This window comes from Pleurodeles waltl, chromosome 1_1 (genome assembly GCF_031143425.1).
Source record: "Pleurodeles waltl isolate 20211129_DDA chromosome 1_1, aPleWal1.hap1.20221129, whole genome shotgun sequence".
In the NCBI taxonomy this organism is placed as follows: Eukaryota; Metazoa; Chordata; class Amphibia; order Caudata; family Salamandridae; genus Pleurodeles; species Pleurodeles waltl.
In genome coordinates, this window is record NC_090436.1 from 721,473,976 (window position 1) to 721,546,064 (window position 72,089).

Consider the following 72,089-nt stretch of genomic DNA (forward strand, 5'->3'; position numbering starts at 1 on the left):
TGTGCTTCACCCTTTAGTATGGTATGCCATAGTCATTGTACTTCTGTCTGCATGGACGTCAGGTTAAATAATGCACTGGCTTGTAGTCTCTAAGCCCTGTTATCACCTGTAGATTGCTTCCCATGTGAAAGGTGCTGTTGGACATTTGAACTTGAATCTCACCTACAGGACTTGTGAGAGACTGATGCAGCACACACCTGTGAGCACCTCCATGCAGACCAGCCATTTGAACATGCACTGCCCTTGCAGATGCTTGGAACAGCATAGAAGCTGCCATTTTATTGATAACACTGTTATGCATTGCTGTGTAACTCAGCTGTGTAACACAGCCCTTGGGTTAATGTGTCACCTTCAGGACACAGGACAAACAAAGTTTTCCATTTCAACTGTCTTGGTCCTCCTCTGACCCGTCTCAGTCAGACCACTGAGTATTTACCTTGTGAAATGTCTGGACCCTGCAACCTGTTAGCCTGACTGGCTCCTGTCTGTGCCTTACCCTAAAGGTTCCTTGTGGCTACATTTGTATCATAGTTGCTTTCCCAACCCTCACATTCCTCCAAGGGGTATTTTGTCAGGTGAGTCTACAATGCATACTCAAATACATTGTATAGCATAATCTGTTTATTTGTCGTACCATTGTTGGGAACTTGTCTCCAACTACCCAAATCATGGCCTATCCCTTGTCTGGGTCTCATGTATGCATGAGTGACAAATTGTGACAGTGCACCATGGCCGTATGCAGGGTTTGGGTATGGTGCCTCCAGCAGAACCAGCAATGTCAGATAATGTGCATGAAATGTCCAAACACTTTAGGACCCTGACAGTCCACACGCTGATTCACATTGCTCACAGCATATTGATGGGCCCTGCGTGGTGCATATCTGCGAGAATAATCAGCACAGAGGCTCTGATGTTCCCAGATGCAGATGCAGTGGGAATTTTAGAGGCCAACCTGTGTATAAATGTCATGATGACACCTGCCAGTACAAGAATCCTGAGATATTATCTTACTCAGCACACCAAGGCTGCCCTGTTGACAGTCTCATAACACGTCTGCAATGACAGGGTAGGACCATCCCCATGCGGGTTCTCAAATCCTCATTGGCTTTGATCTCCGAAGGATACTTGGTAGATACAGGAATAGCCACCACAGACTCATGACTGGACCTGGACGTAACTGTGACAACATAGACCCCTAAAAATATACAGGCTAAACATTGGCCCACACACATGAACCAGACACCTCTGTGCATTTGATCACTGGAAATATGTGGCCACGTGGTGCTCTGATTGCTGGTCCTCCACTGCCACAGGAGAGTTGTGGCTCAGTTATATGACCTCAAATGTGGTGTGACATTACAAATGTGGTTTATCTTTGGCTCTCCGTGTCACAAACACGGTACCCACTTAGTATGTACATGTGCCTGACTCATGGTCGGTTCACCAACAAGTGCCTAGGCAGCAGTATCCAACATTCCAGGACATGTGATGGCCAAGTTTTGGACCATTGACATGAACTACCGTCTGCTATCTATCCAGTGCATGCTTTGTCATTTGTGGTGTTTATGTTACCCAAAAACTAGAAAGTGCACACAGCAGTTGTTGCTACATGTATGACTAACACATGTCCTCTCTCATTTCCACACTGACTTGCATCTGAGGGTTGGACACATTGACTCCACATGCATACAAGCATATTTGCTATAATGCATCTTGTGATGGTCACACAGTGGGTCTACAACAATATTAGTAGCCAAAGCACACACATTGACCCATAGGCATTGAGTAATTGTACTTATGTGCGTCACCTTGCTATCCTCTCCTGACGCAAAACATGCCCAATTTGTGTAATACATATATGTAGGCCACACGTTTGGCCATCTATTGCGTCAGCCAAGAGTGAAAATCCTGTACATGAATTAGCGGATCTTGGTCCACAGTAGTATGATGTGTCACATGTGCCCATACACCTTCATGCCTAAAGTGGGTGCAATCAGCCTATCTCAGTATTGTCACAACTGGAATGTGCCATTAAAATGGTAAAATGACCCAAACCCAGTTAATGCCAGAAAGTTTGCCACATAAAAATGACGCTTATGCACGAAATATGACGCATAATGCCATGAAGCAACCATTGGCCCTGAGTGGTATTTTCCACACTGTACCCCCGAAAATTGGTTACGTTTGAAACAATTTTGAAACATATGGATGCAGGGCTAAATCTACTCCTATGCGTCAATAAAAAAGGACGTGCAGACTGTAAGAGGAATAATATTTTGACACATGACAATGAAAACGCACCACATTTTAGGCAGGAAGTGATGTAATAGGATATCCTGTTGACAGAATAGGTACAGTGGGTGTACTTTCACTTTCACTTTGCAGTCTGTGATATTTCCTGACTGTGGCTGTGTCTCGATTTGTCTCTGTGCATTTAGTGATTTTGTCTCCAGTGTGGTCTTTTAATTGTCTTTTTGTGTCTGTGGTATCCTGTATGAGTGTTTTTGTGGTCATTTGTGTTGTCATCAATTGTCTTTGTTGTGTTGGGAGTCTGTTGTGGGTAGTGGTAGTTTGGGTATAGTTGGGCTGTTTGTAGTGTTTTTGAATTTTTCCTGTCCTAGTTTCCCCCTATTCTCCTTTGTTCCCCTTTACCCCCTATTTCTTTTTTGTACCATGATGTTGGGTAGGCCTCATCTTGACAGGATGGGAGAGGAGGAGCTGGGTGGGTTCATTTGTCTGGTGTGCCATTTCCTACCCCTGATGATTGAGGCAGGTGGTTGTGTAATCCAAGGGTATCACACTGAGGCACGGAGGCTCCGGTGGGCAAAGGTGTTGCATCATCTGCAGAGGATATACAACACACCACAAAACGACCACTAGCTGAAGCACCACTGGGCTGATCTTGTATCCAGGGAGCAAGATCTGCTGGATCACCTGGGGATTGTGATTGGTGGCCCTGTTGGTGAGTACAAATCATGTTAATGTGCACGTTTAAATGCTCTGTAGTGACATTAGCTGATTTTTACAGTATCTGCCGGCAATGTTGTTCAGCATGTGGAATGCTAGTGAAACATACAGGGCCATATTTCTACTTTGTTAGGACTGCAATTGCAAGCTTTTTGGAAGCAAGAGCTCCGCAAACTTACTGAATACATTTGTATTTAGTACGTTTGCGTCGCCTTTGTGTCAAACAGCAACACAAATCAGGTGCAAAATATGTATAGATACAGGCCACAGTTGCCTGTGAGGTATAGAAATTCTGACACATTACCGTCATTTGTTGACGCAACAGCTAGACTAACTTTATAAACACAACAGGAGCCTGAAAATTAGTACAGGATTCACGTCAATTGATGATAGCAATGTGGCGCTAACATATGTTTCATGTGTGTTTGGTGAGTGTGTCAGGAAACCGATCATGGAAATCCTGAAAATATTTGGAATTATTGTGCCCCTCCATTCTTTTCGGATACATGTCTGATCTGGATTTGGACACATATGTAACAAGTTCTAGCTGCGCTCAGATAACATCTTAGACTGATATTTGGAGTTTGTAGTGCCACATTTAAATTAGGGATGGCAGACAAAAGGTATGCACATGGGTTCAAATCTCTATGGTTGGTGCAACTCATCATAGCTGTGCCACATCAAATGAAGAAACTGATACAAATTGAGGGCTAACAACTGTCCCTGGCCCGCTGTACATTGTACCTGTGTGTCATAAATTGGTCATAGTCACAATGGCTGGTTGACTGATAATGCAGTCCTCACGAAAAGTGGCTTTGGATGTCTCTCATGGACACACATGATGAGACGAATACACTCCATAATTTTGTCTGCTCACTAATGAAGGAGCATGTTTGCCACCACATGATAGTTAGGGCCACTGCATGTGTGCAGATATGTGTGTATCACTCACTGGAGTCCCTGGGTCTGTACATGTTTGCCGTGGTATGTAGGATGCAGTATCATCATGTTTGAGAGGCTTTACTTTCTGATTTAATCTTATTTGTCTTTTGGATTGTTGCACAGTGCACAGACATTCAGCACATTTCTCCCTTCCATGCCTTACAGGTGGACCGGCACCCTACACTGTTGGCGAGATGGATCGATTTGAGGACCCAGACATCTCCAGTAAGCGTTGATATTTCTGTTATATGTTGTGTTTGCTGGTGATGTGTGATGGACTCCTGTGTGTTGGACACATAGCAAGGTGTGATCCGCTGGCCAATCATTTGTTTTGTCCCTTGAGTGGAATATCATTTGATCACCATCTTTGAGTTGGCCAATCCTTATTGTATTGTCATATTTTGGTATTCTAGGTCAGTCCTGTAGGCAGGGCGATGTGAATAGGGATGAGTCATGTGGATAAAACTTGATTCAGAAAAAGTAGCAGTGGACCATATTAGTGAATGAGTCAGCCAGTCAGACCCGAATTCTCCCAGAATAGGGATGCCAAAGTCTTACCCACAGACTTCTGCTTCCCTATTCACTAATGAACATGTTGAACTGTATGTTAAACTTCCTAGCAGCATGTAGCTCCACATGTAGTGCTACGAGTATGTGGCACTTGAGTGCAATGGCCTAGGTGTACATGCAACTCATGGCCAGAGGTGTTCTCGCATCTCTCTGTTTGTTGTACGTCATGGCTTACTGGTAGTAAATGATGTGGACAAAGGTCTGCATTTCCAAACATAAGTGTTGATGGGATTGTCCAAGGGTTAGCTGTCTCCTGTTTGGAGATCCTCCTTACCTGTGGTGTGTGTGCTGGGCCCAACCTATTTCCAGCTTTCCTAATCTTCCTGGGTGTCCTTGTTGTTAGAAATATTATTATTTGATTGTCCACCCCCCCCCCTCAGACACAGGCGTAGGGTTGTGAATAGTGTACCTAGGACTGATGATACACTTTGGTACACAGACATGTAAATCAGTAAATCACTTGTCTGAACCTAGTATACCCACTCATGATTAGTACATGCTTTCTATACTGGCAAGTCCATTTACAACTCGCAGATCTTGTGGCCCTAGATTGCCATCCAGTACAATGACATTTGATGCTCTGGCAGTGGTGGAGGATATGCAGCATGATTTTTAGCTGACAACTGGCAGAACTATGATGCCAAAATCATACCAGTTTTTACCCATCTTTTAGAGTTTGGATGTGCTATGTGTGATAGGACCTTTGTAGGCTGGCTTTCCATGTACTTCCTCAGGGACAATCATTGATCTGTATGATGATATGTGCTGTTACAAGTACATTAGATGTATTGTCTGATTTACTTCTTGTGCCATTTCACACAATGCAGTACCTAATGTTTGATTTTCTATTTGTCTTAACAGCTGCAAATATGACTCCCATCCAGGTCAGGGAGTTTCAACGGCGGGCAATGCGATACCGCCACATACTTGATGTCGAGTCTGGGTACAGCAATATGGCCCGAAGATATCGCCATGAACGAGCCTCCGGAGCTTGAAGGACATTTGCACAAGGGGGTCCTTCTGTGTCTACCACAGCCACCACCAGCAGCACCACCACTATCACCCCGGTGGCACCAACAGCAACTGGGACCTTTGCCGGACCATCAACTGCAACTGCTCCAGGACCAGTCACAGCACCACCTGCAGGGCAGCCTACAGCCAATGCCACAACACGGGCCCATACTTCCTCGGCTGGCACCCAGACCACCCCTGCTGCAGCCATTGACCCTGCTGCTTTTGCTCGGATGCAAAGGAACTTGGACGGTGTCCTACATAAGATGACCAGACTGCAGCAGGAGGAGGCACATGTCAACCAGCGGGTGCATTCCATAAAGAAGACCCTGAGGAGGGCCAACCTGTAGACATCTAGACGGACATGATTCCCTCCCCTCCCTCCTCTTTCCTGGTTCTTACAGTTTGTGGGTTTCGGGGGCTTAGTGTTAGGTTAGTATAGGCTGTTAGTTTAGTTAGTGGTAGTGGGTGGGGGCTGGGGGTTTCTGAATATTTCTACTGTTTATTATTATGTGTGTGGGTGGGTGGGGGGCAATGTTGGGGTTGTGTTTTTCAGAAAAAAAAAGAAATTACAAAATAATATAAAGACAAAAAAATATATATTTGTTTAGTATAGGATGGTATGTGTTTAGGTTGGTATCTGTTGTCCATGTGTCCCGTCTTATAAGGGGCTTGGGGGGTTGATGTTTAGATCGTTTCATTAAATATGATAACTAAGTTTGGCTTAGGTTAGTTAGGGACAGTTGTGGGTAATGAGTAGTTAGAGTAGATTAGGTTAGGTAAGGTCTTTCCCCTAGTTTTCACTTCTGTTTTCACTATTTAATAAATATCTAGGTAACCCTTTACAGTATATGTCAAATGCTTGTAGATCAGGGCCTTGGCATGAGTGAACAGTGTCTCTTTTGTATTAGAATTTGTGTCCTATGCTGCAACCATATCCCAACTGAGCTGTTACATTGGCAGCTACCCCAACGCTACTTAGCTAAGATTCTGCCACTCATTGCAACCACCAATTACGATTACTATGGATCCCAAAGTGTGGTTATTTCATGATGTTTGTTTTCAATCACATATTGTGCTTCCAGATTTAGTATTGGGGACACTGTGTTAAGTCTGACTGCTGTCTGATGTCCAAGGAAATCCTTATATGGTGAGTGGCAGTATGCTCTCTTATAGTATAGTGTACATAACTCACATAGATAATTTGTTACACTGTTCAGCATGGTTACTTATTTGGATGTAAACTCATACACCTCCATTCATGCAGTTAAGTGTGTGTGTTAGCTTAAATTTGTGGCAAATGTCACATACGTTAGTTTTGCATTGAAGCAACGATTCAAAGGCACTATTTTCTGGCTTTGACATCCCTTGAGGAAGCATTATTCTGTCCAACACAGCATTATGGTGTATAGTTTCTATTTTCCTCAGAAATAACCCTCAGGAAGGGCAGAGTATGGTACAATCCAGGCCACTGTGCACAGTTATCAGCCTACATTATTTCAGGACAGTTGTATTGACAATCTATAATAATTGACAGGAGGCAAACTTCACTGATCTCCCGCACGGTTGATGTGTCACATTACACAGAGACGAAGTGGTTGTGTAAGTGCTATTTATTGAAAAACACTGTAGTGCTAAATGTACATTGTCCATGATTGTGAGTCCATTATAGTGACATCTTCCATTGTGATCCTACACAAGTGCAAAAGGACATGTCATTGAACATGCTGGGGTGAAGTGTGAGACAGTGCAGAGGGACAGGATTTGCCAAAGAGTTAGTGAGAGACAATCACAGGGCAGGCTGACAAGATAAACAGTGGGTTGCAGAACAGTGCTTGAGTACAGTTCTTTCAAGATTGGCATGTTACAAAGCACAGGATCTTGGTAATAGGTGGCCATGTGGCAGGGACTAGTGCTATCGGGTACTCTTACGGGTGAAGGTGATCTGTTCCTGGTCTTCATCTTCTGATGTGTGTGTTGCCTCCTTTGCCCTTGGTGGTGGTGGTTGTGAAGGGGCAACACACACCTCAGTGTGTGTAGACGTGGAGTCAGACATCCCGGTAGCTGCTAACTGGGGGGGTCTTAAGGGCAGTACTGAAGCAAAGAGGATCTGCTGGTTTTTAAGAATAGCAGCCACATCACGGTGGTAGGCAGCCAGGTTGGCCCTGAGGGGTTCAATGTTGCATTCGTGCACGCGTTGCTGTTGTAGGTGTTGGGTCAACTGTATTACGTCTGTGCTGATTTCCTTCAGCCTTTTTTCTACTTCCTGCAAGCTAGTTGTTCGCCGTTGCATAGCTGCTGCCTGTTCTTCAGTTGACATAATGCACGAACGCACCCCCTCTAGGCTGGCTGCCCTAGTTTGCATCCCCACCCGCACCTCCTTGACCAGCCCCCGCTGTACTCCGACTACAGTTCTCTCAAAAATGGTGCCAGGGTCGTCAGAGTCCTCAGCTGTGTTGGAGCTGGGAGGTCGTACAATAGGGGTTGTGGGTGGGTTCTCTGTGATGGCTGCTAGCTCTGTGCTCCTCCTTGTGACTGAAAGTGTGGTCTGGAGGGTTTCAAGGACCTCTTGGAGGGTCTGCTGGCTGATGTTTGTCAGCTCGTCATCCATGTTATCAGTGTAGTCCTGGACAGGCATATCCGCAGGAGATCCATCGTTTTCTGCAATTAAATATGGTTCAATTAATGTGTCTGTGTTGTGGCATTTGCAAGGTGACATGCCTGCCTTGTGATTATTTTCACATTGTGATCTTGGTTCCTGTTCATTGTTCCTGTCTTTCAGATTGGCATTCTCCCAGGCCTATGCCCCACCTGCATGTCACGTGTATGGGGGTCAGTTTGTGGACTTGTCAGCATCATATCCTCTAGGTGTTGGTTCTGGCCAAATAGTGAATTGCCACCTTCTTGTCATAGTCAACCCTCCGTCTACTTATATTCTCATGGTGAGGCCTTTCACTGGCGGAGGGTGCTCTGGTGGCACTATCACCACACTTAACAATCTGGACCTGCCACAGTCTCTGATCTTTTACATACACCTATATGTATTTGAAATGTAGCATATACTATGTATAGCATTGTTATGGCACAATACGGATGTCAGCATTAGTAATGTGTACTGCTGATGTTGGGGAATGTGTGGTACATTGGATTGCCCTGATAGTCGTAGCAGTGTCCTATTTCCTCCTCTGACTGTGCAGGTCTATTTCAGTGAGCAGTTATATGTGTCCTCCCCCTCAATGCTGTTGTCTGAGCAGTATGAAATTTGGGATGTTGCATTGTGACCCAGGCTCAGGGTGGACCCTGACATATGCAGCATGGGTATGACATTAGTGCTGTGTACCTCCTATGTTGATGACATTGGCTGATGTTTGCGGCAACTATGCACATTCACATTTGACAGGACTGGAACATTTGTCTTGTTTCAGGGGATTGTTAACGTTGTCATCCTGAACCTTCTAATTTGGGTGTTTTAGATCCATGGGGACGTTACTGCCATTAGCTACTTGACCAGCACACACAGCGGAGGTGGTAGTGGCAACTGTTGTCAATGTTACTTTCCACTTGTAGGTATGGCCAGAGGTTGTTAATTGGGCCCTAGGTAATGTAGGGAGTATAGTGGTTGATGTGAGACGGAATGCCAGTTTGACGTTGTGCCCTTCCCTCCTGGCCCGGCTTTACCTTTGCAACATCCTTGGCATGGCAGCATACCCCCATGCAAAGGTTGTTGGTGTTGTGTAGTGGTGTGCCCAAGGTTTCCTCTGAACGGGCCATGCCCCCGTGCCGTGCCCCTTTACCCATGCCACTCCCTGAATATCATGACTTACATGCATTGTGTAGTAGGTATTCCCCCCCGCTGGCAGTTAACATTAGTGCATTTTAATTCCCCATGTGACTTACTCTGCATGTGTGTTGTCTCCTGGTAGCCTGCGCTGTCCTGTCCTTGAATCCCTGTGACGATCTCCTCAGGGATGATGGCTGCAACCATCTCCTCCATGTGGTCCAGGGCCTCCTGGTGTGCTAGACTCCCACCTCCAGTCTGCAGTGCTGCCTTTCTGTTCCTGGCCATCTTTTCCTTGGTCCTGTGCTTGCAGTCATGCCAGTGTTTCTTGCACTCAATGACTGTTCTGTGTACTTCTGCCACACTGTTAATCTTGTAAACAATTTGTTGCCATATTGCCTCTCTCCTACTGATTGGCAACTTTGATGTGACAAACAGTTGGTGCTGGTGTTCCGTCACCTCTTTCACCAGAATTTCCTGGTCCTCTGCACTGAAGCAACACTTTCTTTTCTTCTTCTCCCTGTCCTGGGTCTTGTGATGGTCCTCCTGGCTGGTTCCTGGTCTGTTGTCATCTTTCTGGGGTCTGTGCAAGCATCTGGGATCCATTTTGGCTCTCCTATGCACATTTCGCAGTGTTTGCGGCGCTTTTTGGCGCAATTGCATCAAAAAACGCGGCATATCCGGTTTGCGGTGTCGTAAAACGGCTCACAGTCATTTCCGCCGCGTTAACGTTGTTTTCCTTTACGACGTGATGCTGTGGTGTGTGTCAGAGAAAATGACTCACACCTGTGGTTTGCACAGCCGTGCGTCAAAGTATAAATTTGACGCCCGCACAGCGCAAAGAATTGGCGTTAACCAACGGTAATATTTTTGACGCAAAACTGCATAGGCGCAGTTTTGCGTAAAAAAGTATAAATATGGGCCAAGGTGCCCCATCTAGAAAACATCACATGGCCTCACTTGCGAGTGAGAAAAAGACGCATTGCTCACTTTTTCGACGCGGCTTTCTTTTTTACTTAAACCAGGTACTTTGTGTAACAACAACGATTTCATTGTTTTCTATAGAGTAAGACTCTTTTTACTTTAAAAATTCATATCTTGACTTGTGTGTGTTGAATTTTTGTCATTTTGGACTTGTTTGGTTTTTGATAAAGTTTGGCTGTTTTTCTAAACTGGTGTGGTGTCCATTTTGTAGTGTTTTTGCTGAATTACAGTGTGTTTTGGTACAAATGCTTTACACATTGCCTTTGATAAGCCTGACGGCTTGTGCCAAGTTGCAAAGGGGGAGAGCAGGGGTTATCTTCAGTGTGCATCTCCATTGCCCTGTCTAGAGTGAGGGTCCCTGATTTGACGGAGTGTAAACTGACTGCCAACCAGAACCCCATTTCTAACAGGAACATTCTCATGAGGGTGGCTAGAATATGCTTGGGCCCATACACAACCTTATGTCACAAACAGATTCCTTCCAAACCTAAATTTCCACTTTGGGCATTACTATGTTGCACTGCTCCCTGCTTAAGGTATGATGTGGGAAAATGGACAGAGGAGGCCCTCTATTCATAAGGGGACCTCTTTATTGATAAGATTTGAATACTCTTTGGAGATTTTATAGACAAATATGGTATATCACCAGAATAATGGCATCCTACAATAGGAGACAACCATTTACAGAGTTATAGGCACACTGGGAGACTGTGCTTGGGTTGGCTCTTTCAGACAGGCAGTGGGAACAGTGTTTAGATGTGGTTAAACATGTCTTTATCAATTCCAGTCTTAAGTATGTCCAATTTAATTACTTACACTCTACTTACCTAACCTACAAATAGGTAGGTTGCATGTCCCCAGATGACAGTAATGCCTGTCCCTGCTTTTCTGCTGAGACAGCCTATTTCCTCCATGTGGTATGGGATTGCCCAATTATAAGTGCCTAGTGATATGGGATAGGTGTACACATCTCAATCATACTATGTAGACAGTCAGCCAAAGATGCCGCTCAATGTTTACTGGATCTTACTAAGTGCACCAAAACACATAAAAGTCAGAGTACGTTTATGGATTTGGCTCTTGTTCCTGTAAACAACGGATAGCCTTTTCCTGGAAAATGCCCCCACCTCCTTTCTCACCATTCTGACTTAGATATTTGAAGTCTGGTATAGTAGCAAAATTGGATTCTCCAGATCATGGCTGTCAAAGTGTTCGGAGGGATGCTCCAATTTCTGACTGAGAGGGGTACCTATTTGAATTAGAGGCCAAATCTGATGAGAAATCGCCTTGAGTATGCTGGGATTGCACACACTAATAATATTGAAATGTTACCCGATTGTACTCTCAGCCCCTATTCCTCACTCTATGTGCCTGTATTATGTGCTTTTTGTGGCTGATATTTATATCATTTACCCGTGTTGCCAGCCCTCATTTTTTCCCTCCCAATAGAGATCCCGTCAGGGATGAATAATGTGGATCACATTATTTTTCCAAATGGTTTGAAAATACATTTTCTTCTCATTGTTAATTTCTCTATATGTGTACAGTATATATACTTCAGGAGGTGGATCTTACAGCAATGCAACAGAGTAATCCTCACAATTGTAACGTAATGGGTACTGCACCCTCTAATCTGGTTTATCAGCAAATGTTTAATGGTAAAATCAGATGAACAGATTTAAGGGTTGACTGGTATTGCTATTATTTCGCAACACATGTGTTTTCTTAAAAAGAATAAAGACATATGTAAAAATAAGAGTTGATGTCCTGCCAAGTGAGTCGGGGCATTTACCAAGTGTGTCAAAGCAAACCCTGACATGGTATCTCTAACCAGGGCTATATCTTTATCATTCTATTACCACACATTCACCAGATGTTCCTAGAGTCCTTTGAGATAAGATGGCTCCCATAAGACCTGGGTCTGGCACCTATATTAACTATATTGAAGGAGGAAATACCACTCAATAATTGTGCCTCGCAAAAGCCTATATCTTTGTATAATATGGAAATCAAGATCCTAGCCGAGGTTCTGGCCACTAGACTCAGAAGGGTAGTCACTTATCTGGTACATGTAAACCAATCTGGCTTCATACCCAACAGAGAATCAGGGATCAATTTGAAAAGATTGTTGATCTGCATGGGTAGTATGAAAGCTGACTTAAACTGACTTAAACTACTACACTAACAGCTTTGGGCAAGAATGAAGGTCAATGATACCTGGTCAGGCTCATTCCAAGTCCAAATTAGTACCATACAAGGCTGTCCACTTTCCAATGATTTTTGCACTGGCTTTTTAATCCTAAGGGCCATATTTATACTTTTTGACGCAAAACTGCGCTAACGCAGTTTTGCGCCAAAAAAATTAGCGCCGGCTAACGCCATTCTGAAGCGCCATGCGGGCGCCGTATTTATGGAATGACGTTAGCCGGCGTTAGCTGACCGGCGCTGCCAGGTGTGCGTGAAAAAAAACGACGTACACCAGGCAGCGCCGGCGTAGGGAAAAATGGCGTTTGGGCGTCCCAAAATGGGGCAAGTCAGGCTGAGGCAAAAAAATCGTCTTAACCCGATTTGCACCATTTGTTTTGGGCGCCCAGACGCCATTAACATAAATCCTGTCTTAGCAAAGACAGGAGTCATGCCCCCTTGCCCAATGGCCATGCCCAGGTGACTTATGTCCCCTGGGCATGGTCATTGGGCATAGTGGCATGTAGGGGGGCACAAATCAGGCCCCCCTATGCCACAATTTTTTAAAAAAAAAATACTTACCACAACTTACCTTTTCTTCCCTGGGATGGGTCCCTCCATCCTTGGGTGTCCTCCTGGGGTGGGCAAGGGTGGCAGGGGGTGTCCCTGGGGACAGGGGAGGGCACCTCTGGGCTCATTCTGAGCCCACAGGTCCCTTAACGCCTGCCCTGACCCAGGCGATAAAAAGAGGCGCAAATGCGTTTTTTTTTGCCCCGCCCACTCCCGGGCGTCATTTTTGCCCGGGAGTATAAATACCACGCACATGCCTGGGAGTCATTTTTTAAGACGGGAACGCCTACCTTGCATCTCATTAACGCAAGGAAGGTGTTCACGCCCAAAAATGATGCTAACTCCATGAACTTTGGCGCTAGACACGTCTAACGCCAAAGTATAAATATGGAGTTAGTTTTGAGTCGAATTTGCGTCGAAAAAAACGACGCAAATTCGGCGCAAACCGAGTATAAATATGCCCCTAAGTCTTTTGGGACCAAGAAGACCCTTTGGTGAGGGGACTAAGATGGGAAGAAGGTGGGATGATACAATCTCATTAAGGGCCATATTTATACTTTTTGACGCAAAACTGCGCTAACGCAGTTTTGCGCCAAAAAAATTAGCGCCGGCTAACGCCATTCTGAAGCGCCATGCGGGCGCCGTATTTATTGAATGACGTTAGCCGGCGTTAGCTGACCGGCGCTGCCAGGTGTGCGTGAAAAAAAACGACATACACCAGGCAGCGCCGGCGTAGGGAAAAATGGCGTTTGGGCGTCCCAAAATGGGGCAAGTCAGGCTGAGGCAAAAAAATCGTCTTAACCCGATTTGCACCATTTGTTTTGGGCGCCCAGACGCCATTAACATGACTCCTGTCTTAGCAAAGACAGGAGTCATGCCCCCTTTCCCAATGGCCATGCCCAGGTGACTTATGTCCCCTGGGCATGGTCATTGGGCATAGTGGCATGTAGGGGGGCACAAATCAGGCCCCCCTATGCCACAATTTTTTTTAAAAAAAATACTTACCACAACTTACCTTTTCTTCCCTGGGATGGGTCCCTCCATCCTTGGGTGTCCTCCTGGGGTGGGCAAGGGTGGCAGGGGGTGTCCCTGGGGGCAGGGGAGGGCACCTCTGGGCTCATTCTGAGCCCACAGGTCCCTTAACGCCTGCCCTGACCCAGGCGTTAAAAAGAGGCGCAAATGCGAGTTTTTCTGCCCCGCCCACTCCCGGGCGTCATTTTTGCCCGGGAGTATAAATACCACGCACATGCCTGGGAGTCATTTTTTAAGACGGGAACGCCTACCTTGCATCTCATTAACGCAAGGAAGGTGTTCACGCCAAAAAATGACGCTACCTCCATGAACTTTGGCGCGTCTAACGCCAAAGTATAAATATGGAGTTAGTTTTGCGTCGAATTTGCGTCGAAAAAAACGACGCAAATTCGGCGCAAACCGAGTATAAATATGCCCCTAAGTGCTAATGATATTCTTCTTTATGTCTTACAGCCAGACACAATCATACCTCTGACTCTTGCAGAGTTTTGTCTCTAGTGACCCGATCGTGGTGTTACTGGAGAGTTTTTAGATACTCTGGCATTTATTTTACTAGAGGCATTGAAGTATTTCTTGCCAGGAACATATAAACACTCTTATTTGCTCTCCTTGGAATGCACACTCTAAGAGATGTTAAAACTTTAACTGTGCCGCTCTCAGCTAATAATAACTCTTTAGTCAAACTTCTACTGATTTCCAGACCACCAGAACTGACAAAAAAAACTTTTTGACTCACTCCAGGAGGCACTTTCAGCCCCCTTGCCTTGAAACAAACTTTCTTTTCGTACTAGGTGACCTGAACATACATTTTGGTAACATTAAGGAGTCTAACATCTCTGAGCTCGGTCATGAGCTCTCACAACATGTTTTAACACCTACATATAAGGTGGATCACAATTTCAATCATATCTATGCAAACGTGAATCATGTAGAAACTTACTCTTTGATAGAAGCTCCCTGGTCAGATCACAAGGTTATATTTTTCCATATGTTGGTGGGAAAGTTTACAAATCGTGCTCTATCAGCCAAAAACATTGCATATGGGGCCTGGTCCAAACTGGACAGTGAAAAATTAAAGGCATATAAACAAGATCTTAAGGTATTCAAAGAACTGATAAAAGCAACTAGGTGTGACTTTTATAATAGTAAAATTCTATCAGCCAAAAATCCTACAAAAGAGGTTTACGCTGTTAACACTGTTTACAAGTCATTTGTTATTTATCCTTGTTAACGCAGAGAAATCCTAGCTATATTTTAGACTGATAAGTGGATTTCACACACTAGGTCGATGAACCAAACCAAATCTGTTTTGAGGGGATGTCATTCAGATACATCATAAAACATCAAAAATAACATACGTAAATCAGTTCAACCTCAATAACCACACCAGTTTATTAAGAAGTTAATAATTTATTTCTCTATATTAACAATGCTAAAGTCACAAAAATAATTCTCACACACAAATGATACATGCAGAGAAACAACAAAGGCTGATTCGAACACCAGATGTATCTAAGTTTAATCAACACAAAAAGACAAATTATCTCAATGGTTATAACACAAAATCATAGCAATAGATTCTGAGCAAGAGAAATGTTATACATCTCAATAATAATATAACAAGGTATTATCAAGACAAATCATGAGCACGTGAGAAACGCCTCTCTCACTAACCACTAATTAGCATTGACATGTTGGGTTTCATGTAAAAAGTTTAGTAACACAAATTTAGAAAACATCTAGCTATCAAAAATATGCAGCAGTAAATAAACAATTGCAGCTGGTACCTGAAAAACAAAAGACAAAAATAACAATTTGCAATTATACATAACCAAAATTTTACAATAATAAGCAACAACGTCTACTTCATCAGTGGGACAGCAAAATCAAGCATAGGAATAGGAATAAGTACAGAGGTAATGGTTTAGAATTTGGACTATATGATACACTAAATCGTCTAAGCACTACATTTCTCATAGAGAAATAAAATTTCCAAGTCTCAGGATACACAAGAATCCCACAGTAGAATCACTCAAAGAATGACACAAAGGAAATAACCTCGAACAATTGTGACTAAACATTAAATAACATTTGTTGGATAAAGCATGAGGTGAGAAAGTTATGATCCATCAGAACATTAACAGATATCAAAATTATACAATTAGTTTACTTCAAGCGCTTCTATTTACTGTTCTTCCATTGACGAAATCTTAACTAATACATTTTATTTTCTAAACTTCTTCTTCCGCCTCATCTGTGAATCCTTTGTTTCCACTTCACTGAAAATACGAAGTCACAGAAAAAACAATTACAAAATATGTTATTTCTTCCTCTCTTTACCCTCGAAGAAAGACATACAAGTGAGAAACATATCTTTATACAATGAAGTCAGTCAGGCTACGCAACACATTAGAAACATTTTATGCAGCTAGCATTACACAATGACCTTGCATCTGCTTCTACTTCAGTGCAGCAGAGGTTCCTAAATACGCATTTATTTCTATTTTTCTTTTTAGTTAAGAAACACACTCTCTTGTAAAGGCAGAATAATTTCATCAGCTTAAGTTAACATGAACAAAATATAGGCCTCACATAATATGGTGGCCATTCAATTAGTCACATTTTCATCAACAATAATATTATTATCATCTAATTATTCCACACATTATTCTGTAAGTATGATTACATAAAGACTCAGCATTTTAGCAGTGAAATCTCTGCTTCCACATCCTTCAGAGCCTAAACCCTCCTGAGTCCAAGACTCTGCTTTGAACTGGTGAGTTTTTTCTAAGACAAAACTGCTGTTCTTTTTAACTCTTTCACATTTGTCGCAAAAACTGTGAAGCCGCCGGAGTATGACACCTTTCCTTTATACACTTGGGCCCGTATTTATACTTTTTTAGCACCGCATTTGCGCCACTTTTTGACGCAAAAGCAGCTCAAACTTACAAAATACAATTGTATTTTGTAAGTTTGCGCCACTTTTGCACCAAAAAATGATACAAATGCGGTGCTAAAAAAGTATAAATATGGGCCTTGGTTGGAATTTATTCTAATATCTCAAGATGTTGTAAAGGCCGAATCTCTGGATCACCATTAGACCCTTGTCCTACTTGAGGATTTAAGCTTCTAACCTACACATTTGCTCCAGTAATAACCACTACTTGTATTTGTTCACTAACAAGTGGTTTTGTACCCTCATTCTGCAAAACAACATTAGTTTCACCCTTATTAAATAGGGATACTCTGAACATCAAAGTCTTATCAAACTACCACCCCATTTTCCTTCTCCCTTTTTTTACTAAGAGTCTGTAAGGTTGGGTAAACATGCAGCTGTCTTCTTTCATTGAATAAAGTAAGTTTCTTTGTACATTTCAATTGGGTTTTAGACTCTCCAACAGTGCTTACTGCTGCAATCTATACCCCTCTTATTCTGGATGATAGGATCTCTGCAGCCTCTCATTCTCCTTGATCTGTTAGCAGTGTTTGACATGGTCTCTCCTACGACTCTTTTGGGGAGACTGGGCAAAATCTGTACTTAAGGCAATGTTTTTCAGTGGCTTAAGTACTTTTCGACAGCTAAAACATGTGTTTGTTTAAATGGCATTGTATCACTCTAAATTTAAAGATCTAGCCTGTGGAGTCACTCAGGGGCTATGCTGCAGCCTTACACTGCCTAATATTCATTGCTTGGTCTGATTGATTCATTTGACTTCCAGTTTTATGGCTATGCGGATGAAACTCAGATGATTATCTGAATAGAGGGTAATCTCAGCCACCAGCAAGTCCAGTTTAAACATTGTCTCACGGAGGTAGCCAGCTGGATGAATGATAATTATCTGTGATTAAACCTGGTTAAACTGAAGTACTAGTTGTTTGCAACCAATCTTGTTTGTACTCCACCTGGTGGCATCAGCCATTAGGGCTTTGTCCAATCATGTCAACTACAGCTTGCAACCTAAGTGTTATATTAGACAATACATTGGCAATAGCTGCCTCATGATTATGCATGAAATAAGAACACTGTTCACCATTTATACTGGACAACTGCAATGCGCTGCATGTAAGCCTCCCTGGCTATTTGATACACAAATTGCATCTATCCCAAAACAAGGATGCTAGAACGACATTTGGGATTCGAAGATTTGACAGCATTTCAGCATATAGAATAGGTTAAATTGGCTTCTGGCGCAGAACAGTTTCTGGTTTAAGACTTTCTGTGTATGCCATAAGCGTACTACCTTAAACGTGTTCACTAAATTTTCTCCATGTTTAAAAAAACATAACCCCTTCAGATTATTTCATTTCTCATCAGTAAATCTGGTTAGAGTGCCCAAGTTTTTCAGGGCAAGAATTGATGGCCATGCCTTTTCAATAGTACCAGCACAAGCATGGAACAAGCTGCCGCTGAGCTTTGTTCAGAACAAATATTACAACAAAGATTTTTAAGTTTTAGAAGGCCTTAAAACCTATGTATTTAATAAAATGTAATTGTACCTGCCTCCTAATTTCAGCTTACCCCTTCTAGATTTGCAATATTTAACTACCTTATATCAATGCCAGGACACCGTTGGGTAAATGCATGTTTAATAAAATAAATTAATAAATAAATAAGTTAATAAATATCTAACACTGGAGAGTTATTCCAATAGCAGTAACAGGGAGAAACCTCTGTGTTCAAAATCATTATCCTTCCTAAGTGCCTCTATATGCTCTAAAACACACCAGTTAAAATACCACCTGAGGGTTTATGAGACATAAGGAGCAGAAAATAGCAAATTAGGCAATTTATGAAAAGGTGGGGCACTGATCCACTGGTGTTCCTTTCAAGAGGACTATTAGCTGACAAACTCGGAAGCCTATAGATGTCTGCAACTGAGACACACTTTACTGACCAACTAAGGGAAGGATTATTAAAGACGCATCCCCATTGGATGACTGACTTCTTACAGAGACCATCCTTAAGACGGACATCTCACTGACATAAGACAATAGTTAATAACTCCCCCAACCCTTCGTTGCAATTGAGGACTGACTGGGAAAGGGAAATAGGAGGAATGTAGGAGGAGAATTGAGAAGAGGAGCAGAGAATTCCCTGGGAGATGGCAATTCAGGGTGGCAATCTGAGCTGGCTTCAGACTAGTGCAATTACATAATCACCACATACAGGTGCATTGAGCAAGATAGGTAAGATAGATACAGATGTCTGTGCAAGAGGTTGTAAAAAAGGTACTTTCCTCAATATCCTGGGGTTGCATTAACAGCTGGTGCCCTTCAGCGAGGAGATGTAGGCTAGCTTGGGGCAGGTGGAAGAAATATTAGTAGACCGCACACCTTATTTAGTCATTCTCGTTATTTGGGGAGAGGTAGGCTCTTTGAAATATATGAGGATGTTTATCACCCTAGGTCTAATAGTAGCAAACATAGCAAAAATGAGAATTGCCAGGAGATGGGGGGGTGTTCCTCACTGGGACTCTCCAGTTGGAAAGAGTATATTGGCTAGTGTATGCTGGTGGGAAAAACAAGTCTATGAAAGCACAGAATGCCTGAACAAGTGGACAAATATATGGTTGCCTTGGCAGATTTCAGGAGGATGTTGTGGGCTGTGCAATCTTTTGAGTGACAATGCTTGTCCCTAGACAACATAAGACTAGCTTGGTCACAGGTGCTAAAACATAAGTGTCCTCCATGCATTGAGAAATATGGAATTTTTACTCTATGTGAGGAAACCCTGTATATGTAAGGGATGACCATGATTAAAAAAAATTCTAATTAATAAAGGTCTTTTAATAACACAATGTCCAAAATATGGTATTTAGATCACCTAGCAACCATGCAATTCAATATTTGATCATTATCAACATCTGGCATGCATTATTTACACAAGTGAATGACCATTTACTCATACACAATGATTGGTAAAACGTGCCTGTAAGAAAATGAGTTAAGTAAGTCAAAAATTGAGTTACACCACAAAAGTTCAATAAATAAACCCAAGCATAAGCCTGTGATCCATGGCACAGAGTAGACAAGCTTAACTTAAGAAAAAGTATACAAAGTATTTAGGAGTACAAAAACAATGAAATAGTCAAAACACAAAATCTCTTTTTTTGTTTTTTTTAATTCTAATGAGAAAAGTGAAACCAAAATGACTAATACCCAATAATGACTTATGAATTTGTAATGTTTAGGGCAAAGAAGGGCCCAGAAAAAGTTAAGTGCTAACCAGAGGTCATTCTTTGTGTTTGACTTGGACATAAGTGTGATTTCAGGCCGACCACGATGGAGCAGAAGTCATATTCCCCAAGCGTGTCATCCAGATCAAAGATTTTACCTTCTGAATTAGTCTCCCAAATTAAAATAAGGGCTGCACTGCTGGCTGTATTTGATGAAGTTCCCTCAAAGTTAGACAAAGGATGAGGTCCTGCCAAAGCCATTTTGGTTTTGGCAAGAAAATCTTTGAGCAAGAAAATAAAAATTTCAGGTCCACTGAAGTCCTCTCATTGGTCTCCCTTCATACTCAGGCCCTGATTTAGTGTTTGGTGGACAAGGTACTTGGTCGCAAATGCAATGAAGTACCCTGTTCACTCAACTCTCAGTCAGCCTGCCTCATTTAGAGACCAGTGGAGGGTAAGCTTTTATGTTAACAGAGCCGCAGTTCAACCTGCTGGAACATTCAATAACCCCCAAGCAGAATATCTTGACCACTTCCTCCTTGATGCTGGTCCGCATCTTTTGAGATAACCTGCATATTTTGGTCTAAAAATGTAAGCTGTCACCAGTGTCAATGTCATGGACACACCACTCTGCCAGACCAGGTGCCAGAGAGAACAGGTCTGGGGGGCAGAGTCAAGTCACAGAGTAGATGGTTGTTTGCTCGAGTGGAATTCATGTCTGAATGGCTCATCTGGGCTCCCATACCATGCCTTAACCTGTCTATCATACCTTAGAAACGAAAGTGTTAGAAATGATGTCTCTAGTTGGCAGTGGTTTGCATACTGTCCAACTATAACCCTTACTCTAGTAATGGTAAGGGAGCCACACAGCTAAGATAAGGCCTGCTCATCCCCTTGGTAGATTGGCAAGAGCAGTCAGGCTTATTTCAGAGGCAATGTGTAAATTATTTGTATACACACATACACACACACACACACACAGTACCACATTGAAAACACCACAAAAGTACTCTACACCAGTTTGGAAAAATTGCCAATATTTATCTGAGTAAAATAAGACCAAAACAACCAACATCCTACATACAGAAGTACAGGTATCACTTTTTAAAAGTTGAAATGAGGCTTAATCCATAGGAATAAATGATTTGATCTTTTTAGCACTATACTAGGGACTTACTAGTAAATCAAATATGAAAATTATGGATAAACCAATTACCAACACAATATTGACAGAGAGCCCTTGCGCTTTAGCACTGGTCAGCAGTGGTAAATTGTCCAGAGTCCTAAAGCCAGCCAAAACAAAATGCAGCACACAGTCATAAACAGGAGGTCAGAGGCAAAACGTTTGCAGGTTAACCCTGCAAAAAGGGTCATTTCCAACAGAAAGTATGAGTTAATTTCATGGATGGGACTAAAACTACATTGAAAATTGTTAATTACTCATAGAATAACAATATTTGATCAGCTCACTGAGACAGTGCCTACAGTCACTACACTAAAGCTCCGCATCTGAAAACCGACAGCATTGCTGCTTCAAAGAGGTGAAAAATGCTAGTGCTACCGGGAAATCATAATCTGGTAAGCTGCTCCTGCATCAGTGCCTTTTGGCAATAGGCAGAGTAGAGAAAACTTATATGTTGAAGTAGGGGGCAAAAAACACAGGCAATCATAGATGCTGAGACATAACTAGCCACTCCCACATTATTGACTATTGGGGACTGAAAAAGTGCAGAAAAAAACCCTAAAGATTGGATACAGTAACATGCATCCACTGCAGCAAAACTCACAAAAAGTGTTATATAATCCATATGAAATAGAATATTCACCTTAGGAATACCTTGTTTCCTCTGTTGAATAGCCACCTCTAAATGCCAGTGTCCATCAGCCTGAGGTAGAATAACACTCATCACCAATTGTCCTACCACAATAATCAAGCCTGCTGTTTGATGCAACCACAAGGGTTTAAACAATTGAAGACACTTACATGTGACTACAACATATTGAACATTAATAAACTCACTTCAACAATATAAAGTCACTGTCATCCCCCTTATTTAAAGTCTGTCCTTCCCTTTACATCATTGTGCAACAGGACACATGAACAATCCCCGCTTACTAACAATCTGTAATGAAAACAGCTAATATCTCCAGATGGTTAATGTGCTCCATAACCATTCCTCTGCCTACCACCACAATGTTCACTACAACCCTGGAAACTATCATGATAAAACTTAAAAACATTAAAACACAAATAAGCACAGTAGAATCCTCTGCTGCAGAAGAAAATAAAATGTTTCAAATACACATGGTGATATTAACAGCGCTGAAAGCTCACTTGGACAGATCTAACAAAAGAATAGAGGAACTAGAGGAGAAATTTACAACTATTGACATTGAACGGGACAATATTAGAATCATTGACATCCCAAAATCCACAGAAGGCTCAGACACAATAGGGTTCCTCACAACGTTTCTACCCACTTTTTTAAAATTAGACCACACCTCCACTAGAATTTCACACAACTCACAGGATACGCATCAGGAACAAACTAACTTTCTCATATCCATGCATAGTCATTGCATATGCAGAGCAACATACCCAGATTAGACTAAGCCTGTAAATGTGAAAAAGCATGAATCGTACACCTTTGAGGGCCAAACCATCACATTTGCAGCTGACATTTCCTATAAAACAAACATTCTCTGCAGAAAAAAATATTTCATTGTGCCTTCTTCTACACAAAAAAGATATCCAATAAGGCTTACTTGATCCTGCACTAATAACAGTCACCACTGAGGGGAAAACACATGAGATCCACTAAAGAAAGTGTTAGAACATCTTCTCACACCAGTAATGGAAGCAGACTTAGCTAAACACAAGAAAAATCCAGACCGCCAAAATAAAACTATGAAACACTATAACAGACAATGACCGAGAACAGAGTGAGAGTAACTTAACAATAAGATATAGGGAAAAATCACTAAATGTTTGCAAACTACATAAGGCCACAACATGATTTTCAAAATTACAGTGATATGATATGTGAGAAAAAAGGGCTGATTGCAGAGACCCCCTAACTTTTTGCCCCCATTTTCCACTTTTTGCTGACTCTGATGGTGCCCTGGGTACTGCTAACCAGTCCCAGGGCCTGTGCTCTGTGTAAAATGGATAAGCAAATTAGGCGAATTATAATTGGCTAAGTTAACCTACCTATAAGTCCCTAGTATATGGTAGGGCATGTAGGTTTAGGGACCACAGCATAGGTAGTGCATCCATAGGTGCACTGCTGAGGTGCCCAGTGTCATTTTAAAGGCAGGCCTTCCTTGCTGGCTGCTTTTAAATTAAATTATATGCAAATTCGACTTTGGAATTAAAAGTAGTTCCAAAGTCTTAAACTACCTTATTTTTACATATAGGTCACCCCTAAGGTGTGCCCTATGTGCCCCTAGGGCTGGGTGTCATGTAACTATAAGCAGGGACTTTATAAAAATAGTTTTATAAGCCCTGGTGATGTAAAAACTGCCAAATTCGTTTTTCCCTCATTGTAGTAAATGGCCTTCATAGGCTAGAATGGGGAGACTTTATTTTGATTTTTAAAGTCTCCTTAAATGATGCATACCAAGAATTTGGTATCAAATTAATTGTTGTAATAAATCCCACAACTTCCAGTTGTGGGATTTAATATAACTTGTTTAAATAAAGAGTTTTAAACTTTACCTAAAAAGTTGCCAATTTCAGCCCTGCATTGTTTTTGCAGGTTCGTTTTTCCCTCATTGTAGTAAATGGCCTTCATAAGCTAGAATTGGGAGACTTTATTTTGATTTTTAAAGTCTCCTTAAATGATGCATACCAAGAATTTGGTATCAAATCAATTGTTGTAATAAATCCAACAACTTCCAGTTGTGGGATTTAATATAACTTGTTCAGGTAAAGAGTTTTAAACTTTACCTAAAAAGTTGACAATTCAGCCCTGCATTGTTTTTGCAGGTGTGCTCTGATTGGCCAGCCTTTAGCAGCTTGGCCAAGCTGCCTTGATGAGGTGTGAAGTGGCCTGGCTTCACACAAAGGAATGTGCCTGTGGGAGGGAATCTCCCCTCAGCAGATGGTGAGGCAGGAAGGGGGAGGGCTGCCAAACTGGTCTTCAAAGGCAGAGAAGGACATTTGGAGCAACCAGCAACACCCCCACATCCTGCAACCCCAGACAACTAAGTGCCCCCTTAATTAGATTAGGAGAGGGCAGGAGAGGGGTGTGTTTATGATTTGTAGCCAAACCAGTGGGTGGGCTCAGCCAGATGTAACCTCCAAAAATCAGATTCAGCCATGATGGATTTTTAGAGAATGTTGCCTCCTGGGATTGATTTTTGCCACACTTCCCAGGAAGTGGTCATCACAGGGGGAAGGACCCTGCACCTGATTGGAGAACCAGGACCCCCCTGCTTTTCACCCAGGAGCAAGGATAAAACTGACAGACCTGCACCCACACCTCAGTTCCCTACCACATCCAACAAGGAAGAACAACAGAAGAAGAAAGATTGCCCTGCTGGACCCCTGGCCTGCACCTGGAACCTGAACTCAGAAGGACTGCACCAGCTGCACACTTGGGCTTCACCACAAGAAGGACTTTGCCTGGCTTCAACTGGTTCAAGGAGGGAGTCCCTGTTTGCTACAGGTGAAAAATTGCTAACCAGAGTCCCCTGCACCAACTCCTGAAGAAAGCAACCAGCTGACCACTGTCCAGTAGCCAAAAAGGAGTTTGCGCCAGGTGCATTCTGGGAGTTGTAGTCCGCACCCCCCAAGGACCATCTCAGAACTTCTGGACCCTTGGGGGGAGCTGTGGTCCCAAAAAAACCTTAAAAGGACATATGGGAGAAGCCCCAGAAGTTTGGAGAAGTTTGGACAACTTTTGGAAAAAAGCTCCATAGAGGGACTGACCCGCCGCGGCAACTCTAGCCGGCTTGCCTCAACCGCAACCCGGCCTGATTTGGTGGTTCGTCCCGGTAAAGAAAATCTCTGAAAAAGAGACTAAGGGGGTTATTACAACTTTGGAGGAGGTGTTAATCCGTCCCAAAAGTGACGGTAAAGTGACGGATATACCACCAGCCGTATTACGAGTCCATTATATCCTATGGAACTCGTAATACGGCTGGTGGTATATCCGTCACTTTACCGTCACTTTTGGGACGGATTAACACCTCCTCCAAAGTTGTAATAACCCCCTAAGTCCGAAGGTAAAAAGTTGACCGGGACCTTCCAGCCAGCGTATCCGAGGAGGGCTCCATGGACGTCGGCTCAAGATCCAGGTTTACCCCGGTCGAAGGATTTTCACCTCGAAAAAACGACTAAGTCCGAAGGTAAAAATCTCAACGAGGATTCCAGCATCGCGTATCCGTAGAAGGGCTCCAGGAGGTCTTATTGGACTGGCAGGTTTGTCCCGCTGAAGAAAATCTTCGAAAAAGAGACTAAGGCAGTCATTCTGATAGCGGCGGGCGGCGGTCACCGCCCACCATGCGGTCATCGCCAAATGGGCGCTCCGCGGTCAGGAGACCGCAGATGCCATTCTGGCTTTCCCGCTGGGCCGGCGGGCGACGGCCAAAAGGCCGCCCGCCGGCCCAGCGGGAAAGCCCCTGCAACATAGAAGCCGGCTCCGAATGGAGCCGGCGGTGTTGCAGGGGTGCGACGGGTGCAGTAGCACCCGTCGCGATTTTCACTGTCTGCAAAGCAGACAGTGAAAATCTTCATGGGGCCCTGTTAGGGGGCCCCTGCACAGCCCATGCCAGTGGCATGGGCAGTGCAGGGGCCCCCAGGGGCCCCACGACACCCGTTCCCGCCATCCTGGTTCTGGCGGTGTAAACCGCCAGAAACAGGCTGGCGGGAAGGGGGTCGGAATCCCCATGGCGGCGCTGCAAGCAGCGCCGCCATGGAGGATTCCCATGGCCAGGGGAAAACCGGCGGGAAACCGCCGGTTCCCCTTTTCTGACCGCGGCGTCAGAATGGCCCTGGAAGCAACGCCAGCCTGTTGGCGGTGCTTCCGTGGTCCCCGGCCCTGGCGGTCATGGACCGCCAGGGTCGGAATGACCCCCTAAGTGTGAAGGTAAACTTTTAACCGAGGCCTCCCGCGGCCTGTAGCCGAGCAGGGCTCCATCGCGGTCGGCCTGAAATTTTGACTTTGCCCCAGTCGAGGTGCAACCAGATGACCCGATTGACACTTTTTGTTTCTAGGCGCTAAAAAAAAAAAAAATCTTTAAAAATTCATATCTCCGGTTCCCCTTATCTGATTTTATTTGTTTTGGTGTAATTTTAAAGATAAAAATATAATCTATTTTTATAAAATGGTTTTGGATTTTTAAACTGTTTCCTGTGTTTTGTTTATTTACTGTTTTGTGATATTTGAATGCTTTACACTCTGTCTCCTAAGTTAAGCCTTGACGCTCGTTGCCAAGCTACCAAGGGTTGAGCTGGGTTTAATTTACTGAGACCTAACTGGACCTAAGTGGAGGTTAGGGGCCTATTGCTAAGTGTAGGTACCTACCTGCCCTTACCAATAACCCATTTTCCAACACAATACTTTCAATGAAATTTACAAGTACCCCTCACATGCCTACAGAGATAACAGAGAGACAGTTTGAAAAATGTTAGCCACTTCATAACAGAAAGCCTGAGCGAATTTATTTTCTGGGAAGTTACCCTGTCTTAAAAGAAGCTTGACCACGAGTAGAGTTCTTTAGTGGGAGTTTTTGTGTTTTCAATTTTTAGAGTGAAGTATTGACATTTTCTTCTATAATGATGCAATGGTACTTCTGAATCATGATTCTCTTTCTTTCTGCTGAATTTTAATCTTATATCCATATTTTATCCTGTCTGCAATATTTCTGTTTCAACTGTCTAAGACTTTTCAGGGAACCAGGCAGCAGAATGAAGTGTTCTCTTAGTTTTCATCTCTATAACTTGTTAAGCAGGGTTAGGTGCCTCACTGAGCCAACCCTTGTAGTCCTCAGGCCCCTCAACAGCCTCCATCAGAGAAGAAAAGGATGAATTAACAAGCACTGAACTGAGAATGAAATAATTACCACAGGTGGCTGCTACATGTGCTATCTGTGAGGTGGTTAATTATAATAAAGGATTTAAGATTTAAAGCAACATCCATATAATCTGACCAAGTCAACAAAATAACATCTTTAAGGCAAAAAGTGGGTTGAGGCATTAAACTATTGTGTAAAACCAAACCCTGACCTGGTATCCATAACAATAGCCATATCATCATCATTAAAAAGTTCAAAATTAAAATTAAAATCCCCAAGAACACTAGAATGTGATTTATCCAGAAAAGTTTCCAAACGATTTCCTACATTACAGGCACAATCTGATCAAGGACCAGGGGGCCTTAAACAAGGATTCAAACAAACATAGGTGGTCATTACAACCCTGGTTGACGGTGTTAAAGCTGCGGTAATACCGCAAACAGGCCGGCGGACAAAAAAAGGGAATTACGACCCTGGCGGAAACTGCCAACTAAGACAGCCACTTTAACACATCGCCCACCACGGCGGTACAGACAAACAGCGCAGCGGTCACCGCCAACAGACAGGCGGAAGACAATGTACCGCTCACACTATTACAACACACCAATCCGCTACCTTTTCCGGGGCGGATTCACCGTGGATAAAAACACGGCGGAAACAGCTTGTGCTATGGGAAAACGCTCACCTCAACACATCCCACGAGGAACGAGGACACCATGGAGCCGGAACTACAAATCTTACCTGCCCTTGCATTCCTGCTCATCTACGACCAACAGCAACGTGGGCGCAGAACATACCGGTGAGTACAGCACCTTCGACACGGGGGAAGGGGGAGGCAAAAGTTACGTGGACACCCACCAAACACCCCCACCCTCGCATATTACAACATACGCACCAATGCATTCACAAAAATCACAGTAACAACCCACAATCCCCCCGGAAGAATGCAAAGACAAAGCGAATAGCGGTCAAACTTTGTATTGTGCCAATATACTACTCATTAAAAAATATACGGATATATATATCACGAAATCTGTCAAAAATAAATGTACAATACAAGAAGTAGTGCAGAGATGTACACAACAATGTCTGTGCACCAACAGTCCAAAAATGCATGGGCGACGCCCACAATAGATACCTGACCAAAATCCGGGAGAACACTGCCGGGGCATCAGATAGAAACAATACAGGCACCTCAGGGGGAAGGGAAGGGGGGGCACCTCAGCCACATGAATGCGAAGCCAGATCCACGACGGGGCTCCATGCCCATTGATGTATCCTGGGGAGTGCAAAGCCACAGTCTCTCAAGTCTCTACAGTGGGTGGTTTGCCCACTGTTCAATCCTGGGGAGTGCAAAGCCACAGTCTCTCAAGTCTCTACAGTGGGTGGCTTGCCCACTGTTACATCCTGGGGAGTGCAAAGCCACAGTCTCTCAAGTCTCTACAGTGGGTGGGTTGCCCACTGTTCAATCCTGGGGAGTGCAAAGCCACAGTCTCTCAAGTCTCTACAGTGGGTGGCTTGCCCACTGTTACATCCTGGGGAGTGCAAAGCCACAGTCTCTCAAGTCTCTACAGTGGGTGGCTTGCCCACTGTTACACCCTGGGGAGTGCAAAGACACATCTTCGCAAGTAGATGCAGTTCTCTACTGGTACTGGGTGGGACTGGTGCCCAGACTGGATGAGTCTCCCCGTGAAAGTACATGTCCTGTCACAGTCCCAGCTTCACATGGGGGAACGATGCCTGATGTGCCGGACTATTCATACCCACATGGTCTTTGCTCTGTTCAGCGGTGCTTAGCCATGGCGGTCTTTGCCCTGTTCAGCGGTCTTCACCATGGCGGTCTTTGCCCTGTTCAGCAGTCTTCACCATGGCGGTCTTTGCCCTGTTCAGCTGTGCTTTGCCATGGCGGTTCTGATACGGATATTGGTGTGTGGCATTACCATCTCCACACTGGACATTGGTGTGTGGCATGACGAACTCCACACTGGACATTGGTGTGTGGCATGACGATCTCCACACTGGACGTTGATGTGTGGCTTGACGTTCCATCATTGCCCAGCAGGGCTGTGGGATTCTGGACCCTCATGGGCTGTGACTCCGGAGGTGGCGGTGGTCTCCTGACCAGTAATGATACTTGGGCTCTCCTGGGCTATGACTCTGGTGGTGGTCTCCTGACCAGTGACGATACTTGGGCCCTCCTGGGCTATGACTCTGGCGGTGGTCTCTGGACCAGTGACGATACTTGGGCCTTCCTAGGCTATGACTCTGGCGGTGGTCTCTGGACCAGTTACGACACTTGAGCCCTCCTGGGCTATGAATCTGGCGGTGGTCTCCTGACCAGTGACGATACTTGAGCCCTCCTGGGCTATGACTCTGGCGGTGGTCTCCGGACCAGTTACGATACTTGAGCCCTCCTCGGCTATGACTCTGGCGGTGGTCTCTGGACCAGTGACGATACTTGAGCCCTCCTGGGCTATGACTCTGGCAGTGGTCTCTGGACCAGTGACGATACTTGAGCCCTCCTGGGCTATGAATCTGGCGGTGGTCTCCGGACCAGTTACGATACTTGAGCCCTCCTGGGCTATGACTCTGGCGGTGTTCTCCGGACCAGTGACGATACTTGAGCCCTCCTGGGCTATGACTCTGGCGGTGGTCTCCTGACCAGTAACGACGGTGCTGGCGGTTGTGTCTGGACCGCCGGAAAAGATGGCGCACTTCTCCGCCATGACACTCACAACAGGTTGGGGAGACTTCCTCGGGACCTTCCCACCTTCTTTTGAGTTACAGATGACTCACCAATCGCCTTGGATCCCATTTCACTGTTTGTCCCACCAGGAGTCTTGACACGGTCCCGTCGTCCACTCTCCTATTTTGGATCCTTTACAGGGGGTGGGCTGACTGTGCCTTGGCTCCGGGTCCTACTGCCTGCCCTGGTGGGCGGGGCACTCCAAAAACCTGGTACACGCACCACTGGTACTGGAGGCTTTTTAGCTGAGGCGCTACGACGGGACTGATGAATTGGAGGAGGGGGTGGGGGCAAAAAGGTCAATTTGACATAGGGACAGTTTCTGACGTACACTGGGATGGGTAGCTGGAGGGGCTCTGGGAGTGGAGGAAGAGGAGGTGGTTGTAGGAGGTGTCACTTTAGCTGTTTTGGGTGCAGGAGCAGGTACTGGAGGCTGTCGTGAGGTGGATGGATGTTGGGTGAGTGATTGCCGGCGTTTGGGTACTTTGGGAGGGGGCATCACAGACACACTGGGAGAGGACACAGGGGACGTGTAAATGGCAGTGGAGGTGGTGAGTGCAGGTGAGCGGCTTGTGATGCTGGGTGTCCTGGTGCGAGTCCTAGTGCCTGTAGATGTGGTGCATGCAGGTGTGTGTGTAGACGAGACTAGGAGGGAGGAGGGAGAAGAGGAGGAGGGGGACACAGTGGAGACAGTGGATGTTGCTGTATCTGTATGGGTCTGATGCTTGTGTGAGTGCCTGTGGTGTGTGTGGTGCCTATGTTTGCTTGAGCTACTTGTGTGTGTTGACTTGTGTGCATGCTGGTCTGTAGGTGTGCTTGGGATGGGCTGGGGTACAGGGGATTGGGTCTGGGTGGAGGAAGTTGGAGGGGGGAGGCTGGACACAGGGACAATGGCTGCCATCAGTGCTGAGGCCAGAGATTGCAGGGTTCGCTGAAGGACAGCCTGACCAGAATGAATGCCTTCCAGGAATGCATTACTGTGTTTCAACTCTCGTTCTACACCCTGGATGGCATTCACAATGGTAGACCGCCCAACAGTGAGTGACCTGAGGAGGTCAATGGCCTCCTCACTGAGGGCAGCTGGGGTGACTGGGGCAGGGCCTGAGGTGCCTGGGGCGAAGGTGATGCCCACCCTCCTGGGTGAGCAGGCACGGGGCGAACGCTGAGGGGCTGCTGGGAGGGCGGTGCTGGTAGGGGAGGTGGCGGCTGTACCTGTAGAAGTGGGGCGCACAGATGATCTGTGTCGCTGTTTGGTGATCCTGTGGCCGACGTGAAGCTCCCCTCGCCCTCCGTCCCACTGGTGAATTCAGAGTCTGTGGTGTGGCCCTCCATGGCCATGTGGGATGCAGCTCCCTCATGCTCCGGTGCCACTGTACCTCCGCCTGTTGATGCTGATGTACAGAAGGACAGGGAGAGCAGAAAAAGGGTGGAGACAGAAGAAAGAGAGTTTTAGTGCATGGCATACCGCTACCGTTGGCGGACAAGACAAACGCAGCAGCCCCCTGCATTACGCCGTGCTCCTGCCCTCTGCACATGCAATTTCTGGGAAATGGCCTACATGGCAATGGTAGAAATCTGCTCACATGGATGGCAAAGGGGCAACTATACATCAATTTGCCATTTTTTTGAGCTGGGGTAGAGTGCCACATGGCCTACATAACGGAGGGGCCTTGCCTACCTAACTCGCCCTGGCCTAGGGACACCCACAGCCCACCACCCCCACCCAGACAGCTCCACTGCACGCAAAGTCCATAGAATGAGGTTGTACTCACCCCCTTGTGTCTGCTGTGATGTCCTTAAGCGCCCATCCAACTCCGGGTAGGCCACCGCCAGGATCCGGAACATCAGGGGGGTCATGGTGCGACGGGCACCCCTCCCACGTTGGGAGGCCATCCCCAGCTGAGCCTCCGCCGTCTTCTTGCTGCAGCGGCGAATGTCCTCCCATGTCTTCCGGCAGTGGCTGCCCCGTCTCTGGCGGGCCCCCAGGGTCCGGACTTCCTTGGCGATGGCACGCCAAATGTCCCTCTTCTGGTGGGTGCTGACCTACATGACATGCACAAGGAAAGACGAACAGTCATTACCTACAGCACCGTCGTTGTAATTGGCCCCCTCTCAACTCTATCCCTGTGGCCCATTCATCCCCATGCATGATTGTTCTATGTACTCTGCCCCCTTCCCTCATCCACCCAGCCCTCTCCACCCAGGCCTAGCCCATACAACGTGCTCCCTGTGTACTAACCTGTTGGTCTGGAGGACCGTAGAGTAGCGTATACTGGGGGAGGACCCCATCCACAAGTTTCTACAACTCCTGTGCAGTGAAGGCAGGGGCCCTTTCCCCAGACGCAGCAGCCATCGTCGCTTCCAGACCGAGGTCACAGCAGAACTAGCAGTGTAGGTCCTCTCTTGTCGAAGGTCAGGTATCTAGTGATTGAACAGATAGAAAATGGTGGTGACGTCCGCGGCGGTGACGTCCGCGGCGGTGCGCATCATCACCGCCAGCGCACCTGTTCATTGGCTCCTGGGACCCATAGGGTCCAATGTTAACCAATGCAGCATTGCGCCTCGCTCTACGACCTCCTACCGCAACGGTGTCCAACGCCAGCGCAGTTACCCCACAATTCCAATGTCCCCGTTTAGAGGTCAGGCAGCCGCCATTTCAGGGGCCCACACGGCTTCAATTACTACTGCGTCACACATACCGAGGCCTACACTCAAAACCTTTCCCGGATGGGTTAATTGTCTGGTGTAGTCTTGTGTGTGACTGTGGGTACATACCTGGAGGAATGCTGACAGTTTCTTCGCTGTTGTCCTTCTTAGGCACCGTCAGTTGGGACATATTGGAAGATGGCGGAATCCGCCGGTGTACCGACCGCTGGTGGACCTGTTGACAATGGAAGAGCGACATGTCATCGTGACCTACCGGTTTGACCGTGCCACAATCCAGGAACTATGTACCCAGTTGGAACCAGACCTGATGTCACCAATCCGCCATCCGACTGGAATCCCCCCTGACGTGCAGGTGCTGTCAGTGCTCCATTTCCTTGCAAGTGGGTCTTTTCAGACAAATCAAATCAAATCAAATCATTAGCATTTGTAAAGCGCGCTACTCACCCGTGCGGGTCTCAAGGCGCTAGGGGGGAAAGGGGGGGTTATCGCTGCTCGAACAGCCAAGTCTTTAGGAGTCTCCGGAAAGCGGAGTGGTCCTGGGTGGTCCTGAGGCTGGTGGGGAGGGAGTTCCAGGTCTTGGCCGCCAGGAAGGAGAAAGATCTCCCACCCGCCGTGGAGCGGCGGGTGCGAGGGACGGCAGCAAGTGCGAGGCCAGCGGAGCGGAGGGGGCGGGTGGGGACGTAGAAGCTGAGGCGTCTGTTGAGGTATTCCGGTCCCTTGTTGTGGAGGGCTTTGTGTGCGTGGGTGAGAAGACGGAAGGTGATCCTTTTGCTGACTGGGAGCCAATGCAGGTGTCTCAGGTGTGCGGAGATGTGGCTGTTGCGGGGTACGTCGAGGTTCCTGTGAACCGCTGTATCCACAATTGGCAGACCCTGGCATCCAGATAAGTCCCTTGTAACTGGTACTTCTAGTACCAAGGGCCCTGATGCCAAGGAAGGTCTCTAAGGGCTGCAGCATGTCTTATGCCACCCTGGAGACCTCTCACTCAGCACAGACACACTGCTTACCAGCTTGTGTGTGCTAGTGAGGACAAAACGAGTAAGTCGACATGGCACTCCCCTCAGGGTGCCATGCCAGCCTCTCACTGCCTATGCAGTATAGGTAAGACACCCCTCTAGCAGGCCTTACAGCCCTAAGGCAGGGTGCACTATACCATAGGTGAGGGTACCAGTGCATGAGCATGGTACCCCTACCGTGTCTAAACAAAACCTTAGACATTGTAAGTGCAGGGTAGCCATAAGAGTATATGGTCTGGGAGTCTGTCAAACACGAACTCCACAGCACCATAATGGCTACACTGAAAACTGGGAAGTTTGGTATCAAACTTCTCAGCACAATAAATGCACACTGATGCCAGTGTACATTTTATTGTAAAATACACCACAGAGGGCACCTTAGAGGTGCCCCCTGAAACTTAACCGACTATCTGTGTAGGCTGACTAGTTTTAGCAGCCTGCCACAAACCGAGACATGTTGCTGGCCCCATGGGGAGAGTGCCTTTGTCACTCTGAGGCCAGTAACAAAGCCTGCACTGGGTGGAGATGCTAACACCTCTCCCAGGCAGGAATTGTCACACCTGGCGGTGAGCCTCAAAGGCTCACCTCCTTTGTGCCAACCCAGCAGGACACTCCAGCTAGTGGAGTTGCCCGCCCCCTCCGGCCAGGCCCCACTTTTGGCGGCAAGGCCGGAGAAAATAATGAGAATAACAAGGAGGAGTCACTGGCCAGTCAGGACAGCCCCTAAGGTGTCCTGAGCTGAGGTGATTCTAACTTTTAGAAATCCTCCATCTTGCAGATGGAGGATTCCCCCAATAGGGTTAGGATTGTGACCCCCTCCCCTTGGGAGGAGGCACAAAGAGGGTGTACCCACCCTCAGGGCTAGTAGCCATTGGCTACTAACCCCCCAGACCTAAACACGCCCTTAAATTTAGTATTTAAGGGCTACCCTGAACCCTAGAAAACTAGATTCCTGCAACAAGAAGAAGGACTGCCCAGCTGAAAACCCCTGCAGCGGAAGACCAGAAGACGACAACTGCCTTGGCTCCAGAAACTCACCGGCCTGTCTCCTGCCTTCCAAAGATCCTGCTCCAGCGACGCCTTCCGAAGGGACCAGCGACCTCGACATCCTCTGAGGACTGCCCCTGCTTCGAAAAGACAAGAAACTCCCGAGGACAGCGGACCTGCTCCAAGAAAAGCTGCAACTTTGTTTCCAGCAGCTTTAAAGAACCCTGCAAGCTCCCCGCAAGAAGCGTGAGACTTGCAACACTGCACCCGGCGACCCCGACTCGGCTGGTGGAGATCCGACACCTCAGGAGGGACCCCAGGACTACTCTGATACTGTGAGTACCAAAACCTGTCCCCCCTGAGCCCCCACAGCGCCGCCTGCAGAGGGAATCCCGAGGCTTCCCCTGACCGCGACTCTTTGAATCTAAAGTCCCGACGCCTGGGAGAGACCCTGCACCCGCAGCCCCCAGGACCTGAAGGACCGGACTTTCACTGGAGAAGCGACCCCCAGGAGTCCCTCTCCCTTGCCCAAGTGGAGGTTTCCCCGAGGAACCCCCCCCTTGCCTGCCTGCAGCGCTGAAGAGATCCCGAGATCTCTCATAGACTAACACTGCGAACCCGACGCTTGTTTCTACACTGCACCCGGCCGCCCCCGCGCCGCTGAGGGTGAAATTTCTGTGTGGACTCGTGTCCCCCCCGGTGCCCTACAAAACCCCCCTGGTCTGCCCTCCGAAGACGCGGGTACTTACCTGCAAGCAGACCGGAACCGGGGCACCCCCTTCTCTCCATTCTAGCCTATGTGTTTTGGGCACCACTTTGAACTCTGCACCTGACCGGCCCTGAGCTGCTGGTGTGGTGACTTTGGGGTTGCTCTGAACCCCCAACGGTGGGCTACCTTGGACCAAGAACTGAACCCTGTAAGTGTCTTACTTACCTGGTAAAACTAATCAAAACTTACCTCCCCTAGGAACTGTGAAAATTGCACTAAGTGTCCACTTTTAAAACAGCTATTTGTCAATAACTTGAAAAGTATACATGCAATTTTGATGATTTGAAGTTCCTAAAGTACTTACCTGCAATACCTTTCGAATGAGATATTACATGTAGAATTTGAACCTGATGTCCCAGCCTATGTTTTCCAACGTGTTGTCCAGAGTGTTGTCTGCCCTGCTGAAACACGTAAGGAGATACATCATTTTCCCTGAGGTGGCGGATTTGCCTACAGTGAAAGGTGACTTCTATGCCCTTGGACATATCCCCAACGTCATAGGTGCCATTGATGGGACCCATGTAGCTCTGGTCCCCCCCGCAGGAATGAACAGGTGTACAGGAACAGGAAGAGTTATCATTCCATGAATGTCCAGATGGTCTGTTTGGCAGACCAGTACATCTCGCAGGTAAATGCAATGTTCCCTGGCTCAGTGCATGACGCCTACATCCTGCGCAATAGCAGCATCCCTGATATGATGGGTGAACTCCAGAGGCACCGTGTATGGCTATTGGGGGACTCTGGTTACCCCAACCTGTCCTGGCTACTGACCCCAGTGAGGAATCCCAGGACCAGGGCAGAGGAACGGTACGATGAGGCCCATGGGCGGACTAGGAGGGTGATCGAGCTGACCTTCGGCCTCCTGAAGGCCAGGTTCAGGTGCCTCCATATGACAGGTGGGTCCCTATTCTACTCACCGAGGAAGGTGTGCGACATCATCATCGCCTGCTCCATAACTTGGCATTGCGACGCCAGGTGCCTTTTCTGCAGGAGGATGATCCAGATGACGGTGTTGTTGCAGCGGTTGAGCCTGTGGAGCCTGTGGACAGTGATGAGGATGAAGCTGATGAAGATGAAAACGACAACAGGGAGTCAGTCATACAGCAATATTTTCAATGAGACACAGGTGAGTACAATTTCATGTTTCACATTATATTACATTTCACACGTCTACCTCTATCCTGTACCTACATTTCACTCCCTATTTGGTAAATGAGTTGTCCCCTTCCATTTCAGTTTCAGTAATGTGATAACCTACGTGTCAACAGCTTGCACCCTTGAAAGGCTTGTGATGTGTGACATTGGTATGTTGACCTTCCAATGGGTAACCTTTTTTAACACTGTAATTGACAATACAAAGTTCACAATCATTGACTGACTCCAATATTATTGAGGTTTCAAGGGTGTTTATTGAAGTGCATAAAAATGTAGGGGGGTTGTGAAATGGGGAGAGGTCATGGTGGAAGAATGTCCATGGCAGAGTCCAGTCTATTAGTCTCACAGGTACATTGCACATCTGGCCATTGGAAGTGGAGATGGGGCAGTTCCCAGCTGGACAGAGTAACAAAGTGGGACAGTGGGGGAACAATCAGGGTGGTCTTATTTCCTGGCGGGGACTTGCCATCTTGCTCTGTCCTGTTCCTGGATCTCAGGGCCCGCTTTTGTGGTGGTTGTCCTTCTGCAGGGGGTGGGGTGCTGGTGTGTTGGTCCTATGGCGGGGCGTCCTGTCCACTAGCGCCGGCGGAGGTGGTGGGCATTTCATCGTCCTGGCTAGTGTCAGGGGCCTCTTGGAGTGCCACAGTGTGCCTCAAGGTCTTTTGAATGTCCGTCAGCACCCCTACGATGGTGCCCAGGGCGAAGCTGATGGTCCTGAGCTCCTCCCTGAACCCCAAATACTGCTCCTCCTGCAGACGCAGGGTCTCCTGCAACTTGTCCAGGACAGCAGCCCTCCCAGTTCCCCGGTGATCCTGTGCCTCCGTCCCCTGGACCATGTGCCCACTACCACTGCCCCCAGGTCCCTGTTGTTGTTGGGGTGGTGGGTTACCCTGGGTGCCCTGTAGTGGTGGACACACCGCTGATTGACCTGTCCTGGGTAGGAAGGTATGGGCCCGCTGGGTGGGTGCTGTGCTGGTTTTACCAGAGGGTGTAAGCTCGGTGTTGGGCTGTGGCTGGGCAAGGGGAACCGACTGTCCTGAGGCCCACGATGGTCGGGGCTGGTCATCAAGATCCAGTAGGGCAGGGCTGCTGTCGTCACTGTGGGCCTCTTCTGGGGGTGGAGTGGTGTTGTCTGGACCCTCTGGAGTGGTGACGTTCCTTCAGGTTCCTGCGGGGGTATAAGTACATGATTATTGCATGTGTGTGTTTCATGGTGTGCAATGGTTGGGTGTGCGTGAACCCCAGTGCAGGCATTCCTGTGTGGGGGCTTGTGTGGTGATGTTTGTGGGGTGCTGTGGGTATGTGCAGTGGGCATTCTTTAGTGATGGGTGTCCATACTTAGTTGTGTCATGCAGGTTTTGGGGTTGGGATGGGTGGTTGGTGTTATGGGTAGATTAGTGAGGAGTTAGGGTGATAGGGGAGGGTGTGAGGGTGGGGGTGTGTGATAGCATGCAGGTAGGGTGGGGGATATGATAGTGAAGATTTGACTTACCAGTGTCCGTTCCTCCAACGACTCCTGCGAGGCCCTCAGGATGCAGGATGGACAAGACTTGCTCATCCCATGTTGTCAGTTGTGGGGGAGGAGGTGGGGGTCCGCCGCCAGTCCGCTGTACCGCGATGTGGTGCCTGGATACCGTGGAACGCACCTTACCCCGTAGGTCGTTCCACCTCTTCCTGATGTCCTCCCTATTTCTTGGGTGCTGTCCCACAGCGTTGACCCTGTCCACTATTCTTTGCCATAGCTCCATCTTCCTGGCTATGGATGTGTACTGTACCTGTGAGCCAAATAGCTGTGGCTCTACCCTGATGATTTCCTCGACCATGACCCTGAGCTCCTCCTCGGAGAAGCGGGGTGTCTTTGGCATGACATGGGGTGGTGTGTGGGATGTGTGGGGTGGTGTATGTGTTGATGAGTGTGGTGAGTGTAGTGGTATGTGGTGTTTTGTGCATGGATGTTGTGTGGGTGATGGTGTAGTGTGCCTCTGTGTGATGGTGTTATCTATTCTGTGCTGTCTCTCTCTGGCCTTCGTCTCTAATTTGTGGTCGTAGGGGTTTGTGGGTGATGTGGGTGTGTGTTTTATATTGTGTTGGGTGTGTGGGAGTGGAGTGTGTATGTGTATCAGGTGTGTGTATTTGTAATTGTCCAATGTGGCAGTGTTTTGGAGGTGTGTGTGTATTTTGAGCGCGGCGGTGTGTACCGCCAATGGAATCCCGCGGTTCAAAGACCGCCATGTGGATTCGTGGGTCGTAATAGCATGGGCGTGTTTCTGTTGGCGTGGAGGTGGAGGATTTGTTTCCGCATATTTATCGCTGACCTTTGGTGTGGCGGACTTGTGTGGGTGTCTGAATTTCGGCGGAATCCGTGATGTGTGTCATAATAGCTGTGGCGGTCTCCCGCGGCGGCGGCGGTGTATTGGCGGTCTTCTGCACAGTGGTAAGCGGCTTTTACCGCCAATGTTGTAATGACCCCCATAGTTTGTATTGATCTCAATCTTAAAAGAAAAAGTTTCATAACCCCCTGACGTAAGAGGCACAATAGAGCAGTAGAATAGTAGAATGTATCATGACAGGCCATGGCTAGTCTATGCCCAACTTTACTAGTCTGATCAAGTATTGAAATGGTATGGATGATAGGAATCTCTATGGCTAGATCTGGATTAGAGGCCTCGTACAATCAGGATCCCATGAAAAATAATGTCTGGGTTGTGAGACTAAATTAATTCTTCAAGTTCAAATCTATATCTTACTAAAGATCTAGCATTGATCAGGAAGCATACCCATAAGCGAGCTTCCACTATCTTAATATCAAACAGATAGTGGAGAAATCATACTCTGTATATAAGAGCATATTAGCAATATCACAGATCTGAAAAATTAAAGGAGCGCATCTGTCCCAATTACCGGAGTTATGAAGTGACAGCAGTGCCTCTCCAGAGGAAATACATTTACCTGGAGTTTCCCAGCTGAAAGATCCAAGGGTTCTGGCACTGGGCGTGGACAAGTTGTCTTTGTGTTTAAAAAAAAAAACAAATTAAGGGGCGTTGCTAAGGTTGTGATGCAAAGTAGTTCCTCAGCCAAACACAAGGGAAGGACAAAAGAAATGCAAACTGGAGTCCAGCTACAACCACTTATCCCCGGAGGCTCCTCCTCAGAGCTAAGTATACTGCAAAGTAATTCTAATTTTAAAAAGTGCAAATGTTTTAAAGATAAACTCAAAATAAATTAGGTGACGATCCCTCCAACCTGGTGCCTAAATTGATATGCAGCCAGGTGCCTCCTTCAATCAGCATAGAGTTCTTTTCAAGAAAAGTAAAAGTGCAGATGTAGAAGTAGCAAGTAAGGAGATTAGGCAAGAGCAATTCAATGCACCTTATAATGAGGCTTGTGGCTGCACAGATGCCCTGCCTTCATGTTTGAAAAGCCAGCTGAATTAAAAGGTGTATAAGACCATGAATCGATGTGGTACATTGGCCAAACACAAGCAAAGATAAAATAAATGCAATTTGCAGCCTAGCTACACCCACTTATCTCCAAAGGCTCCCCCAAGAGTTAAAAAAACTGGAAATGTATTCTAGTCAAAATAAAAGTACGAAAATTAAAAAACATAAACTCAAAATAAATGAAGGGATGACCCCTCCAATATGGCACCCAACAAGAAGCACAAAGAAACATACCGGCCATACATGACAACAAGGGAAGGATCCTGATACACCAGGTGGAAATCACACAAGAATTGGCATTCTTTTAAAATGAACATACTCCTCTGAGGCAGTGGATGATATTACAATGAAAGATACCGGCATGATCTCAATCTGCCTTCCAAGGCTCCTAAAAGACCCGCAAGATGAGCTCCAAATGGTGATATCTGGTATATGAGACACAGAAGTAACAAAAACCGTAAAGACGATAGCCCAGAGGAAGGCACTGTGGAAAGATGAATTCGCATTAGAATTTTACAAGGCCTAAAATCTTCCATAAAAGATGATGAAAGAGATAACAAAAAAACTGAAATTTAATAGAGCAATTCTCCCACTAATCCTAAACCCAAAATACATGCACTACAAAGCACCAAAGCCCAATATCCCTTCTTAATTATGACATGAAAATCATGGAAATAAGCCCTTGTGCCAAGTCTATGGGCCTGATTTAGATCTTGGCGGAGGGAAATACTCTGTCACAAACATGATGGACATCCCATCTGCCATACTATGATCTCATTACATTCTACGGAGACTGTAATATGGCGGACGTGTTATCCGTTACATTTGTGACCGAGTATTCCATCCACCGATATCTAAATCAGGTCCTAAGCAAGGTCATACTCTCTGTTTCAAATTGGGTTTCTGGTTGGCAGAGTATGCACCCTGTCCAAGCAGGAAGCGCAATCCTAGTCAGGGTAGGGCATTAACACATCCTTAATTAACCTGTGCTCATCCACCTGGTAGCTCGACACAGAGCAGTCAGGCTTAATTTAAGAGGCAATGTGTAAAGTATTTGTTCAACACTTGAAACAGTAAAACAGGGTAAACACCATAGAAAAAGATACCACACATGGTTAGAAATATAGAGCTTAATTGCAAAAGCAAAACAAGACCAAAACAACAAAAATCCATTAGGTAGAACCAGATAATTATTTTTAAAGAGTAAATTGAAATGTGGTGCTTAAAAATATAAAGCACCAACCAGGTCTATCTGGTTGCACCTACGTGGGTGAACTCCAAAAGGTCCAACTGCCTACAAGGAGACCTGGGTAGGATATAGGGACCAGCCTTGGCCCACTGCAAAGTATCTCATTTGCATCACTGTCGAGGGAGCTGTGAGGAGCAGAGGAGGTGATGCATTATTGTCGATCCTTAGGATAGAGGCGCTGCATCTGCGCCAAGCTACGCAAAGTTGGCCATGCTTCAGAGATGGAGGCAATGTGCCGTGCTATTGACAATGTAATGCACTTGATCCTTGCAGCAGTGACAATGTGTTGCCATTGATGAAGAAGCACCGGTTCCGAGCAGCGCAACAGAGACAATGCATGGATTCTTGTTGGAGCAGCATTTTATACCCACTTCCAAGGGCCCACTTGCTGGATTGGTATCACTTGGCAGGGAAAGACTCACAGATGGCAGAGTCCAGTTGTTGTAGCTGGTGAGTTGGAAGACTTTTATGTCCCTGAGACTTCAGCAAACTTGAGACTAGTCATCTGGCTCTTGGATTTACTCTGGGTGTGGGGTTCAAGCAATGGGGATCCAGTCATTCTCACCCAGGCAAGGAGGGCAGTGGGCAGCAGGTCATCACAGCAAGAAAGTAGTTCTTCCATAGCAGTAGTCCAGCAGAGTGGAAGTGCTACAGTAACACAGCTCCACAGGTTCAGAAGTGTACTGAGTTGGTAGGGTCAGAGGTCCACTTCCTATACCCAGTGGTGCCTTTGAAGTGGGGTGACGTCTAATAAAGGCTTTGAAGTGGGCAATGGTCCTCTCTTCCTGCTCTGGCTCCTGATTCACTACAGGGGGTTAAGCAGTCCTTTGTGTGGTAATAGGACACAACCTATTGAGGCGTAGGTGTGAGACTGTAGCTAGTTCCTCCCACCCAGGATGGCCCATCAGGATGTGGATGGTCCATCAAGCCACACCTAAGTTCCTTTTGTTTGTGGCTCTCTGGAGAGAATGCACAAACCCAGCTGTCTCCCACCCCGGACATATAATTGGGGACAGCCTTCAGGCACACAGGGCTAAGAGCAGGAAAATGCCAACCTTCAAAAAGAGGCAATTTCAAAATTATAACAATAAATATGACTTTACCATTAAAGAGGTATTATCATTATCATTACAATTGCACTAAGCATGTAGATCTACCTCCTCCCAGTCAGTAATTACAGCTTATTAAATATAATAATAAACCTTATGTTTGTCTGTGATATTGTGTAGCTGTTTTTACATCTGTGTAAGTTTCCTTTGTACATGTTTGTCCATACTGGTTGATTACATTTGAATTCTACACTGGTCACTTGTCTGCTTCAGTGGATCTTGCGGGAGACCTGCAAGCTTGTGACAGGAGTGGATGGAGTTTCTTGTTGCTCCGGTTAAACTTGGATTTAGTCTATCCCGCTTGGTTCTGGACCCTTGTTTTTACTTCCTTCCTTCACATTATCTTATGAGAGGAGTAGGCCTCATAGTAGTAAAACTTAAAAGTACATATCCTTCCTTTTAATTATACAGCACCCTGCCCCATGGGCTACCTAGGGCCTACCTTAGGGGTGACTTATGTGTAATAAAAAAGGGAGTTTTTGAGGCTTTGCAATGGTTCTTAAATGTTAAGTTGACATGGCAGTGTAACACCACATTCAGACTGCAATGGCAGCCCTGGGACATGTTTAACGGGCTACTTAAGTGGGTGGTGCAACTAGTGCTGCAGTAGCATTTACGTTACAGGCACTGGGCAGATGTAGTATCACTTTACTAGGGACTTACAACTACATGAAATAAACCAATTGGTTTTAAGCCAGTTCTACCATGGTTAGTACAGAGAGCACAAACACTTTAGCACTGCTTAGCTGTAGTGAAGTGCACAGGGTCCTAACTCCCCAGTACCACTCACAACACAACCCTGAACTAATACATTGATTACGAACACAAACAGGCCATTATGTACATCACGGAGTGATATCATGTCCTAAAAATCATACATATCAACAAAGCACAAGGTCACCACGACAAAAATCAACATAGCAGGCCTATTTAAGGAGCTTGTTGATTCTTGACAACATTTTTTGCAAGATCTACAACTTGAAATGGTGAGAAATTATGTATCCCTGCTGTTTTATTGATTTCTGCGTCTTCTTGATGGCTGGCTGTCACACTTAACAAGATGAGTTTGCTTCTTGTACCACTCCAGCGATATCCCAAGGTGATTGATCTGCTAACATTTATTTATTTTATGCTGATTAAAGCAGCATGTTTTTTTTTCTACATGGCTTGTGTGGATCAAAGCAGAAACCAGTCTCTTTCATGCATATGGAATTCAATCTACTGATATTTTATTCTGACGAAATTTGCCTTAAATCAAATATCCTGTCACTTTTGACCATTTTCTGTTTTGGAATCACGAGATTTCCTAATTAGATGATGCAAATAAATTAAGGATCTTTGCAAAAAAATTTATTTGTATTAGCGATCTGTGTTTTCGCAAAAAGATGATCCTCTCACGGATTTGCATCTATAGTGTTGTTTCACTAAGATAAAAGGAGTCATGAGCAGTTCTGCACAAGTTAGTCAAACTTTTCAAGGTGGCTCTGTTGTTCACTCCAATGGATTTTTGACTAAAGTGGTCCAAACTCAGTATTTTATTATACAATGGCTTAAAACCATAGCTTTTCATAGCAGATACGGGCGCTCATGAGAAACACCAGTATTTAACGGAACCCAGAAACTCAATCTCAATCTAATTTATTTCTAGACATCAGAAATTGGTGATCCCTAGGAATATGTGAAAGCACAGTAGACAAATATTTGTTTCACGAGGGAAATAGCACCTGCCTGATATATTGTGTCATCATCGAATTGGGGATATTTGATTTTTTCGTATGGAGAGATGCTTTGAGCTTGTGTAAACTATACCTAATTTGTTTGGAGATAATACAAAGACTCTGTTTGCATTGCTTGGTAGAAAGGAACACTGACATAACTGAATGAGACCTCCATATAAGCAAGTCAGAAAAGAGTTCTGGTCCTGAGGAGACCCACTATATGTAACCTGTGGGTTGAAATGTCGACAGATATGTAGGGATCATTTGCAAAAGTTACATAGTCTAGAGCAGCATTTAAGCTGGACTGATGTGTGTGACTCACCCGCGTGTGTGTGGGGGTGTGGCCCCTTTGGCAAGGGTCACCCTCCCAAGAGGGCAATTACTGATGGCCATTTCTGCCCCCCTTGTGGGCAGATGGGCCTATTTTCTTAGGCCCATCTGCCCCTATGGGGGGCAGAAGCGATTTAGGCACCAGGGAAAAGGGGTAATTTTTGCCTTTGTTTTGTTTTGTGTTGGGGGGCACAGAACTGTTGTCCAGCCTATTTTTTAATCACTTAGGCACCAAGAACATTTCTAATTGCTTGATGGTGGGGTGTTTGTCAACTGGAGAAGTATTTGCATTTGTGATTATAACAGTTTATTTCTCCTTTTTGTTCTAGTTCAAATTTTTGCTTCCTTTGCTGTGGCTCCTTGCGGTTTTGGCAGTGGTTGACCTGTGGTTTGCGTAGTTGCATGTTTTAGGTAAGTAAAAACAATTTTCTCCAAAGGAGTATTGTTGCCATGCAAGAATGACATGTTTGTAGGTGGTGTACTAAATGCAGGATTGTGTATGAAATTGTCCTTAGATTTGTGCACAATTATATTTCGGTTGTCTTATTTCTAATTTGATTTTCTTTTTTCTTTTTAGTGGGATATCATTGGTGATTACTGTGTCTGTGTAGAGTAGTTGCTGGTGAGTCTATTTTTTCAGGCAAGTGAGTGGTATCGTTTTTTAGTACATAACTCATTGTGATAAAGCCACACTTTGTTTATTACTTATTTTAGACAGTTCTGGTTGTTGTTGGTGCATTTTTCAAGTTGCACTTCTTAGAAAGGATCATGCCTAGCTGCAGAGTGATCATTCAGCATGTTTTTGGCATAGTTTCTGAGTCGTCTTCTGACCATCATTATAAGACTGACTCTGCATCTGAGGCAAAGGAGGAAGTGAGAGATTCTGGCAGTGAGTTTTCTGTCCAAGAGGAATCTTCTGATGAGGAAGCCACTCTGAGTGCAGATGAAGGGCCTTTTTTAGAGAAGGACACTGAATTGCCAATAGTGCAGCAGACTGGGGCTGAAAGGTTTCCCATTGAAAGACCTGACACCTGGGTTTCCCCAAACATGGAGCCACAGTTGCCTGCCTTTACTGGTCTCCCAGGGTGTAGAGTAAATACCAAAAACTTTTTGCCTGTCATTTTCTTTGAGTTGTTTATGGATGATGTATCTTTGGAAGAGTTTGTTGAGCAGACTAATTTGTATGCGGAGCAGTATTTGAAGGAAAATACTGCCAGACTTAGGCCTCAGTCGAGATTTACCCACTGGATTCCCACAAATCTGGAAGAGATTAAAAAGTTCTTGAGTTTTACTTTTTTGATGGGGTTGATAAGGAAGCCGTCACTGGCTCCTTATTGGTCTACTAGACCCTTGATGGCAACAGCTGTATTTCCTGCAACCATGACTCGTAATCGGTATTTGCTTCTTCTTCGGAAGCTGCATTTTATTTACAATGGTCACGTCTTGCCACAAGATCACCCTGATTGTGACCGTCTTTTTAAGATTAGGCCTATCCTTGAACATTTTGTAGATCAGTTTTCAGAGGTGTATGTTCCAGGCAAAGAAATAAGTGTGGACGAGTCTTTGGTCCTGTTCAAGGGGTGTTTGGTTTTTAAGCAGTACATTCCTAGTAAGAGGGCACGGTATGGAATTATGATGTATATGATGTCTGAAAGTAGTACAAGATATATGTATAATTTCCAGTCTATACTGGTAGAGATTCCAGTATTGACCCCCCCCCCCCCCCGGTTGTCCGCCCACTTTTGGAGTTAGTGAGAAAATTGTGCAGGAACTTGTTAGACAACCGTTTAACAAAGGTCACCATTTGTACAGAGATAACTTCTACACTGGAGTGCAGTTGTTCAAGGAATTGTTCAGAGTGGACACTGTTGCTTGTGGCACAATCTGTTCTAACCGGAAAGACTATCCAAGGGAGCTTGTCAGTAAAAAGCTTGAGAGGGGACAGTGCAATGCCTTGTGTAGTAATGAGCTGCTAGCTCTGACATTTTCATACATGAGGGATGTGTACATGCTAACTACCATCCATGATGAGAGTACTTCACCTGTGCATTTTGGACTTCCATAAGCATATGGGCGGTGTTGATCAGAGGTTGGAACCTTACACTGCTCTTCGTAAGTCTTACGTGTGGTATAAAAAGTTGGCCATCCATTTGTTTCATTTAGCAACTTTGAATGCTTTTATTGTGTTCAAGGATTGTTTCCCTGAGTCAAGGATGAAATGTATTTAAATTTCAGGAGTCAGTGATAGAGAGCCTTATTGTGGAAGACCAGTCAAGAGTTCCTAGAGTAGCAGTGGTAAAGCATGTGGCTATAATGAAAGATCACCACTTTCCTGATCACGTTCCTCCCACTCCCAAAAAAGACTTGTCCACTAAAAAATGTAGAGTCTGTGCCTGAAGACGTGTCTGGAGAGAGAGCTGGATGTACTGCCCAGACTGTCCTTCAAAGCCTGAACTGTGTGTGGCTAGCTGTTTCAGGAGTTACCACATCCGTAGAATTAGTGGGAACTACTGTGAGCATAAACTGTCTGTTTTATATTTTCATATGTTTAATTTCATGGTTGGCATTACTGTCATGTATTCAGTTAGAGGATTTGTGTTTGTAGTTTTGTACTTATTTCTAATTAGTTAGTGGTAACTTTGTTGTTTAAAAAAAGTTGCTGGCGGTGTGCATGGAGTGGCGCTTGGCTGGCGGTGTGCGAGGAGTGACGCTTGGCTGGCGGTGTGCGTGAAATGGTGCTTGGATGGCCGTGTGCGTGGAGTGGCACTTGGCTAGCTGTGTAAATAATTACTTGCTGTTGGCCACTGCAACACACTGCCAGCCAAACACCAGTCCACACACGCCCATCAGCTGGTGTGATTGCTGTATCAGACATGTGGGTGTATGAAAGGGATGGACCCTTGAATGGCGCTGTCTTTTGATGCAAGTGTTGTAAAGTTCTGGGTCCGTGGCTGGCGGTGTGAATGGTCTTGTGCATGTCATGTATGAAAGGTGTGTGAATCGACTGTAAAGCAGTTGGTGCCTTGACGGGGCTACAGTTCACGAGATGTGAGTCATTGGTTCAGTACTTTGGCCCTTCAGTTATCAACAGTGCATTTCATTTTTGGGAAATCCCTTGTTAATAAAATTTGATCTACTGAACCATCACTCACCCTCGTGCCAAATCCAACCACTATGTGTGGTACAAATGAGAAAGCCTGCTATGCTGTAATCAGGCGGTGCAGCACATCCGTGACATGCTACGTTTTGAGGTAGGACCCCAGTGATGAAGCATGCCACCAACTTGGTTGGTGGGTGAGGGGTCTTTTTAACATAACCTAAGTGTGTTTCTTTTCACGATTTTAGTGTTTGGAACATCGCAGAAGGATGTGGATACATCAAAATTATCTATTACAAAACTACCTCTTTTTACGGGGTGGGACGGCACCTGTATTTTTGTTCCCTGGTGCGGCGGTCATCTAGGGACACTTACCACACCCAGACATTTTTTTAAACTAGACACCCGGAGTAGACCAGGAAGGTGTGGCTTGTGTGGATCCCCCAACATTTTCTTACCCAGACTCTTCTGCAAATCTCAAAATTTGCTTAAAAAAGCATATTTTCCTCACTTTTCTTTGTAGGATCACTGCGCCGGCACACATTTCCTACCACCCAGCATTCCCCTCAGTCTCCCAATTAAAGTGATACCCCATTTGTGTGGGTCCTCAAAGCATAGTCAGCCTCAAAAATGTATAAAAGATAAAATTGTGCTTATCAACTCGCTGTGCTATTCCTTAAATCTCTACACATTTTTGGCCTTTTCCTATTGCAGGCACCTGGGCCCGACACAAGTGAGGTATCATTTTTATCGGTAGACCGAGGGGAACATTGGGTGGCAGGAAATTTGTACAGGCACAGTGTTCCTACAAAGAAAGGAGTGGAAAATGTGATTTCTTTAGCTATATTTGAGGTTTGAGAGGAGTCTGGGTAAGGAAATGTTGGGGAATCCATGCAAGCCACACCTCCCTGGACTCCACTGGGTCTCTAGTTTTCAAAAATGACTGGGTTTGGTAGGTTTACCTAGATGACCCCAGACTGGGGACCAAAAACGCAGGAGCCCCAACTGCAAAAACAGGTAGTTTTGTGATAGGTCATTTTGATTTGTACATGATGTGTTTTGGGGAGTTTCCTGTCGCCGGCACTAGGCCTACCCATAAATGCGAGGTACCATTTTTATCGGTAGACCTGGGTGATTGCTCGATGGAAGTTAATTTATGGCTACTCTTTGATTCCAGAACTTTCCATTGCCAAAATGTGAAGAATAAGTGTTTTTTTTTTGTCAAATGTTGAGGTTTGCAACGGATTGTAAGAGCCCCAAAAGTCACCCCATCCTGGCTTCCCCTAGGTGTCTAGTTTTAAAAAATTAATAGGTTTGCTAGGTTTATCTAGGTGGCGGCTGAGCTAGAGGCCAAAATCCACAGCTAGGCACTTTGCAAAAAACAGGTCAGTTTTCTTTAGGAAAATACGATGTGTCCACGTTGTGATTTGGGGCATTTCCTGTCACAGGCACTAGGCTTACCTACACAAGTGAGGTACCATTTTTATCTGGAGACTTAGGAAAATGCTGGGTGGAAGGCCATTTGTGGCTCCCCTCAGATTCCAGAACTTTCCATCACTGAAATGTGAGGAAAAATGTTTTTTGGGCTAAATTTTGAAGTTTGCAAAGGATTCCAGGTAATAGAACCTGGTGAGAGTCCCACAAGTCACCCCATCCTGGATTCCCCTAGGTGTCTAGATTTAAAAAATGCACAAGTTTGGTAGGTTTCCCAATGTGCCAGCTGCGCTAGAGGCCAAAATCCACAGCTAGGCACTTTGCAAAAAACAGGTTTGTTTTCTTTGAGAAAATGTGATGTGTCAATGTTGTGTTTTGGAGCATTTCCTGTTGTAGGCACTAGGTCTACCCACAGAAATGAGGTACCATTTTTATTGGGATCCTTGGGGGAGATCTGGGTGGAAGTAAAATTGTGGCTCCTCTTAGATTTTAGAACTTTCCATCACCAAAATGTGAAGAAAAAAGTGTTTTTTGCCAAATTTTGAGGTTTGCAAAGGATTCAGGATAATAGAACCTGGTGAGAGCTGCACAAGTCACCCCATTCTGGATTCCTCTAGAAATCTTGTTTTAAAAAAATGTATAGGCTGGCTAGGTTTACCTAGGGGCCGGCTGAGCTAGAGGCGAAAATCGACAGCTAGGCACTTTGCAAAAGACGGTCAATTTTCTCTACGAAAATGTGATGTGTCCACGTTATGTTTTGGGACAATTCCTATTGAGTGCCCTAGGCCTACCCACACAAGTGAGGTACCATGTCTATCTGGAGACTCAGGAGAAATGCTGGGTAGAAGGAAATTTGTGTCTGCCCTCAAATTCCAGAACTGTCCATCACCGAAATGTGAGGAAAAAGTGATTTGTTTTGCCAATTTTTGAGATTGCAAAGGATTCTTGGTAATAGAACCTGGTGAGAGCCCCACAAGTCACCCCATTCTCAATTCCCCTAGGTGTCTAGTTTTCATAAATGTCCAGGTTTGCTAGTTTTTCCTAGGTGCCGGCTGAGCTAGAAGCCAAAATCCACAGCTAAGCACTTTGCAAAAAGCAGGTCAGATTTCTTTGCGAAAATGTGATGTGTCCATGTTGTGTTTTGGGGCATTTCCTGTCAAGGGCACTAGGCCTACCCACACAAGTGAGGTACCATTTTTATCGGGAGACTTAGGAAAATGTTGGGTGGATGGAAATTTGTGGCTCCTCTCAGATTCCAGAACTTTCCATCACCAAAATGTGAAGAAAATGTGTTTTTTGTTTGCCAAATTTTGAGGTTTGAAAAGGATTCTGGGTAATAGAACCTGGTGAGAGTCCCACAAGTCACCACATTCTGAATTCCACTAGATGTCTAGTTTTCATAAATGTCCAGGTTTGCTAGGTTATCCTCGGTGCCGGCTGATCTAGAAGCCAAAATTCACAACTAAGCACTTTGCAAAAAACAGGTCAGTTTTTTGGGGGAAAATGTGATCTGTCCATGTTGTGTTTTGGGGCATTTTCTGTCACGGGCACTAGGCCTACCCACACAGGTGAGGTACCATTTTTATCAGGAGACTTGGGATGCTGGATGGATGGAAATTTGTGGCTCCTCTTAGATTCCAGAACCTTCCATTACCAAAATGTGAAGAAAAAGTGTTTTTGCCACATTGTGAGGTTTGCAAAGGATTCTGGGTAATAGAACCTGGTGAAAGCCCCACAAGTCACCCCATTTTGGATATACCTAGGTGTCTAGTTTTCAAAAATGTATAGGTTTGCAAGGTTTTCCTAAGGGCCGGCTGAGCTAGAGGCCAAAATCCACAGCATGGCACTTTGCAAAAAACAGGTCAGTTTTCTTTACGAAAATATAATGTGCCCATGTTGTGTTTTGGGGCATTCCCTGTCGTGGGCCCCAGGCTTAACCACACAAGAGAGGTACCATTTTTATTGGGAGACTTGGGGCAATGTTGGGTAGAAGGAAGTTTGTGGCTCCCCTCAGATTCAATAACTTTCCATCACCGAAATGTGAAAAAAAGTGTTTTTTTGCCAAATTTTGAGGTTTGCAAATGATTCTGGGTAACAGAACCTGGTGAGAGCCCAACAAGTCACACCATCCTGGATTTCCCTAGGTATCTAGTTTTCAATAATGCACAGGTTTGGTAGATTTCCCTTGGTGCCGGCTGAGCTAGAGGCCAAAATCCACAGCTAGGCACTTTCTCAAAAACACATCAGAGTCCAATGCAAAAATGTGAAGTGTCCATGTTGCGTTTCCTGTCATGGGCACTAGGCCTACCCACACAAGTGAGGTACCATTTTTATCGAGAGACTTGGGAGAGCACAGAATAGCAGAACAAGTGTTATTGCCCCTTGTCTTTCTCTACATTTTTTCCTTCCAAATGTCAGTGTGCAAAAAAGAGTCTATTTGAGAAATGCACCCCAGCATTCAAAGATGTGCAAATAACCACTGATTCTCAACACCTTATCTTGTGCCCATTTTGGAAATATAAAGGTTTCCTTGAAACCTATTTTAGTCTCTTTATATTTTACCAAATAAATTACTGTATACCCAGTAAACAAGGAAAACCCATTGCAAGGTGCAGATCCTTTATTTTCTCTGAGTACCTAGTTTTCTTTACGAAAATATAATGTGCCCATGTTGTGTTTTGGGGCATTCCCTGTCGTGGGCCCCAGGCTTAACCACACAAGAGAGGTACCATTTTTATTGGGAGACTTGGGGCAATGTTGGGTAGAAGGAAGTTTGTGGCTCCCCTCAGATTCAATAACTTTCCATCACCGAAATGTGAAAAAAAGTGTTTTTTTGCCAAATTTTGAGGTTTGCAAATGATTCTGGGTAACAGAACCTGGTGAGAGCCCAACAAGTCACACCATCCTGGATTTCCCTAGGTATCTAGTTTTCAATAATGCACAGGTTTGGTAGATTTCCCTTGGTGCCGGCTGAGCTAGAGGCCAAAATCCACAGCTAGGCACTTTCTCAAAAACACGTCAGAGTCCAATGCAAAAATGTGAAGTGTCCATGTTGCGTTTCCTGTCATGGGCACTAGGCCTACCCACACAAGTGAGGTACCATTTTTATCGAGAGACTTGGGAGAGCACAGAATAGCAGAACAAGTGTTATTGCCCCTTGTCTTTCTCTACATTTTTTCCTTCCAAATGTCAGTGTGCAAAAAAGAGTCTATTTGAGAAATGCACCCCAGCATTCAAAGATGTGCAAATAACCACTGATTCTCAACACCTTATCTTGTGCCCATTTTGGAAATATAAAGGTTTCCTTGAAACCTATTTTAGTCTCTTTATATTTTACCAAATAAATTACTGTATACCCAGTAAACAAGGAAAACCCATTGCAAGGTGCAGATCCTTTATTTTCTCTGAGTACCTAGATTTCTTGATGAACCTACAAGCCCTATATATCCCGCAACCAGAAGAGTCCAGTAGACATAATAGTATATTGCTTTTGAAAATTTGACATCGCAGGAAAAAGTTACAGAGTAAAATGTGGAGAAATATGACTGTTTTTTTAGCTCAATTTTAATATTTTTGTTTCAGCTGTTATTTTCTGTAGGAAAACCTTGTAGGATCTACACAAATGCCACCTTGCTGAATTCAGAATTTCGTCTACATTTTAGAAATGTTTAGCTGTCTGAAATTCAGCATTGGCTTCACACCCATTTCTGTCACTAATTGGAAGGAGGCTAAAAGCACAAAGAATAGTGAAAAAGGGGTATGTCCCAGCAAAATGCCTAAATTGTGTTGAAAAATGTGGTTTTCTGATTCACGTGTGCCTGTTCCTGAAAGCTGGGAGGATGGTGATTTTAATACCGCATAGCCTTTGTTGATGCCATTTTCAGAGAAGAAAACAAGATCCTTCTTCTGCAGCCCTTTTTTCATTTTTTTTTAAAAAAAACGAAATTTTTGCTGTATTTTGGCTAATATTTTGTTCTCCTCCAGGGGAACCCACAAACTCTGTGTGCCTCTATAATCCCTAGGATGTTGGGAAAAAAGGACACAAATTTGGCTTGGGTAGCTTATGTGGACAAAACGTTAGAAGGGCCTAAGTGTGAACTGCCCCTAATAGCCAAAAATAGCCTGGGGGTAAAAGGCCTTGCAGCTAAGTGGTTAAATGTTCTTTAGACTCCTGAAATGCATAAATAACTTTATGTCGCTTTTAATTTATTTATGTTTGTATTCTCTGATATAGCATAATTTATGTTTTTAGTGCATGCATTGTTAAGTTTTGTAGAGAGAACTTTAAATAAATAATATAAAAACAAATCAGCTAAGGACCATGTGCAATGTTTGGCTAAGCTTTAAATCATTTCCATATCAGCCTGTATTCTCATTAATGGACCGCTAAGGAATGTAATCATCACATTAAATAAAGGCCCTGTTTCTCTATTTGACCATACACCATTGAGTGGGTGCATCTCTACCATTTTTAGGACTAATAGATGATCTGACTGAAATGTCAGTCCCTTTGTGATACAAGGTAAAGCGTTTGAAGGGGTGTCTATAAAAAAACAATATTTTTATTTTAGGTCTTAGAAGGTTTAGTAATGGGTCCATTGCATAGTTTGTGCTCAAAACCCTAAAGAAAAGAACTACTTTCGTCTAGGAAGCATTCACTTATCAGCAGGAATGAACGAGGTTCAAATAAAAGAAATTGAAATAAAAAAATGTGTGGAAATCTGTTGAATGACCTCTGAAAACAGACAAGAACATTTCAGTACCCCATACACTTAATTCACAGAAAAAAGCTAGGTCTCTCCTTTCCTTCAATGGCACAAATATGGGGGTGTGATGAGAATAGTGGCCTCTACTAGTTTTGGAGGTTTTTTATGGGTGCAATGACCTTTAGGTACAATCACAATGGTTACCCCATTCCTCTACCTCCACCTTCCTCCACGAGTAGTGGCACTTTTGTTCCCTTGTGTACTTGTATTGCAGGCAATATGGTGTTTGTTCTGCTTTCTTTGCACATACTCAATGTCCTCCACACAAGCCCCCAGACATTCGCTGATTACAATGTACACTCAATGTTCAGCGGCAACCTTATTTTTTCCTCTGCTCCGTGATTCATATTACCTTGCTTGCTTGAACAAAGATTTAAAAATGTGTTACTGTACTTCCTCTTGTGACAATCTTATTTTTTCATGGGCTGCTGATTTGTGTTAGCCTAACCTGCTCACACAATTATATAAACTTCTGTACTCAATCGATGGAAAACGTCATCACAAGACAGTCTGTTCGACATTTTTATAATTTCACATATGCGGTTTACCTGTTTCCTGCAGCGTTCTTGAATGAGCATCACTCCATATTATATGAATGTCGAACTTGTGTTTTATTAATTTTCTATGTTATGCTCTCACACATCAGCACTGAAACTTGAAACTCATGCATATCTGAATTAAGATCTATCTGCGCTTCAATCATGCAAAAACCGAGTCCATGATTTAACCTTTGTAATTGACAACATGTACAATGCCATTCTGTCATATTCTCAATTTGCATATGTTCAAAGTTTTAAGATATATTTAAAGTTTGGTGTTTGTTCTTTACTGTGTGAGTATTTATTTTGCATGCTTTTCATGAAAGGTTTGCCAGTTTTTGAGTAGTTTAGCAGTTACAATGGCAATTACCAATTCTTCGTATTTCAGAAATCACTTTGCTTTGATTTTTTAACATCTAGGGGCATATACATACTCTGTGCTGAATTTGTGTAATTTTTTTACGCAAATCTGGCACAAACCTAACTCCATATTTATACTTTGGCGCTAGACCCGTCTAGCGCCAAATTTATGGAGTTTGAGTTATGTTTTTACCGTGGAAACCTACCTTGTGTTAAAGAGATGCAAGGTAGGCGTCCCAGGGCAAAAATGACTTTAAGGCCTTTGCGCCTTATTTATACTCCTGTGCAAAAATGATGCACGGGAGGGCCTTAAAAAATTACTCTAAACCGATTTAGAGTCATTGTTTAATGCCTGTGTCAGGGCAGGCGTTAAGGGACCTGTGGGCTAATTTCCATGGTCTCTGACCATGGAAGCAGTCCACAGGTGCCCTTCCCTGCCCCAGGGACACTCCCTGCCACCCTCGCCCACCACTGGAGGACACCCATGGATGGGGGGGAACCATCTACGGTAAATAGAGGTAAGTATTGTTTTATTTACGTAGAAGTGGCATGGGGGGCCTAACTTGGGCCCCCCTACATGCCACTGTACCCAATGACCATGCCCAGGGGACAGAAGACCCCTGGGCATGGCCATTGGGCAGGGTGGCATGACTCCTGTCTTTTTAAGACAGGAGTCATTTCCATGGGGGTTGTGTGTCAAAAAATTATGCCAGTCAGGTTAGAGCCAATATTTTTGGCTCTAGCCTGATTTGCACCATTCTTTGGCACACAACCCCCAGTCTTCCCTTCGCCTCCGCTGTCCGGTCACCGTCATTTATTTTGACGCTAACCAGGCCACAGTGCCAGTTACCGTCGTTCCATAAATAAGGTGCCTGGCTGGCACTTTTGACGCAAATCTGCATTAGCGCAGGTTCGCGCCAAAAAGTATCAATATGGGCCATATTATTTTCTTTATTAACAATTTTTTATTAGTGGAAGGGCACTTCGGGAAAAGTTTACTCAAGTTGTGCCATTATTGCACAAGATTAAAATGACAGTATTTGTTATACAGAAATAACATGTACTTGATGTGGGAACAATGGAACTCTGGACATATTTATTAGAATAGTAGCGCAGAGTAAGACAGCAAATGACCTTGCTGTGCTGCTCTGTGCCACAGGAAAAGGAGAGAATTGCATTGTATTTACCAAACCCTATACTATTCTGTCCTGCCTCCCTGCACTGACAGCCTTTTGGCTGCCTAGTGACAATGCAGGCACCCTTGCACCATGCTGCAATGCTATGTGCGTTGCATGCAGAATTGTTTTTGTGTTGGAAGGGGCACCTTCCTGCACAAAAACAATCCATTGAGGTGTTTTCCTCTTTCTATGTGTGCTTCAGAAAACACAGGGAGACATAATGATATTTCTCCTTGCTATGCCTCTCCTGACAAGGTGTGTGGTTTTGACGCATTCCCAGGATTAAACATCCTTGTAAATCTGGAAATGGGCCAAAACCTTGGTGTTGCATGAGAAAACACATTGCAATTCTCATGAAATGCCCCTGATGCAGAGTACGGCAGCCCTGTGACTGACGCTGCCTTGCCTTACTTCATATCTACCAGGCCATGGAAAGCCATGCAAAGTGGCTTTGTGAGAACCTCATAGATATGGGTCTGCACTCTGCACCATTGAAGTGTCAACATAAGTGGCGCTCCAATAGAGTTCAGGGTTGTAAATATGCCCCTAGGTGGTGCCATTTGAATGGCTCTGGTGCTCAGCAACTTGATAAAGAACGGGAGTCTGGGAAGGACAGTAATTTTAGAAATAAAGGTAATATGCTCCGAAGAAGCACTGAGCAGGTGGTGGCAATATAAAGGCTGACTAATAAGTCCAAATTGCATGCACATAGGCATTGGAAAGGAGAGCGTGTTTTGTAGCAGATAAATGACAGGCAGTTTGAATGTGTAAATGATTTCTGAGACAGACTTAGGGCCTGATTTAGAATTCGGTGGGCGATTTACTCTTCACAATGGTGACATATATCCCATCCCATGAAATCAAAAATCCCAAAGGTCATAATGGGATTTAGATTTTGGTGGACAGATTTTCCATCACAATTTTGACGGAGTAATCTGTCCTCTGAGCTCTAAATCAGGTCCTTAATCATCACACTCTTCTATACCAATTTTCCAGGGTCTTCCCATGATTCCTATATCCTACGTTGCACTGTATTCCATGCATTATTATAGACAAGCAGTCAGAAAGTTAATGCTTTAACATACGTTCTGAGTGTTTTGCCTTCTTATAAAAAGGTGTGTAAAATGTAAATCTATATTTAAAATGTGTTTGACCTCTTGATTCATTTAGTGAATACTATTCAAATTCCTCCATGTCATCTTTGTTTTGCAAGAATTACTAGTCCTTCCCATGTAGATGACTACATCTACCCATTAAAGCCATGGCTGTTGACTCATATACGGAATCCAAAGAGCCATGAAGAGAAGAACTAGAACACATAAAATTAGGAACACAATTAAAATCTCTATTAGGCTACTAAAACGTATATTTAGTTGTGTACTTGTCCTGGGCTGGGATCTCATGTTCTCTCTGGAAAGATTCTGTTGTATCATTGTGCTGAGCTGGGTGTTGCAATCGGATGAAATTTAACTCTAATGATATATGAACCACTGACTGAACAAAAACATGTTAATGAAAGAGAGGAGCTGCAAATAGAGGATGGGCATTTGGAAAGCACAGAAGTATTCAACCGATGAATTACAAACGTCATTTAATATTATTTTGTAAGTATTTGTATACAATTTGAACACACCAATTAAGGCTTGGGTAGGGGGACTGGTTACCCAAACTCCGTCCTCTTATATTCCTTTTTTTTAAAATTAGGACAGAGGACTAAGGGGCTGATATAGATGTTGGTGATAAAGGTCTCGCTGTTGATTTTCTGTCAGATTTCCTGTCCATCTCCCTTGCGGTTCCCCTGCTCAATTTAGAAGTTGATGGGTCTATTAGACAAAAGACTTCCAATGAACCGCTGTCACTGCCATGAATCACCACCCGCATTAATGGAGCCATAGGCAAAATCGGCTGGCGACATGACTCTAGCCAGTTTTACCAATGAGCCAATCACGTTGTGCCTTCCTGCTGATGGAACTGTGACAGCTAAACCTCCCCACCTGAATTGGTGGATTAGGAGGGATAAAATGTCAAAACTCAGCTTTTTCCAAGGTTTTCCACCACCATGAACTTGGTCATAGAAGTCCTGCCATTGCTGTTGCTCCTGGACCAAGATGAAAATCAACCCCGTCATTGTTGGAATAGAAGATAAGTCACTGTATTGCCTGTCATTCTCAGAATTGTTGGTGTACAATAGCAGAGGACTCATGCATGTTAAAAAATAACTTGCAAGTAATATCACAATGATGTGCAATACATATGTCTGTAAAGTAGTAGTAAGACACATATTTAAATAGACACCCAGATATATCAGAAACACCTATCAATCTGGAGCTATCTGCCTTCATACAGAAGTGTACAATAATTTTCTCTAAACTACGATATCATATACTTAAACAGTATACCCAATAGGAACTACATAAATCCATGATAATGTCCCAATTTCCTTATAAATGCTTAAGTGAGTGTACACTAAATGCACAACCAATGTCAGCTCTAAACTGCAAACATGTTGAGAGTGTATGAAGGTCACATGCTCACTTGGTTTGTCCAATTAATGAGAAACATTAGATGTAATTTAACTTTAAAGTGTCAGGATCCCTGTGTAATGCATATGTGTATATTATAGACATATCTTACTGAAATATAACACACATGCAAACACACATCCTTTTGGAGTAATTGTCCAGTGAAATGCTGAATGCTTGAACCAAAATTAACATGACCATCACACATGTACACTAATGTATGCATTCAAAAGATATTTAACAATTACAACCTCTGCTTTTCACTGCCACAAATGACATTAAGTGCATGACTGTGAGAGAAGCTTCTTTTTGCATTGATAGCCCCCCACTTTTTGCCTGGAAAATGTTGTGGTTTCAACATTGTAAGTGCCCTGGGGCACTGTTAAACAGGTTCCTAGGGCCAGATCTTTCCCCAAAACCGTACTATGTATTTGCACTTCAGTTCCCCCTGTAAGTCCCCCGTAAATGGTACCCCTGGGTCCAAGGGCCTGGGTGCTGAAGAGGGCCCCCCAGAGCTGCAGCACCAATTGTGCCTCCCTGAGAGGCCTCACACTAGCCTCATGCAGACTACAATTGCAAGTGCATGACAAGGTGTGTTTAAAAGTTGCGAACTCGGCCTGGCATTCACCAAGAGTGCCCTGTTCACTAACACAGCATGCGCTAGAGGTAAGTCACCCCTCTGGCAGGCCATACACCCTAAGACAGGGTGCACTATAATGCATGTAGGGCATATAGTTGCACAAGCAAATATGCCCATACTGTGCTTTACAAAACCTTAAGGCATCGTAAATGTACAGGGGAGCCATAGCAAGTACATGTACTGGACACTAGTCATTACAGGTTTCCCAGGGCCCTGGGTTGTTTGGTATTAACAACTCAGAGTAATAAATACTCACTGCTCCCAGTGTTGGATTTATTATAAAATGTACACAGGGCCACTTTAGAGGTGCCCCTGCAAAACCAGCACTACCCTGGCACGGTTGCTGGCTTGATCAAACCAGCCTGCCTGCTCCAGACAGGAGTCTGGATCCCTGGCGAGAGCACCCCTGCTCTCTGGGACCAGAAAACAAAACCATTCCTGGGCATAGATGTTACAGCTCCTCACCCAGGAATGTGCACTGCCCAGGCCAACGAGCTTCAAAGGGCTTGCCATCCTTGAAACTTGACCCCAGCCCTGCTACTAGCAGAAGATGGCCACCTCCATTGTAAACCCCACTTTTGGCGGGCGAACCAGCTGGGAAATGCACAAAGACTAGGAGGAGTGACTATCCTCAGCCTGCACCACCCCTCAGGTGTGGCAGATGAGGTGACTACTCCATTTCATTTTCCTCTACCTTGTATGGCAGGAAAATAGCCTGTCAGGGTTAGTGATGTGACCCCGTCCCACAGGAAGTGGTCACATAGTGGGTGTAGCTACCCAAAGATGAGCAGTCCATTGGCCACTACCAGGTACTTCCCTAAACGCCCACTAAATGCAGTATTTAGTGGGCATCCTTAGACCTGCAGAACAGATTTGATGGATACAAGAAGGCCAGTGACAAAAAGGAGCCTAAGATTGACAACAGAAGACCTGCTGCACAAAGAAAAAAGTGCCAAACCGTGCTGCACCCAAGACTCAACAATTGCTTCTGAGTGGTCAACTGGACATCGGACTGACTCTAAAAAAAAACAGAGGACCTCCACTCTTACAAAAAATTGCCAAGAACCTCCCTTTGGAGTGAAGGTATGACTCCCTGCAATCAGCAGGCAAGACCCAGTGAAGTCCAGTTCACTGACCAGCCTCTAACCAACGAACCAGACACAGCAGCCAGTCCAAATTTCACCTGACAAACTTAGAGGACAAACCCCTGCAAGTGTGCTAGGTTTGGTGGCACTGCGACCTCCAGTGGCTAAACCATGCAGAAGCCAGGGATACTGGACCCCCTACATCGGAAAACCAAGAAGAAAAGTCCACTCCGTACTCTCCAAGGTCTAGGAGCAAGCACCAGTCTAGCGACTTCAGGGCACCTAAGAACCACCCCCCGAATGGCCCTGCTGACCTGCAATCCGCCCCCTAAATGACCTGCACCTGGCTCAAAAGGCTTCGTAACACACAAACCTTGGCTGACCTATTTAATCTCCACTTGGCCTCCTTGACCCTTGCATCGGAGAACCAGTGATGGTCTAAGGATCCCTAATCCCTTGCGGCCTCCACCCTCCAAAGGTACCCACCAGACTCACCTCTAAGTCCCCCTGTGGAGTGCATTTCCAATTGGTCCCCTTTCCTGTGGCGCACCAGCTCCAAGACCTTTAGCCGCTATCCCACCAGAACTGGGAGCCGCACAGTAAGAAAGTCCTCCTTTTTGCCCTAGTCACCCCCCAAATTTTTAGGACAGATTCTGATGATTGCTGACTCTTGGCTGTGTCCTGGGTACTGATAACAAGTCCCAGGGTCAGTGCTCTGTGTAAAGTGGATATGCAAATTAGGCTAATTATAATTGGCAGTATTAACCTACCTGTAAGTCCCTAGTATATGGTAGGGCATGTAGGTTTAGGGACCCCAGCATAGGTAATGCTCCCATAGGTGCACTGCTGAGGTGTCCAGTGTCATTTTAAAGGCAGGCCTGTGTTGCTGGCTGCTTGTAAACTAAAGTTATATGCAAATTCAACTTTGGAATCAAAGTATTACCAAAGTCTTAAAATACTGTAATTGTTCTTATAAGCCACCCTTAAGGTGTGTCCTAAGTGCCCCTAGGGTTGGGTGACATGTAGCTATAAGCAGGGACCTTATAAAAGTTGTTTTATAAGCAGTGGTGAGGTAAAATAGCCAAATTCATTTTTCCCTCAATCTAATGAATGGCCTCCATATGCTAAAATGGGGATACTTTATTTTAATTAATAAAGTCCCCATAAGACACAAATATTTTTGAGTTTGGTAACAAATTAAATATTATATTAAATCACACAACTTGCCATTGTTGGATTTAATGTAACCAGTTCAGGTATAGAGTTTTAAAACTAATCCTGAACGTTGCCATCTTCAGCTCTGTAGTGCCATTCTCTGATTGGCCAGCCTCTGGCAGCCTGGCAGTCTGCCTTGATGAGGTGTGAAGTGGCTTGGGCTGAATATAAAGGGTGTGCCTGGGGGAGGAGATCTGCCTCAGCAGATGGTGAAACAGGATGGGGGGAGAGCAGCCAAACTGGTCTTTAAAGGAGGAAAGGACATTTGGAGTAGCTCAGGTCCTCCCCCATTTCCTGCAACCCCATGCAATTAGATGCCCTCTTGATTAGATAAGGAGAGGGCAGGAGAGGGGTGTGTTTAGGATTTTTATCCACGCCAGTGGGTGGGCTGAGCAAGACCTAACTTCCAAAATTCAGTTTCAGCTATGTTGGTTTTTTAAAGAAAGTTGTTCCCTGGAATAGATTTTTGCCACACTTCCCACGACGTGGTCATCCAAGGGGGAAGTTACCTGCCTGTGATTGGACAGTCACCCCCCCCTGCTTTCCACCCCAGGAGCGATGATAAATATGGCACAACTGCACCCACGCCTCAGATCCCTACAAGGAAGAACATCAGAAGAAGGACTGCCCTGCTAGACCCCTGACCTGCACCTGGACACTGCACACTGATGGACTGCACCAGCTGTACACATGGGCTTCACTACCATAAGTACTTTGTCTGGCTACAACTGGTTCAAGAAGGGTCGCTCTGTTTGATACAGGTGAAAAATAACTAACCCGAGTCCTCTGCATCAACCCCTGAAGAAAATGACCAGCTTACCTCTGTCCAGTGGTCATTTTGGAGTTTGAGCCAGGTGCATTGTGGAAGTTGGAGTCCTAACACTCAAGGAGCATCTCAAAGCTTCTGGAACCTCGGGGTGAGCTGTGGGCTCCTAAAGAACCTTCCAAGACCTTCTGGAAGAAGATCCAGAAGTTTGTAGAAGATAGGAGAACTTCTGGTAAAAATCTTCATAAAGGGATCGACCCGCCTCTGAGAGTCAAGCCAGCTTACATCAACCGCGACCGGGCCTGACTAGCAGATTCATCCCGCTGAAAAGCTCCAGAGCCCTAGATTTCCAGGATTTCACCAGGGCTCCTGGAAAGGCAATTCGATGATATTGACTTAAAATCGACTTGATGTGGATTGTCGTCCGACGTCAGAGAGAAAAAGCGGAAAAAAAAATGCCTGCGCCCAAAGGTAAAATTTTGAATGGGACTTGCCATGCTGCGTATGCGAGGAGGGCTCCAGGGACGTCAGATCAAGATTCAGCTTTGGCCCGAAGTAGAATTCTTCATGAGGTCTCCTGAGACCCTTATGTGAGAAAGTAGCCTCTTTTTAGCATGGTTACCCCCACTTTTGGCCTATTTGTGAGTGTGTATCAGTATGTTTTTACTGTGTCACTGGGCTCCTGCTAGCCAGGGCCCCAGTGCTCACAATTTGTGGCCTAATGTGCATTGCTGTGTAGTGCCTAACTGTGTCACTGAGGCTCTGCTAACCAGAACCTCAGTGCTTACGCTCTCTCTGCTTTTAAATTTGTCACTGTAGGCCATTGACTTCATTTACCAATTTCAATTGGCATACTGGACCCCCCTTATATGTCCCTAGCTTATGGTACCTAGGTACCCAGGGTATTGGGGTTCTAGGAGATCCATATGGGCTGCAGCATTTCTTTTGCCACCCATAGGGAGCTCAGACAAACCCTTACACAGGACTGCCATTGGAGCCTGCGTGAAATAGTGCACACACTATTTCACAGCTGTTTTCACTGCACTTAAGTAACTTATAAGTCACCTATATGTCTAACCTTCACTTGCTGAAGGTTAGGTGCAAAGTAACTAAGTGTTAGGGCACCTTTGCACTAGCAAAGGTGCCCCTACATAGTTCAGGGCCATTTCCCCAGATTTTGTGAGTGCGGGACACCATTACACACATGCACTACATATAGGTTAATACCTATATGTAACTTCACAATGGAAACTCCAAATATGGCCATGTAACATGTCTAAGATCATGGAATCGTCCGCCCATTCCAAATCTGATATTGGGGAGCCAATTCCATGCATCTTGGGGGCTCCGCCATGGACCCCCAGTACTGCCAAACCAGCTCTCTGAGGCTTGCACTGCAGCTACAGCTGCTGCTACCTCACAGACAGGGTTCTGCCCTCCTGGGGTCTGGGCAGCCCAGTCCCAGGAACGCAGAACAAAGCATTTCCTCTGAAAGCAGGGTGTTACACCCTCTCCCTTTGGAAATAGGTGTTACAGGCTGGGGAGCGGCAGCCTCCCCCAGCCTCTGGAAATGCTTTAAAGGGCACAGATCGTGCCCTCCTTGCATAAACCAGTCTACACTGGTACAGGGACCCCTTCTTCCCTGCTCTGGCGGGAAACTGGACAAAGGAAAGGGGAGTGACCACTCATCTGTCCATCACCACCCTAGGGGTGGTGTCCAGAGCTCCTCAAGTGTGTCCTAGACTTCAGCCATCTTGCTTTGCAAGGTGTGTGGGCACTCTGGAGGGCTCTGAGTGGCCAGTATCAGCATGTGATGTCAGAGACCCCTCCTGATACGTCCATACATGATAAGGTAGCCAATCCCCCTCTCAGGGCTATTTAGGGTCTCTCCTGTGGGTTCTCTTCAGATTCTGCTTACAAGTTTCCTTCAGGAATCCTCTGCAACAACTTCAGACTCTTCTGAACTCGGATCAACCGCAACCTGCTCCAAGAAACGCTGTAACGGCAACAAAGTGTCTACAAGAGACACTTTTCTTTAGCAACCTCAGCTCCAATTTAGCAACTGCAACAGTTTCCATGGTGTGCACGCTCTGGGGACTCCCTGTCTTCATCCTTCACCAGAAGGACTGAAGAAATTTCCCGTGGAGTGACACAGTCCCTCCCCTGCTCGAAGCAGGCACCGTCCAAGACAATGACCGGTACCCTGGGACTCCTCTCACAGCAACGATTGTGCCCCTAAGGACACAGAGAGTGGACACCATCAACAAAGACTGTTCTGAGGTCCTGCTGAAGCAATTTGGAGGAGGTAAGACCTTGCCTTCCCTGAGAGCAACGGTACCCCTCTGTACTCCATCTTCTTCACCTCCTCAGGACTCTGTGCACTCTTTGCAAAATTCCTTTGTGCACAGCCTTGCACAGGTCCCCAGCAGTCCTCGCTGAGTTGTTCTCTGGCAGTGTGGGACCTTCTTTTAATGTGCTTCATCAAACACATTTTGCACCTCCTTTGAACCCAGGTCCTGGGGATCCTGGGGGTGCTGCCTGGCATCTCTTAAGTGCTGAGAGCCCCCTGTTTCTCCCCACACAGAGTTGAGGCCCCCATGTCCCTCCTGGGTCCATCCAGCACCATTTTGAGGCAAAATTCACTTTTGTTTTAGCCAAAGATTATTGGCGTCTTCCAACACGAAGTCTCATCTGCTACGATCTTCATGCCGTGGGAAAAAACATTTGCATCATTCAGGAACCCGCTGACATTTTCCTAGGGTGCATTTCTACAGTCTTTTTCAGACTCACCAGATCCTCGGGGTCTGCGCATGTTCCCAACACGTCCACCACAAGACAGCTCCAATACTCTGATTAGAATGTCACAGAGTCTAAGAGAGACCAAGTGGGGAAAAGGGGAGTAGGTAGGGAACAGCTGGGAAGGAGACCTTTAGGAAGCAAAAGGTTAAAACACACAATATCAAGATTATATGATGTTAATCATTACTAGACTATGATTCTAAGCATTGTCATACTGGAAACATGGATAACTTAAGCATGGACTAAATAACTAGGCCTCAAGATGTCTGGGTACCTGTGAGGGAATCAAGAAGGATTAATACAACTTTCCAATGAACTTCTCAATGAAATGTTACACATGGATTTGAAACATCTGAACCTTCTAGAATTACATTTTCAAACTTAAGCATAGTCTTTTGCATGAGGACAAGAAAATAATTTGAAGGAATTCTATAACACCATAGGAATTGCACTTAAGGGACTTATTATGAACATACAATATAACATCTAGAATACTAGCACTTTAGTTTCTTAGAATGCAGGAACATGAATTGCGCACATTGCGGATTTCCACAAGAGTTTGTAAATGCCATGAAATGGTTGCGCGCAATGAATAACATGAGTTAGGCACAAGAAATGAATCGCACATCTTGCTGATTCGGATACCACCATGTGAATGCCACGAAATGGTAGCGCACAATGAATAACATGAGTTCAGCACGAGAGATGAATTGTGCATCTTGCTGATTCGAATGTCACCACGTAAATGCCAGGAAATGGTAACACACAATAAATATCATGAATTAAGCACAAGAAATGAATCACACGTTTTGCCGATTCAAATGCTACCTTGCGAATGCCATGAAATGGTAGCGCCCACTGAATATTCATGAATGAAGCACAAGGAATGAATTGCACTTCTTGCCGATTCGAATGCCACCATGTGAATGCCATGAAATGGTAGCGCATAATGAATAACATGAATTAAGCACAAGAAATGAATTGCGCGTCTTGCCGATTCTAATGCCACCATGTGAATGCTATGAAATGGTAGCGCACCATGAACAACATGAATTAAGCACAAGAAATGAATTGCGCGTCTTGCCAATTCGAATGCTACCTTGTAAATGCCATGAAACAGTAGCAACAATGAGTAACACGGATTAAGCACAAGAAATGAATCGCGTGACTTGCTGATTCGAATGCTACCTTGTAAATGCCATAAAATGGTAGCGCACAATGAATATCAAGAGTTGTACACGGGCAAAGAATCGCGCTCTTGCCGATTCGAGTGTCAACATGTAAATGCCATGAAACACCAAACGCACATTCACACGCAGAAGAGCAAAACTGTTCTATCATGCAAATTAGGCCCAAGAACTTGAAAGACTTCGAGAACGGATCGGGGGCCCAGCCCGCCCTCTGTCTTACCGCCCTGATCAAGAATCACCAACAAAGTGAAAGGGCAAGGCATGGAAGATCAAAGTAGGCCTCCGGAACAGGAGCTCAGGAAGTTGCTGCTGCTCTGCACCGGGACCTCTGAATAGTGAGCACGTAGAGCTGGGATGGCTCCCTTATATAGAGTCTTGGCCCAGCCCATAAACCACACCCAGGCATGCTGCAGGGAAAGCTTCTAGAAGGCCCTGGAAAAGGGCCACACCCTGACACACTCTGAAAGCCTGCAGCAATACATTGCAAATGAACCGTATTTATAACCACCTTGAACATAAGTCTTCAGGATTAAACTCTGCAATGCAAAAGGTTAAATAACAGCATATAAGCACAATGCATAAATTACGTTATCTTGAAAGTGCTGGGTTTTTGCATTCTAGTCGCCCGTAGAGCGCGCACTGCCCTGATGTTGACAGTCTTTGACTAACCAGGGACACTTCTTTTGCACCCTCTTCTTGGTTGGCAGGGGCTTCTGTCCTTCCTGGAACTTCTTTCAACTTCTGGACTTGGTCCTCTTCCTTTGCAGGTCTTCAGGTCCATTAATCCAGCAGTTGTTCTTTGCAGACTTGGTTGGCTGCTCCAAAATCCCCAAAACGAGGTGTAGTGTGCCTTAAGGAAACTTGCAGTACTTTACTCATGCTTTTCTGGGCTCTGGGTGGGGTAATTTACTTACCTTTACTGTATTCTTATACTCTCAGTGATTCTGCACACACTACACTTGTCTAGGGGGGAATTCGTGATTCACATTCCATTTTGTTAGTATATGGTTTGTGTTGCCCCTAGACCTATTTTCTCCCATTGCATTCTACAGAATTTCCTACTGTTTGCAAAGTTCTATGACTATTTATTTCTCTAATTTTGGTGTCTAGTATATATATATTGTGTATAATACTTACCTCCAGAAGGAGTATTGTCTCTAGGATATTTTTGGTACTGTGTCACCCAAATAAATACCTTTATTTTTGGTAACACAGAGTATTGTCTTTACTTGTGTATAAGTACTGTGTAACTCTAAGTGGTATTGCATGAGCTTTGCGTGTCTCCTAGTTCAGCCTAAGCTGCTCTGCTATAGCTACCTCTATCAGCCTAAGCTGCTAGAACACTACTACATTTCACTAATAAGGGATAACTGAACCTGGTATAAGGTGTAAGTACCCAACGTACCCACTACAAACCAGGCCAGCCTCCTACACCGTATCCGAAGAGGGCTCCAGGAAGGTCGAACTGGATTGGTGACTTCATCCCTCTAAAGAAGATCTTTAAGAAAAAGACTAAGGTGGTCATTATGACCCTGGCGGTATTACAACTGCAGGGCCAATACGACGGGAGCACCGCCAACAGGCTGGCGGTGCCTCCCGGTGTATTTTGACCGCGGCGGTAGCGGCGCGGTCGCACTGCCGGGGTCGGCGGTTTTCCGCCACAATGGCCCCGGCGGATGTAATCCGCCAGGGCAGCGCTGCTTGCAGCGCTGCCCAGGGGATAACGAGTCCCCGACCGCCAGCCTTTTTCTGGCGGTCTGAACCGCCAGGAAAAGGCTGGCGGTACGGGGAGTCATGAGGCCCCTGTGGGGGCCCCATGCGGCTTTTCACTGTCTACTGTGCAGACAGTGAAAAGCGCGACGGGTGCAACTGCACCCGTCGCACGGCCGCAACACCGCCGGCTCCATTTGGAGGCGGCTCCTATGTTGCGGCTGTGATCCCTGCTGGGCCGGTGGGCGGAAATCAGGTTTCCGCCCGCCGGCCCAGCGGGGATCTCCAAATGGCCGCGGCGGGGGTGTGGCTGCATTGGCGGCCGCATGGCGGTCAGATCTTGGCGGGCAGGGTCGTAATGACCCCCTAAGTCTGAAGCTCAACTTTTGACCATGGCCTTCTGCTTGCTGTAGCCGAGCAGGGCTCCATCATGGTCGGCCTTAAACTTTGACTTTGACCCGGTTGAGGTGCGACCAGATGACCACGTTGGTGCTATTAGTTTCTAATCGCTAAAAAACATTAATTCTTTAAAGATTTCTATCTCTGGTTCCCTTTATCCAATTTTAATCATTTTGGTGTCAAATTAAAGGTAAAGATATTTCCTATCTTTCTATGTTGGTATTGGATTTTTAAGCTGTTTCCTGCATTATTTTATTACTGTTTTGTGATACTTTAATACTTGACACACTTTGGGCCTCATCATGGGTTTGGAGGGTGGCCTCTCTTTGGGTCGGAAGACCGCCAGTTCGGTTTTGAGCCCGCTGGCCCTATTATGAATTTTCGCTGGCCCGCTAGCCAAGCAGGAAACTACACACAACCTTTACGCCGGCTCGTGATGGAGACAGCAGCTATGTTGCGGTGCGTCGGGTGCAACAGCACCTGTTGCACTATTCACTGCCTGTAATTCAGGCAGTGAAAAGCATGACGGGGCTGCCCATGGTGGCCCCTGCACTGCCCATGCCAAGTGCATGGACAGTGCAGGGGCCCCCATAGCCATCCTGGTACCCTGTCTCCACCAGCCTTTGCATGGCGGTGGAACTGCCATGCAAAAGCTGGTGGACACGGGAATCGTAATCTCCAGGGCAGCGCTGTTTGCAGCACTGCCCTGGCAGATTAAGACCGCCAGCACTGCCAGGCCTTCAGCCAGTGAAAAAATGGCAGAGCCGGCGGTCGGACTGTGGCTTTTTCGCCATGGTCATAATGTGGCTGTCAGACTGCCTAGGACCGCCAGAATCATGATTAGGGCCCTTGTCTCCTAAATTAAGCCTTGTTGCTCGTTGCCAAGGTACCAAGGGTTGAGCTGGGATTAAGTTATTGAGAACTAACTGAACCTAGTGAGGGTTAGTGGCCTATTTCTAAGTGTAGGTACTTACTTGCCCTTATCAATAATCCACTTTCCAACACACCCGAACTTCTCTGGCTGGTTCATAGGACACGACCTTAACCTGGAAACAAAAGGTGACACTTGCGAAAACATTGTCTGACTTTATGTGTAATTTTAAAGTTGTCATCCATTCATTCCTATTGTGCGTAGTTCCACACAGAAACAGAACTTTTTTTAAACGTTGAAAAATCATAACTTAGGAAGTACCTACCTGATTTGGATGCTCTTGGCCTCAAAAACTTTTATGAAAATCCAAAATATTTTTTGTAAATTGGCCTCCAGTTATTCTTTTGAGTGTGTGTCCACATTTATTGATACTGTGAGCACAAGAAATGCTTAGCACATCTCCTAACTGCTCAACCAATGTACAACAAAAATAGAGCATTAGGTGATCTATTTTGCCTCTGGATACCCAGGTGTGGGTGCCAGAATCTCTGCACAGTGTATATTGTTTTTGCATACAATATAGAGAAACAGCCTCTAACAATGGCATACTCATTAGCAGGAATAACATCAGCAAACAATTGAAAACAATCTAAAAAATAAGGCCAGGACAAGGTACTGTCAAACTAAATATTTATAATGAAAATTAGATAAATATCTCAAAATGTTGGTTTAATATAAAGGGTACAAGAACAAGTCACCCAAATGTCTAAAGGTTGGGTTGCATGCCCAGTACTTGCCTCCTATTCATACTGGCAGAACCAACCTCTTATGAAAGGGACATCAATGGGGCAGACAGTAGGCACCTCCATTATCTTACTTTTGGTGGGGATCCATGGGTTTGTGTTTAGTAGGAGTGGGTTTGGTTTTGGGAGTGATGGTTTTGAATTTAGGAAGGGTGGGTTGGGATGTGGAAGGCATGGGTTGAGGTATGGAGGTGCTGGAAAGACATTTGGGATGGGTGGATTTACATTTGGGAGAGGTCGTTCAGGATATGAAGGGGGGTTGGTATGTGGAAGGGGTGGAAAGTTGTTTGGAAGGGATAGTTTGGGATGTGGTAAGTGGTCAGAGCAAGGGCAAAAAGAAGATCTTCTTTAGGAAACTAGGTAGTATGGTTGGCAGGGAGTTTGTTTTGGAAGGTAGAGATGGTTGTAGTGTCTGATGTGTTTGTTGATGTTGCTGGTATCTGTGGTTCTTCTTTATGTGGTGTACATGTTAGTTTATGTCTCTTACTGGGTAACTGTTGTATGGATGACAGTGGGTGTTCAGTGTGTGTATCATGAAATGTATGTGTGTGTGAATGGGTATGCTGTTGAGGCTCTGAGGGTGGATGTGGTGCCTGTGGAAGTGCTGGTACGTTTGAGTGTGAGTGGGGGTGCGGGTGTGGATGTTTGTGCCGCAGAAGAGTGTTATGTCTGCAGATGTGGTGGTGGTGGTTGTGGATGTTTGTGTTGTTATAGGTATGTTTGTGGTGGGGGTGTGGTGTCTGTATGTGCATCCGTGTTTCTTGCTGTGTTTAGATTGGATGTAATGTTTATGTTTGTTTGAGTGGGTGCATGCAAATGTGTAAGTGTGCTTTGTATAGGGCTGGAAAGAGGGATTTGGGATGGTGAATGGGTGGGTGCTGGGGTTGGGGGTTGGGATGGCTGGGAGGCTGTAGTCAGTGAGGAGGTCCGGCCCTGGAATGACCTCTGTTGCCCAGACATGGCACTTCAAACGCCATCCAGGTAAACTAGCATCTGTGTCATCTAACCAGTAAGCCCCTGGATGGCATTTAATACTGCAGTCTGGCCTACAGAGATAGTCCTCAACAGGTGAATAGACTCCTCATTGAGGGCAGCCTGGGAGAAAGGGCCAGGGTTGGAGGTGTTTGCAGCAAAGGTGATGCCACCCCTTTCAGGGTGTTGGGTATGGCTAACTGGAGGGGAGCAAGAGGGAGGGTGGCGATGGAAACATGGGTAGCGGACAGCGATGCAGACAGACTTGTTGCACTAGTGTCCACTACCACTGGGACTAATGTTCTGTGGAAGCCTCCAAAGAAGATGTTGAGACACTGGTGGCCGTGCTAGTCCCCTCACCCTGTTTGGAACTTGGTCCCTCAGTGTTGGTGGTGTCTGCACTGGTACCACAGTGCCCAGCTTCTTCCCTGCCGAAGTGGCTGCTGCATCTTCGCCTTAGATACAATAGTTTGAGTGTATCTGTGTAAATAGAATGGAACATGAACTTTTCTCATAAAACACTTGCCAAGTCTACATATTAAACCAGATTCAAGGCTCTTAAACTTGCCTTCTTTATCATCAGTATCTCATGCATGTACGAAAGAATTCCAGAAACCATTTGCCCACAGATTAGAAATTTCCCATGCTAGCTCCTATATCATGTATGCCTTTTGTCTCCCACCCACTTTTATTTCTCTGCATGACAAATGGCATCGAAAGCATGAGTACATCCATAGGCCTGGTTACATTCCTTATTCACTTCAGTACAGAGCAAAAACATTTCCACATTTCTAAAAGATTCATGTTTTGGGCCTGATATTGATTTATCCAGATGGGACAATCTAACATCTATGTGATTGAAAAAAGTTATATCTGCAATTGTCCTTTTAAGTGCCACTTTCTCACCATCATTGATTTCCTATCTGAGCACAAATAAGGAAACTTGAATGCCATTTGGGCTACATGTAACTCTGTTACCAATGTGGACACATTCCTGTCTGTGTCCGTCAATAGAGTTTGGCATAAGAATTCATGTGGGTTGACACAGACTGGCTTACATGCACATTTGTGAAGGACTAAAGCTTCATAACAATCTGTGACTGGCTGTATGAACTGACTTCAATCTTGCTATTGTAACATATCTCTAGGATATTTCAGATACAAAATTATGCCATTGTACACATATTTCCAGTCCTTCTGGAGTAGATGCTCATGATCATACTGTCATTGTACTTATGAATGTAAAATCGGAAACAGTATCACAAGCGTATACAATGCCATGTCACAACAATAGGGCCTAAATTACCTTGTGATGGAGCATCA